Source organism: Acomys russatus, chromosome 12, assembly GCF_903995435.1.
Source record: "Acomys russatus chromosome 12, mAcoRus1.1, whole genome shotgun sequence".
NCBI classification, from domain to species: Eukaryota; Metazoa; Chordata; class Mammalia; order Rodentia; family Muridae; genus Acomys; species Acomys russatus.
The window spans coordinates 18,518,552-18,590,136 of record NC_067148.1 but is presented as its reverse complement, the minus strand read 5'-3'; the positions used below and the strand labels follow the sequence as shown (position 1 = coordinate 18,590,136).

General features: G+C 43.6%; 2 protein-coding genes across 4 annotated transcripts; one reads left to right on the top strand and one right to left on the bottom strand.

Annotated features, from left to right (window-relative positions):
* The first annotated feature begins 13,812 nt into the window (after window positions 1–13,812).
* Fzd5 (frizzled class receptor 5) lies at window positions 13,813–16,878 on the top strand. Of its 2 annotated transcripts, none has more exons than XM_051153949.1 (2): window positions 13,813–14,077; window positions 14,474–16,878. In XM_051153949.1, exon 2 carries the CDS (start codon window positions 14,718–14,720, stop codon window positions 16,473–16,475), a length of 1,758 nt encoding a protein of 585 aa, XP_051009906.1. In that variant the 5' UTR covers window positions 13,813–14,077; window positions 14,474–14,717; the 3' UTR covers window positions 16,476–16,878. The 2 variants fall into 2 exon arrangements, with proteins under 2 accessions (XP_051009906.1, XP_051009905.1); XM_051153948.1 differs by having other exon boundaries at window positions 13,813–14,185.
* An 8,886-nt stretch (window positions 16,879–25,764) lies between these two features.
* Ccnyl1 (cyclin Y like 1) lies at window positions 25,765–63,552 on the bottom strand. Of its 2 annotated transcripts, XM_051153946.1 has the most exons (10): window positions 63,273–63,552; window positions 51,402–51,476; window positions 50,109–50,143; window positions 44,455–44,555; window positions 41,564–41,599; window positions 39,457–39,508; window positions 37,702–37,821; window positions 33,849–34,015; window positions 29,835–29,997; window positions 25,766–27,998 (listed from the first exon to the last, which is right to left on the bottom strand). In XM_051153946.1, the coding sequence occupies exons 1-10, from the start codon at window positions 63,499–63,501 to the stop codon at window positions 27,882–27,884; spliced, it is 1,095 nt and encodes a 364-aa protein (XP_051009903.1). In that variant the 5' UTR covers window positions 63,502–63,552; the 3' UTR covers window positions 25,766–27,881. The 2 variants fall into 2 exon arrangements, with proteins under 2 accessions (XP_051009904.1, XP_051009903.1); XM_051153947.1 differs by lacking the exons at window positions 39,457–39,508; window positions 44,455–44,555 and having other exon boundaries at window positions 25,765–27,998.
* Between the last annotated feature and the right edge of the window lie 8,033 nt (window positions 63,553–71,585).

Here is a 71,585-nt window from a genome sequence, read left to right as displayed (position 1 = left end):
TTAACGGCCCATAGCTTGCCTAGTGCGGACGAGGCCCTCAGTCCGGTACCCGGCGCCAGGAAAAACAAACAAAAACAGGAAGGAGAATCGCCCTGTAGGTGGGACAGTTGGCATGGCAAAGACAGAGGACTTCAGACGGGCTTAAGATGGGCGGAACACTATTTCTTAGCCCTAATATGCCTGACTGTTCTTCTGTGTGGAGAAAAGGTTGGGGTGAGTCCAATTGTTTGGGACTCATGTGACGAGTGCCGGTGCATTGTTCTCCGGGATAATATTCTTTCTTCCTCTATGAGGTGACTGTGCAGCAGAGACACGCTGACCTTCCTCTTGTCACTTGGTGCAAAGCTGTCCCAGCAAAACTTCCAACAGTGAAGCTGTGAGATTGCCCATTGGAACTGACACGCCCACTGGGGCAGGAGTGAAGGGAACTCGGAGGCCAGCCCTGGGAAGCAGAATTCGCCAGCTGCCAACCTGTCCCTTACTAGTCGCAACCAGTAGAACCCATTATTTGGACAAGAAGCCTAGTTGGGATTCTGTTTTGGAAACAGAAAACCACTGCTCTTCTTGCCTGTTCTCTTCAGCTACAACCCAGTTTTTCCAAGGAATTTGTGCGGCAGGTGTTTCTACATGACTGGCAATTAGGACTGGTAGAGGTTAAAGGGCACTGCAGGGTACTCTGATATAACCTCTCTCCCTTGCCTGACTGTCAAAAATGAGCCCCAGAGAGGTTGACTGCTCTGTTCAAGGGCACACAGCTGGTTCACTGGCTGGGACTTGAACCCCAGTTGCCCCTGGCTCACCCCAAGGGTCTTCCCACTGTGATCTGCTCCAACACCAGTCCTACTCCAAGACCCCCATCACCTCTTGCAGAATTTAGCGCCCATTAAAAAAAAACTTTAGAACTAAAACTGTGACTAATTAGAACCAAGTGTTTCCTCACCTTGAAGTCACCAGCTAAAATCCACTGCTCCGTGTCCCAGCGCGCCCGAGGCCTTCTGGGTGACAAGCTCAAAGGAAGATTATTGTCTCAACTCAGTCCTCTGTGTCTAGGTCCCCACAAAATGGAAATGGCTTTACTTGGGGAAGAACAAGAGGACAAGATGAGATGAAAAGGAAGCGCGTTTAAAATGGATGAAAGGAAGCCTTCTTCTCCCCACTGCACACAATTGACCTGGGGAAGCCCACTGCAGCAGGATATTAAGATCAATGGCGAAGATTTGTGTTTTAAAAGATTAGACATTTCACATGCATATCATCAACAGGGACATTCAACAGGATGAAAGTGTCGGGGATAAAAGTTCTGGAGCTTCAGTGCCTCAGTTGATCACCAACTGGGCCAGGTAAAAAGGAAGAAAAAAAAGGTCTCCGGACCATCTAAGGCTTCATAGAAAGGCAGATTTGGGGTATTCCAATTACCACCACTGCGTGCGACAAAGCGCTCCAGGCCAGTAGCGTAAAACAACATGCATTTAATTACGCCCAGACACGGGAGTGGGGAGGGAGGCTCAGGGATTTAAAGAAGTTGGAGCAATGACTCTGATCTCAGCTACACAAGATCTGAAGCCACTACTGGGAAGATGTAACCGTCTGGGGTGATTTCAAACAGACACTGGAGTCTTCTGGCAGCTCCTTGACCCTTGTTACCAGACACGTGACCTGTGATGGCCACAAGTTTGTCAACTCATCTTCTACGGTCAATTGCAGCGCCTACATTGGCTTCCTTGAGGGAGCAGAAGGAAAGTTTCTAGCAGGAGCATTTTCTCTCATTCTTTCTCTCTATTCCCTCCCTACCTCCCTCCCTCCCTCCCTCCCTCCCTCCCTCGCTTCATCATTTCAAGAAAGTGTTCTATGAGAATCAGGTAGAAGCCACATAGTTCATTTATGAACTGTCTGTGGAAATCCTACTGCATCAGTTCCAAACACATTCTAGTAGGAGAAGTCTCACACACACACACACACACACACACACACACACACACACACACACACAGACACACACACACACACACACACACACATGCCCCCGCTCACCCCCCACATACACCAGGATGGTGGCAGAAGTGACCTGGGCCTCCCTCCTTCCTTCCTACCTGTGGAACGGCAACATTATAATGTAGAAGACCAAGAGGGACTGTGGATTTTTTACACGATATTTGCAAAATATAACCTGCTAGGGAAGGTGCTGGGGATGTGAGTTTCCCTAAGAACGTTATAATCCAGTGGAGAAAATGCAAAAAAAAAAAAAAAAGAAAAAGAAAAACAAATGAGCCAATAGTTTCACTTTACTATGAAACAAATCACGGGGTGCTGATATGAGCCAACCCCCTCTGCATACTTCCAGGACTCAGGAAGGAACCAGGGTGCTTTCTGCCGCTGAGATGAATATCTGGGACCAAGAGTTTAAAGGACGAAAGATGTGTTCCCCATAGTTTCAGAGACCATGGTCGATGGCCAGTTGGCTGAGCTGTTTCTGGGGTGTGGGAGACAAAGCATCATCCCCGTGCAAGGGTGTGGCCGAGCAGTGTCCCTCAGTTTAGGGCTGCTACCAAGCAGAGGGCGTGGCACAGAGATGGACGGAGGAAAGGAGCCGGAGAGAATGCTCCTGCTAGCAGGTTCCCCTTCTGTGTTATCTCCTTTGGAGTCTCAGTTTTGTCCCGATGCCAGCCATACTGAATACTGGTCTTCCCCTTAGATCATTCTTTCTGGCAATGTCCTCCCAGGAAGGCTACACCTATGCTTTATTTGTCTCCCGGGTGTGTCTCAGTGCAATCAAGAGTAACCATCACACACAGGATCCATTCCTCTCCCCCCTCCTTTTAAAAAAAGGTAATTATAATTTATTCATCTATTTTCTTTTCCAGCTAGTCTGGAATTCGCATTCACCTGCCTGGGTCCCATGCCTGACAAGTACCAAGAATATAGCAGGTGCCCAGCAAATATTGGTTGGCAGTGTCAAGGAGTAAAATGTTTTTTACAGAGTGGTGGTGGAATGGCTGTGTGGCCCTCACAGGCAGCAACAACTCAGCCTGGAAGAAATGATGTTTAAGTAAGTGTAGTCTTTGGAAGGGTGGGTAGCAATTTTTTCTGGTTTAAAAGGAGAATAAATTGTCGGGCCTGGTCTTTAATCCCAGCACTTGGGAGGCAGAGGCAGGTGGATCTCTGAGTTCGAGGCCAGCCTGGTCTAGAAAGCGAGTCCAGGACAGCCAAGGCTACACAGAGAAACCCTGTCTCAAAAAAAGAGAGAGAGAGAGACAGACAGACAGACAGACAGACAGAGACACAGAGAGACAGAGACAGAGAACGAGAATAAATTGCGGTTGCAAAGTCTCCTCCTCCAAAGACTTCCACTAGGCAAGGGTAAGTGGGTAGGCTGTGCCCACTGCTGGGATGCTCTGGGTTGCAAGTGGCTAAAAATACGGCTCTACAGGGCTATAGCATCCAACAAGAGGTCCTGAGTCAGGCAACCTCAAGTCATCCCTCCTCAGTGTGCCGGCTTAGCTCGCTGTGTGTGTGCAGGTGAGCGTGGAAGCCAAAGGTTGATGCGGGCTGTCCTCTATCGATTTCCACTTCCGTTGCTCTATCTTATTTATGGAGACAGGATCTCTCTTCGAATTGCAGCTCAACCAGCCGGCTAGCGAGCCGCTGAATCTGCCCGACTCCCCTTCCCTAGTCTTGGACTATAGGTATATGATGTCATGCACAGCCTTTATACGAGTGTTCTGAGGACCTGAACTCATGTCCTCCACGTGCTGTGCACCAAGCACTTTCCTCACCTCTCCATCAGCTTAGTTCTTCCATGGCTGTGTGGATACTGGCAGGAAGCACACGCCTGCACTTGCATGTGTCTCCTGTCGACAAATCACTGTTTTTTCTTCTGTGTGAAACCTTTACCAGCAGCCCCTTCAAGACTTACTTCCCGTTCCTCCTCTCCCTTCTTGGCCCAGAGGACGGCTCTTGCGCATGCGTGATTCTAATCTTCATAAGGAGGAAAGCAATGTGGTTAGGTGGACCAATTATGTGTTTGCAACACTAAGCCTGGAGAAATGTTAGGTTCTACTTCCGTTTTGGTGCTTGTTCCCCCCTAAGTTCGTGTGGAATATTCTATACTACTAAGAAATGGGAGGTTTAAGAGGCAATAAGGTATTAACACATCCCTGGTAAGCACCATAGGTTAGTTGTAAAGGTCTCTCTTCTCCATGTCTCTGTCTCTCTCTTTGTTCCCCCCCCTCCCTCCCTCTTGCATTTTTTTTTCATGGTATGAAGCAGTAAGAAATTCCTAACCACATGCACCCTTTTCTTGAACTTTCCAGTCTTTACATTGGTAGCAAAATCTGTTCATTATGAGTTAGTCAGTACTGGCTTTGGGATATATCTCAGTGGTAAAGCACTTGCCTTGCCTAACGTGCATGAGACCCTGGGTTCCATCCCCAGGAGGAAAGGGGAAAAGAGCCATCTAGTCTCAGATATCCTTTCAAGGCAAGATAAACTGACGCTAGGCCCCAGTTGTGTTGGGGATAAAATAGTGCCTAATACTTTTATTTTCTTCTGCACGATCTGTTTCTCCTCTTTGTTCTTGTACCACACTTGTCAGTTAATACAGCAAACACACCATCAGTGAAACAGTATTGTGTGTAGAATGTACATATGGATATAGTTTATGAGATAACTTTTGATTAGACCTGAGGGCACCTCAGGCAAACAGGTACTCCATGGTGACCTAGGAATTTCCAGTAGCCTACCACTTGAGGTAGGCTCTTTCTGCTTCCATGTCTTTTGTCTGGCCTGTTTCCTCTGTCTAGAAAAGTGACTCTCCCCACCCCCCCCAACCCCTTTTGGTTTTTCAGGATAAGGTTTCTTTGTATAGTTCTGACTATCCTGAACTCACTCTGTAGACCAGGCAGGTCTCAAACTCATAGAGGTCCCCCTGCCTCTGCCTCCCTGGCTTAGAAGGGTGGTTCTTTTAACCTCCATCCTATCCTTCTAGTAATGCAGTCAAAGAGATTGGAAGCAAAACAAAACAACAACAAAAGATACTTTCAGACTCCCTTGCAGCTAGGGTGTGGATCTGAAACACATGGTTGGTCACCCAAATGCCTTCAGTGAGATATCTCAGGCAGATACAGGCAAGTGAAGTTAGGGAGTCACAATAGAAGGCAGCTCATGGTGCCAGACTTAGTATCCCCTTGTAATGGTGAGTCATCAACTCTGAGGGTCTGGGAGGCAGCTGCAAAAGCCTGGTTTCTGGACCATGGCTACTGTGGTCAGCCTCTGAGCTCAATATGCCAGGAGTATTGACTTCTACCTTTCCAATCCTTCCCACAGTTGCATAAACCCATGCTTGAACCTTTAATACTAAATCTTTGTCTGATTGAAATACCCAGAGTGAGGGACTGGAGAAATGGCTCAGTGATTAAGAATATTGATTGTTCTTCCAGAGGTCCTGAGTTCAATTCCCAGCAACTACATGGCAGCTCACAACTGTCTATAATGGGATCTGATGCCCTCCTCTTCTGGTGTGTAGAAGTACATGAAGACAGCACTCATATACACTAACTAACCAATTAAATAGGGCTGGAGAGATGGCTCAGAGGTTAAGAGCACTGTCTGCTCTTCCAAAGGTCCCAAGTTCAATTCCCAGCTCCCACATGGTGGCTTACAACCACCTGTAATGAGATCTGGTGCCTTCTTGTGGTGGGCAGAACACTGTATAAATAATAAATAAATCTTTAAAAAAATAACTAACTAAATAAATCTATCTTTAGAAACACCCAGAGTGGTTTCTCTTCCTTGTACTAAACCCTGATAAATTATCCAACTCACATTCAGTCAAGTCTGGGTCTTCTCTGCGCCATCAGCTTGGCCAAGTGCCCCCTGTAAACTCCCACGATGTCCTGCTTTGTCAGACAATGCTTTTCTATCTCTATGTTCTTGGCAGCAAATGCTGGGTTCACAGCAGGAGTCATTACTCTTGGTCTTCTTTTTTTTTTTTTTTTTTTTTTTGTTGTTGTTCTTGGGTGCTAGGTTGGGAATCTTGAACCTTGTGTCAGAATCATGTGTAATGTCAAGATTTAGGTTCTGATCACTCATAAGAAAGAAAGTAAAAACCAGGGGATGGAGAAATATGGAGCAAAGAGATGTCTTCTGGTCATTTGCACACATGAACTCACTGCAGCTGTGGTTATCTACACAACACCTGCACGAGATCAGGCCCATCAGCATTTTGTCATGGAGGGGATGAGGCTGTGAGAGAGGACATTGAGGTATGCAACATCGTATGTGAAGGGTATTCATGTATGAAGCTGTCAGTTAAAAAGATTTAAAGTAACATGTTCTGAAATATAGACTAAGGAACAGTCTACCTCAGGCCTAGTCTGCTAAACTCAAGTTCTGGATGAGTCCAGAGTTCTTACAGAAGAACTGAAGGGACCCCACAGAACAAAGGGAATCAATAAGTGTGAGCTTTACCACCTAATGGTTCTGTGGCTCAGGTTTTCTCGACCAGTCATGGCCAGGCCCACAGCCAGGCTTGCACTTGATGGGCATGTAACCTTCAGGGTCATGGAATCCAAACAGGAAGATGTGCAGCCATTCTTCAAGTTACAGAGTCCATCTGAACCAGAGTCTCCTCATCTATGAAATGGGATAATAATAGCCAATCTTCCAGGACTCTTTGGGGAAAAGAAAGTACATATGTAAAATGTTAGCATGATACATATGTGGGAAGTCAGAGATTCTCACTCAAACTGCTGTTATTGGAGTTGCCACTGGTCCTGGATTTTACCAGAGTTCTATTGAGTTACCTGTTCCCTTAGCCCATGCAAAACTCACATGCAAGTAAGCCTAGAAGCATCTATTCCTTGCTTTGATGGTTCCGTTTTATACACTAATGTGTATAAAATAGTCTTTTGCAGAAGGCCCATGGGGTTCCAGTTTGAGGCTGAAGCAAAACTATTTTTTTTCAGTGGTTCTTAGCCCTATATAAAAATGAGAATCACCTGGAGAATTGAAAAAAAAAAATCAACAAGCAACAGAAATGAGCAAACAAAAGAAACCTGAAAACAGTATTTACGGCCCTCGACCAGAAATCCCATTCCACAGGGCCCAAGGTTGAGAGGGTTCTTAAAGGTCCCTGGGTGGGTGTAACAGGCAGCCAAGAGCTGCAGATCAATGTGGGAAAGCCTGCTTCTCCACGACCTCGGGGAGAAAAGGAAAGCTGCTTTTCCCTTTCTATAATCTTTGCTGTGGTGTGGGAGGGGAGAGGACTAAAGATGAGAGTGAGATTCCTCAGCTTGTATGTGCAGAAGACATTTTCATCATCAACCCAGGAAAATGGCTCACGCATTTCCTCTGGTTGCTGTCTTGGTTTCTTGGTTGGAAAGCGGCCGCTACGATGGGAAGAGGATTGAACAAAGATGCCGTGGACACAGGCAGAGCTTGCCTGGAGATACCATGAGAGTCAGGTTGGCCATGGAGGCTCACTCGTGCCAGCACCTGTGCATACAGGTGATTGAGGATGCCAGCTGTACGCCCTTTGGCCAGGGCAAGTGACGAGCCCTGCTTTGGCATTCGAGTTAGTACTAAGTGCCAAAGATAACTGGTGACAGCTGGAGTGTGCTCAGGAATAAAATACAAACACCCCCCAGAAAACTGGGGACCAGGAACGTGGAGGGCACCTTAGAAAAAGCTAGTAACTACCATGAAGATCTGCGTAGACGCTTCGGGCACTAAACACGGTTTCCCTCCCCTTTACCCTACAAATTCAATTAACTTCTGATGCCAACTCTGTTAGGTAAATATTTAGAACTCTCCCCTACAGATGTGAAGGAGGGCCTGGAGCCGGCCAGTGGATTGCTCAAGCGTGCAAGGTGAGTAGGGGCAAAGCTCCTACCTCATACTGTATTTGACAAAGTGGCGTCAAGCTCATGTGCTAAGTTCACCTCAGCTGCCACTCATTCATTTAGTCTGCAAGACTGTGGAGTAGACTGCTGAAAGTGTGTATATTTAGCATACCATTACCCCCCCCCCACCCCCAGTTATCAATATATTAAGTAGTACTCAGAGAGCCTGGCATGGGTCTGTTCAAGATATAGACACAGGAAGATCCTTTTGAGTTCAAGGTTAGACTTCTTCTTCTTTTTTTTTTTCTCTGTGTAGCCTTGGCTGTGCTGGACTCACTTTGTAGACCAGGCTGGCCTCAAACTCACAACAATCTGCCTCCTCTGCCTCCCCAGTGCTGGGATTAAAGGCATGTGCCACCACGCACCACACTCAAGGTTAGATTTTATAGTGAAACCCTGCCTCATAAACAAATAAATAGCCCAAAAAGTAAATAAATAGTACACAAAGGCTGCCTGTTCACTTTACAAAGGATGCATTTGTAAAGAACATAAAGATACTATGATTAAAAATCCATAACTAAAAAATAAAAAATAAAAAAAATCCATAACTACTCCCCTGTGATAAAATATGGAAGAAATACTTTTTAAACTAATGGAATGCCACACATTAAAAAATGAGGTAAGTATCATTACCCTCCACATTTTCAACAAATAAACATATTTTGAACAATAATTTAAGTTGAATTTTATGAATTCGACTCTCCAGAAATATATTTAAAATAGCACTTATCAGAAGTGTAATGTTTGAAAAAAAAAAAAAGAACTGTGATGTTTGTTTAACTGGTTTTATGGAGGGACAGGTGAGGAAAGTAATAGATGATAGTTGGTAGAGTTCCAAGTGCTTAAAAATTTTACCTTTGGTAGCTAGCTGGAGGTGCCACATGCCTTTAATCCCAGCACTTGGGAGGCAGAGGCAGGTGGATCACAGTGAGTTTGAGGCCAACCTGGTCTACGAAGTGAATCCAGGACAGCCAGGGCTACAAAGGGCAACCTGTCTCGAAAAACCAAAAACCAAAACAAAACAAATTTTACCTTTGGAGCTGGGTATGGTGACACGCGCCTTTAATCCCAGCACTTCAGAATCAGGCAGATCTCTGTGATTTTGAGGTCAGCCTCAAAGTGAGTTCCAGGCTAGCCAGGGCTATACAGGTGGAACTCTGCCTTGAAAAACAAAACAGTAAAAATGAAAATTTAAAAAGTTTCATCTTTGGACTGATGAAATGGCTCAGCAGGCAAAAGAGCTTTAGTTTGATCCTGGGAACCCAGGGTGCAAGGAGAGCTGAGTGCCACACAAGCACCATGGCATTCTTACACCAGGACACACACCCACAGTACTAACAACAAACAAAATGAAATGTGAAATGTTTGTATGGGCTGGTAGAGCGTTTCTCAGAGATAGAGAATGTGCTTGGAATGTGCAAGAGCCTGGGTTCAATCCCCAGCACATACACACAATGGGATCTTTAAAACAAAAATGTGTTCTAATTCTTTGTATAATAAATTGAAACTCAGAAGAAAAATTTGCATTTTCAAAGTTATTTTATTTTTTTAAGATTTATTTATTACATATTACATATACAGTGTGCAGCCTGCATGTATGCCTGCACACCAGAAGAGGACACCAGATCTCATTATAGATGGTTGTGAGCCACCATGTGGTTGCTGGGAATTGAACCTAGGTCCTCTAGAAGAGCAGCCAGTGCGCTTAACTTCTGAGCCATCTCTCCAGCCCCAAAGTGATTTTTAAAATTAACTTTTATTTATTTTTTTAAATTAAGTTTTAAATTAAACTATGTATGTCTTGTGTGAACATGTTTGTGTGTGGGGGTTTATTATACTTGTGTGTGCATGCGCACTTGGAGCAGAGGCCAGTGTTGAGTGTCACCCTCTGTTGCTCTCCGCTGTCCTTTTAAGGCAGGGTCTCTTACAGAAACTGGAGCTCACTGCTATGATAGGCTGGCAGGCCAACAAGTCTAAGGGATCCTTGGCCCTGGCATTCCTGGCATTCTCCACTCCCAGCTTTTAGTGGGTGGTTTTGTTTGTTTGTTGGTTTTGGTTTTTCAAGACAGGGTTTCTCTGTGTAACCTTGGTTGGTCTGGACTCTCTTTGTAGACCAGGCTGGCCTCGAACTCACAGAGATTCGCCTACCCTTGCCTCTCTTTGCAGGTGTTGGAAATCTGAACTCAAGTCCTTATACTCACTCCCAGGGCAGGTACTTTATGACTGAACCATCTCTCTAGGCCCTAAAGTGCCTCTTTAAATTGATAATACATATTTTATATATTTATGACTACAACGTGGTGTTTGGATATATCTATATCTTCTTTAATGGCTAAATCAAGCTATTTTAGCATATGTAACACATGCTCATCTTTTTAAGACAAAGTTTCATATAGGCCAGGTTGGCCTCCAACCTTGATAGCAGGCAAGGACAGATAACCTTGAGTTTCTTCCTGGCTTCAGCTCTGAGTGCTAGGATTATAGGCATAATAAGCACCACCCCTACTTTTAGGTGTTATTGGGCATAGAGCCTAGGTCTTTTGTGTTTGCTAAGTAACCAAACTGAGCACATATCCAGCCCACATATTTATCTGTGTATGTGTGTTAACTTTTTTTTTTTTAAGATTTATTTATTTATTATGTATACAGGGTTCTGCCTACACGTACATCTTCACAGCAGAAGAGGGCACCAGATTTCATTCTAGACAGTTATGAGCCACCATATGGTTGCTGGGAATTGAACTCAGAACCTTTGGAAGAACAGCCAGTGCTCTTAACCTCTGAGCCATTTCTCCAGCCCATGTGTGTTAACTTTTAAGTATACATTCTCAGCAATTTTATAATTGTATCACATTGTTATTAGCTGTAATAATCATGATGTATAAAAATATTGATTTCTACCCTTTGTGTGGACTAACTACACCCAATACACCCAAGGAATCGTTATGGTGCCAGTTTCTTTATCTGATTATTCCAAGTATTAAAGGAGGCAAAATATTTATTTATTTAGCAACCTTCATAAGGTATGTTAAATACTCAGCATATCAAAAAATCCTATTTCTTTTAGATTTATTTATTTTTAAGTGAATGAGTTTCTGCCTGCATGTATGCATACAAAACCATGTGCATGCCTGGTGCCCATGGAGGCCTTAAGAGGGTATCAGTTCTCCTGGAACTGGAGTTATAGATAGTTGTGAGCCACCATGTGGGTGCTGGGAACTGAACCAGGTCCTCTGCAAGAGCAGACAATGCTCTTAACTGCTGAGCCATTGCTCCAGCCCCATTCAGCATATTTAAAAATAATCTTTGAAGTCCTATATGGGGAAGGGGCAAAATTAAAATAATACAAAAAGTTATCCCTGTTTATTTTGTCGGTTTGCTTCTGTTTTGAGACACAGAATGCCAGGGTAGCCCAGGTTGTCCTCAAGTCGCACACCCTCCTGCTGTACCTCCAGAGTGCTGGGTTTAAAGGTCACACGCAGCTAATGTTTCCTTCTATCACTACTGTTATTATTTGGCATCTCTAAGCAAAAGTCAGATTTTGTTGTTGTTGATTAAGAGAGGTTAAAGGGCTGGAGAGATGGCCTAGCAGTTAAGAGCACTGACTGCTCTTGCAGAGAGGACCTGCACATAAAATAATAGCAAATAAAATTAAATTAAAAAGAAGAAAAAAAATAGAGGTTCAAGCGGGAGCAGTGGTGCAGAGAGGAGGGTGGGGAGGAGGAGGAAGAGGAGGAGGAGAAGAAAAACAGAGAAAGAGGTAGAAGGGAGGAGAGGAAGGAAAGAGAGAGAGAGAGAGAGAGAGAGAGAGAGAGAGAAGCAGATAATAATGCTCTAGTCAGAAGCAAGTGAAACAACACAAGTATCCTGGCTAAATTCCAGTGTGAGTGGTTTGCGTTCTCCAACTTCAAAATAATTTTTATTATTAGCCAACACTTGTTCCTCGCAGCAACATACACAGCACATAAAGGGTAGCAGGCCTCCCTTGGCATGTTGGCAAGCTGTACATACTTTCCACTGGGGGTTCCTTCCTTTTCTGACTAGTGTGCTGTAGTCTTTCACCCTCCACTAATTCTAAGCCTAGGATGTTTGTAGACCCTGAGGGCCAAGCAGCTACTAAGAACAAAAGAGATTAAATAGGAATACTTTAGAGAATTCCAGGGAAAGGAGCGAAGCACATTTTAAACATTGTATTAATAGCTGTGATGTCTGCGAAGACATGGTTTATTCCATTTTAAACTTTGTGGCTGAGATTAAAATACAAGGTTTCATTAGCTTCCACACAGCACAGCCTTGTTGATAAACCGAAGATGGCTTTTCAGCCTGAACAAATGCCAGAGAAGACAAACACCCAACACATCTCAGCCACTGAGGTCAGCTCAGAGTTCTTCAAGTATCCCTAAGCCCTCACACTATTTCACATTTTCCCCCCAGCGGGAGGAAGGAGTGAAGGAGCAGTATACAGTTTAAAGCCTCTTCATAACCGTATGAATGAATTTCAAGCATGCTAAACACCCCAGTCTCCCAACTTAATTAGAACACGTAGAAAAGAGGCATTTGTGGGATATTTGAAACTTGCCGTATACTAACCCATCAGGAGAGCGCCACTGTGTGTCCCTGAGCTGACCGCGCGCAGCAAAGTCTTCCCGGGGCCCCGGCTGCCCCAGTGCGCCCCCCTTACCCGGTCCCAACCTCACTAGAGTGCCCAGCAGCCAGCCCCCGGGGGGTGGGGGAAGACACAGCACCTTGAGAGTTCTTCTCTGCGGGAGACTTAGGACCTGCCAGGGTCGATTGCTAAGGACTAACATCTCTAAACACTTCCAAAATTGGAAAGAAATGTATTTTTCTTTTTATAATGGTAAGATGTTGTTGCGTGTACGAAAGGGCAAAGCCTGGGAAATATCGATCTTGCCGGGAGAGGGGAGAGTGGTAAAGATTGTGAACTCTGCTGCCCAACTTCAGATTTCAGGTTTGCCACCAGAGTGCCTGCTGTGTATCAGGATCTGGTACCAAGAGGGGCACAAGTTTGTCAAAGTCTCTGCTGCAGTCTTGCTAGCTCAGCTGTGCAGGTCAAGTTCTGAGGCGGTCTGGTCTCAGAATCCTACGGTATCCAGATCGCGTATCAAGGTGTAAACGATTAACTCACACAAGGTTGCTCATTAAGTACTAGCGCGTCTCTCACCCAGCACCAGGTAGCTCAGAAGGGAAACAGGTGGCACAACTGAAATTGACCTCTGGGTTCCCTTTAAACAAGCGCAGGACCTCGATAAGGACACTTAGCTGGAGAAGGGTGGTCTGGTGTAAGGCCTGGAAACAGGCGTTCAGCAGCCAGAACCCTTCAGGAAAGTGAGTCCAACACCAGTGGACAACCACAGAGAGAACTCCAGAAGGACTTGGGGCCAGCTTTCCCGCCCGGGTTCTCTAGGAAGCCTGATTAGCATTGACCCCGCCCTCGTCACTTCCTGGCCCACGATTGGTCGACGCTCTTCCGCTGCCCGCTCCGGGCGGGGCCGCGGGGCGCTCGGGGAGAGGTCGGGGCGAAGGGGAGGTGGGCGGGGACGTGGGGAGCGCGCGGTGGGGCGGCCCAGCTCCGGGCAGGGCGGGAGGGGGCGGGCCTGGGGCGGGGCCTCCCGGCGGGCATTAGAGGCAGGTGACCCGGGCGGGGCGGGAGAAGGCAGTCAGCCTGCGGCCGGGACTCCGCCGCAGCCGTCGTACACCGCTCGGGCTCACTGGAGGTGGGCGAAGAGTACGAGAGCTCGGGGGAGGAGCCGAGCGGGGCGCGTCCGGAGAGCGCCGCCACCGCCCCCCGGAGTCGACTGGAGCTCGGAGCCCCCTGCAGGGGAGGAGGCGAGCGGCTGGCGGGACGCGGCGACGGGCGCGGACCATGCAGTCCCGGCCCGGCCGGCGCCGCCTGCTCGCTGTGCTGTGAGGTGGTGGGGTCCCCTCCGGCCGCCGCACCCCTCCGCCTTCCAACCCAAGTGCTGTCTCGAGCTCTTGCCCTTCGTCCCGGCCCCGGGACACTGGTGGAAGGCACGGCCTGTCCCTGCCCTGCTCTGCGGGAGTCATGCAAAGGGCTCCGAAGGAAGGGAAGGCTACTCACCCGCCCGCGTCGACCGTGGTCGAGGGGCACCCTGCTCTCTGAAACGTCCCCCACCTGCTGCCATGTGTCGCCGCCACAGGTACCTAGCTTGTCGTTAAACTTTACCAGATCTAGCCTGATTCGGAGTCGCTGGACGGAGGAGCCCGGCTAGCTGCAGACAATCTGCCGCCCAGCAGGATTCTCAGAGGTGAGAGCCCGCGTCTTCCCCTAATCCCAGTTCTCCCAGTTCCTCTGTCCCTTTCTCGGGGACTGAGCTCTCTGGCCCCAGGCACAGCCTGCAGGGCCGGGTTAGGAAAGGGAGGCGGGCGGGAGCAGTCGGGTGGGGGGGGAATCTGAAGTTTGTTTCCAGGAGGTGGAGGGGAGGAAAGGAGTTAAATTAGAGATTGGAGCCCCTCTTACGGAGACCGAGTGGTTGACTCTCCTCTAAGAGGGGTGGTTGTGATTTTTCTTCTTTCCCCTATCTTCTCTTTTTAAGACTTATGTCCTTGGAATCCGAGCCCTAACCGTCTCTCCAGCCCTATCTGGCGTGGAGCTGAGCGCTGCCGGCGGAGGTAGCGCCTTCCCGAAACAGTTTCTCTTCGGACGGCTTTCTTTAAGAGAAAAAGAAACCAACAGGTAGCCAGTCCAGGCGTCACACTCTGGAGAGGAAAGCCCCGGCTGTGGATTCGTCGGTCCTCAGAGACCCGGGCAGCGGGAGGCCAAGGGAAGAAAGGGGGGAGATGGCTCGGCCTGACCCGTCCGGGCCGCCTTCGATGCTGCTGCTGCTGCTAGCGCAGCTGGTGGGCCGGGCAGCAGCCGCCTCCAAGACTCCGGTGTGCCAGGAAATCACAGTGCCCATGTGCCGCGGCATTGGCTACAACCTGACGCACATGCCCAACCAGTTCAACCACGACACGCAGGACGAGGCAGGCCTGGAGGTGCACCAATTCTGGCCCCTGGTAGAGATCCACTGCTCCCCAGACCTGCGCTTCTTCCTGTGTTCCATGTACACACCCATCTGCTTGCCGGACTACCACAAGCCGTTGCCACCGTGCCGCTCCGTGTGCGAGCGCGCCAAGGCCGGCTGCTCTCCGCTCATGCGCCAGTACGGCTTCGCCTGGCCCGAGCGCATGAGCTGCGACCGCCTCCCCGTGCTGGGTGGCGACGCCGAAGTTCTGTGCATGGATTATAACCGAAGCGAAGCCACTACCGTGTCCCCTAAGTCCTTCCCGGCCAAACCCACACTCCCAGGTCCACCAGGGGCGCCAGCTTCCGGGGGCGAGTGCCCCTCGGGAGGCCCGTCTGTGTGCACGTGCCGGGATCCCTTCGTGCCCATCCTGAAGGAGACACACCCGCTCTACAACAAGGTGCGCACTGGCCAGGTGCCCAACTGTGCGGTGCCCTGCTACCAGCCGTCCTTCAGCCCGGACGAGCGCACGTTCGCCACCTTCTGGATTGGCCTGTGGTCTGTCCTGTGCTTCATCTCCACGTCCACCACCGTTGCCACCTTCCTCATTGACATGGAACGATTCCGCTACCCTGAGCGACCCATCATCTTCCTGTCTGCATGTTACCTGTGTGTGTCACTGGGATTCTTGGTGCGCCTGGTCGTGGGCCATGCCAGCGTTGCCTGCAGCCGTGAGCATAGCCACATCCACTATGAGACTACTGGCCCCGCGCTGTGCACTGTTGTCTTTCTTCTAGTTTACTTCTTTGGCATGGCCAGCTCCATATGGTGGGTCATCTTGTCGCTCACCTGGTTCTTGGCTGCTGGCATGAAGTGGGGCAATGAAGCCATCGCAGGCTATGCCCAGTACTTTCACCTGGCTGCCTGGCTCATCCCCAGTGTCAAGTCCATTACGGCGCTGGCACTAAGCTCCGTGGACGGGGACCCAGTAGCTGGCATCTGCTATGTGGGCAACCAAAACCTGAACTCGCTGCGTGGCTTCGTCCTTGGCCCACTGGTGCTCTACCTGTTGGTGGGCACGCTCTTCCTTCTGGCAGGCTTCGTGTCGCTCTTCCGCATCCGGAGCGTCATCAAGCAAGGTGGCACTAAGACGGACAAGCTGGAGAAGCTCATGATCCGCATCGGGATCTTCACTCTGCTCTACACGGTGCCAGCCAGCATCGTGGTGGCCTGCTACCTGTATGAGCAGCACTACCGGGAAAGCTGGGAGGCGGCCCTCACCTGTGAGTGTCCGGGCCCCGATGCTGGCCAGCCGCGTGCCAAACCCGAGTACTGGGTGCTCATGCTCAAGTACTTCATGTGCCTGGTGGTGGGCATTACGTCGGGAGTCTGGATCTGGTCCGGCAAGACCCTGGAGTCTTGGCGGCGCTTCACCAGCCGCTGCTGCTGCAGCTCTCGGCGGGGCCACAAGAGCGGTGGCGCTATGGCCGCAGGAGACTATGCGGAGGCCAGCGCCGCGCTCACCGGCAGGACCGGGCCGCCCGGCCCCGCCGCCGCATACCACAAGCAAGTGTCCCTGTCGCACGTATAGGAGGCCTGGAGACCCAGGGACAGTGCTGGGAGTTGAAGGAGGGGGGGTTGTTTTGCTTGGTAGCTTTGTGAAGGTCACTTCCGTTTACCTTCTTGGTGCTGCTGCCTCCTCCCTGAGCAGCTTGGAGAGGAAAAGGGGGCGGTTTCAAGAGTGTACCTGTCTCCAGTCTTCTACCTGGGAGCTCGGCTCGCCTACGTTGTATCCTAGTTTGCATTTCTTACTGCCTTGTTTAGACGTACCCAGTTTTTAATTTATATGTATTTTAATTTTTAAATTTGTTGCATTTTGGCAACAAAATTTACCTTTGTTTTGGAGGCTTCTCAATCCTCAAGCTGGCGTTGTAATGAGGTTACCGGTGGTTCAGGTCTTTTATTTTTTATTTTTTGGACTGTGTTGTCTAAACTAGGAAAATATATACGTGTGTCTTTTTTAAATTTTAAAAAATTTTTATGTGAACAGTGAAAGGCTGCTGCGACTGGGAAGGTGTCGAGTGTTTTGTTTTTTAAGCTAGTTTCTCCTTTTTATTGCTTAAAATGTCCAAGATACTTAAAGGCTAGCGCTATCTGCTCGGTCTGTGTATACCGACAAGTCCTCCCTGAGAGTAGAACATGTTGTGGTTAGGACCATCCCCAAGTGACATGGTTAGGGGGCTAAAGATTTTGTGAGCCTCCTTAACGTTGCTCAGCAAGTGTTGGTTCTTTTCAGTCATCCTCATTCCTAATAGAGTCTTGAGTACGTTAGAGCTGGGCATAAACACTGGCCATAGTGAGAGCCTGAGGGAGGGTGACTGGCAAAGGTGAATTCTGAACTGGTGAGACGGTGAGGGTTGTGCTAGAGGAGGAGTGAGTGATTCTTAATAAGCTCCAGAAATCCCTTATTATTTAAACAAAACCAAACAATAACAACAGCAAAAACTTGTGCTACAAATTTCAGTAAAAGCGAACCCATTCCCCTCCTCTGGGAGTACTTAGGAATCTTTGCTAAAGGGAGGGGGGGCTCTTTAGATTAAAGGACAAAAAAACGGATATGCTTCCAGTAATTAAAGTAAATTCCCATTGCTTCTTATCTGCTCCTCCCACCCCACCTCCTTTATCATGTTAAACAGTCTTTCTTGCTTTTCTTATTCCTCCTCCTGGAGAGCAGTGATTAGAAGCCACACCCACCCTCCAATGAAGTGTTCCAACTGGGGGAGGGAGGCCAGTTACCTGGGAACAAACATCGACTCAGGGGAGAGAAAACTAGCGTCCCTGAACTAGGGACTGGCTTAAAGCCAGATACCTCCAAAGCAGAGTTTCTGAAAACAAACACGACTTATAACTCCGGCTTTGTAACAGGGGGCAGTGGAGAGAGCCTGTATAGTGATAGACACTCCATTACCCGCCCCCCCCCCCCCAGTTTCTCTGCTATTAGAAGTCTGTTTGCTTTTCTAATCTGTTTAACCATTCATTCACTAAGAGTGTGGGGCCGTTACTGGGAAAGAAATGTTAGTGCACCGGCTGGCAAGTCCCAGTGACCAAGACAGAATGGGGACTAGACCTAGGGAGCTAAAACATTTTAAAGCAATTGAAAGTCCACCAAGCTTTTCCTAGAAAAACAGCTGGAGTCTAGGCATCCTGATTTTCATTTGCAGCACCTGGGGGTGGGGTGGAATGGGTGGGAGTTAAGCCTGAGTCAGCTTGACACCCCTCATCCCCCCCCCCCCCAAGTATTGAGTGGAGAATGCATAGTTGGAAATCTAAATGCTCAAGGCCCAGAAGCTGTTCCTTCACTGCCTCGGCCTCGTGATGCTTGAATCAAAATGAAAATTTCAGTGGCTTCCACTAAACCCTGTTGCACATAGCTGCAGAACTCTCTGCCTGTCTCATTCTGTTTATTCAGAAGCCTCTTCCGGGAACCTCAATAGACTCCCTGTCTCAGCGCCACTACTGTTTTTCAAATGAGGCCCTTTTCTTATCACCTTGACCTCTCGGCTTCTTTAGCACATCTTCCCCAGAAGTTGCTTGCTGCAGGAGTCAGCTGTGCCTAGTTCGGGTTGTTCCCTCTTCACAAAGAAAGTTGTGGCGGAATCTAGAAAAGATGGACAGTGCATCTTAAAAGTTGTGGGATAAAGTGGGTGAAAGTGATTTAATTCATCTTTTAAAATTATTATTTTTTTCATCTTAGCAACATGCCAAAGCTGGGGGGGGGGGAAAAACAATTAATACCCTTTGAAAAAGAAAAAATCTGAAACAGATGCGATGCCAAGGTGTGTGTGTGTGTGTGTCCTATGTATGAAGGAAATGCCTTTGGAGGATGCTTCAGACGTCTCTCTGTTCTCATCTTTGCACTCCCCCTTTCTTCTCTCATACCCTAAGGGAGACAAAGAGAAAGCCCACCTGCTCCCCTGAAGCCGGCATGAGTCTGGCAGGCCAGCCCTAGGGGAGCAGAGGAAGCTGCTTGTGCAGATGGTTACTCCCTCTTTCCCCCACACAGTTTCCCTCTACTTTGAATATCGCTTGGGATAACAAGAAAGGAAAGGAAGGCAAGGCAAGGCTGTGGGGGTAGTTGAGCACTTCTGTGCTGCCAGCTTTTGTAGCTGGGGAGGCCTTGGGTCCCCTTTGAGTTCTAAGGTACATGTCTTTGGCCATCCCGTCACCTCTTTGAGTGCTGTAATGCTTCACAGCTTAGAGGATGAAGATGTAGACAGTCCACAGAGAGAAGTGGGACCTCAGTGACTCTGATGGCCAAATATCAAGGAGGTTTTTAAATTAAATTTATTTAATTTAATTTTATATTATTTTTCCTGCCTCACATTTTGGAGTTGTCTAAATTGGATGAGAATCAATTTTCTTGGTGCCTTATTGGTTTATTCTCGCAACCCTTTTGTCATAGCATCATGTGACCATTACCAGTGACGAGGGCCTGTGTGTGTATGCCTTGTGTGTAATTGTGCGCATGTACAAGCTTAAATAAAGTGCCGGATGGCACTGGTTCTAAGTTGCTATTCATTAGGCTGTTCCCTCCTGGGCCAAGGGCAGCACTAATCTTGACACCGGCTGCCGGGAGAAAACGTCACGGATCATACACCAAACCTTAATAACAGCATCCATGACCTGTACTGGCTCATAGATTGGGAACCCCAGAGCTAGGAAGCAGGGTTGTGTATTTTAATGAACTGCTCCCCCTGCTAAAGAAGCTTCTTTCACTTTTGTGCTCCACAGAAAGACCAAGGGGGGTAGGAGGGACAAAGCTTTGAATAAGTGCTTTCAAACACCGAATGCGGCAAACAGGACTGTCAGAAATCTAGGCAGGTGTGAGGTACAGTGGCTAAGAATTGCCTGCTGCCTCTCTCTGGGCCCCTTTCTTGTCTCCAAAGTCCAATCAAGTGATCCTGGGAACGAAACAGCCTGGGTTGGGGAGGACAGCTCAAAAAAAAAAAACTACCAAGATGTAAAAGAAGAGTGACCAGTAAGCAGGCAGGGTGTAACTGACCTGTTTCAAACACTCAGAGCCTTCTGGCAGCTTGGTGACAATTACCAGATTTATTGCATCCAGGATAATATGTGTCTGTGGTACGTCATTGTAAGAGAATATTAATTCATTTTGTTACAAATTATGTACAGTATGTATGTTTTGTGCGTGTGTATATACGTAATATATTATATATATATAAATATAAATATATGAGAGAGAGATTTAGTGACTTTTTATACGGGTTGGTGCAGGTGAATTTATTACTGAGCCAAATGAGGCACATACCAAGTCAGTGGTTGGCGTCCAGGGCGTTTAGTGCTTGGATGACATGCATACGTGTACAGTGCCTATCCCATGCAGTAAGAATCTTCGCTGTCATGCCAAGTCCAGCGCTCACGTGTCAGAGCCAGCAATATGTTATTTGTAGACAATCAGTTTGAATCTATAGATCATGACTGGCCAATGATTCTAACTCTGAATCCATAACACTAGCAAAGGGAAACCCAGAGTGTCTTGAATAGAGGTTTGGTTTGGTTCTGTGCCTGGGAGTCAAGTCAGTACAACAGCAAATGTGTGTGGTTATGTTAGTCTCACTATCCTTCGCTTGTTGACTTTATTATTTTGAAGTTTTTTTGTATTATATTTGTGGGATGGTAAAATAATGGTTTAAGATTTTTATCAAATATGGAGATTAGTTATTTATGAAAAGCAAAGAAATGTCTATTTTTGTTTCTTTGTTCCCAATTAATGTAGATAACTTTTTAAAAATGCATTAAAGCAATGGTGAGGAAAATACAATGGTGCTGTAGAGTTTTTTTCTCCTATTTAGGGAGAAATGCTTCTAAGAGTAACAGATGCAGGTTGTAACACTATCACCAGATGTCTCAGATGGCCTTAAAGTGGAAGCAGCTGCATTTTTGTCAGTAAAACTGACCAAATTCCAATCGCAAGAAGAGCCACTAACACCACCTTTTCCTCGGTGTGCTGCTTCCTGGATTTCTTCTGTCCATGCTGGGTTGCTTCATTATTCACCTGAAGAAATGAAGGGAGCTCCTTGGAAGATCAGAGATATGGTCCAGCCATGTTCTTTCTGATAGCCGGGTGTGCATGGTGAGGCTGCGTACTCCGGGTGTCTAGTTGAGGGGCAGGAACTCTCAGAGAGGCTTCCTTCAGGTGTTGAGCTCCTATAACTAAATCAGGAGCTGGGAGATGACTAAAATTCACTGAGAATGATGCCCAGTTCCCATACTTACCCATGGATAATTTACAGATGTCAGGATGCTTGTTGTCAGACTAACTTCTACTTGTGGGTTCCTGCCTTGCGAAATTCAAGTGATTCCCTAAGGTAGCCACTATCTCATCCTGTGGCGTTGCCCACTGATATTGAGGCATTGTGGGAAAGTGCATGGGAAAAATGGGGACTCAAGGTTTTAAGTGTATAGGGCAGAGGTATAATATTGACTCTTCATTTAACTCAGTATGATTGCAATGGACTCCTGTATATGTCAGGGAGGGAGAGGGACCGTCTGAGAACTACAGAACAGCCTCTTGCTGAAAGCAACCACAGTTCACACGTACAGGACTCCAGTCAGCATGTCTCCACCTCCTCCTCCTCTCTTGGCTCAACTTTCATCCAGCGGAAAAAGGTGGGCCCCCAGAGTTCTTTTACTTCGTCAAGATGCAAACCATGCTGCCTGGTTGTGAGTATGGGCTGAGGATACGGCCTGATTGTTGGTTCAAATCCCAGCTCCACTATTTATAGACTCTGATCTAGGACACTTACCCTGTTAGTTATTTCAGATTTCTCATTCAGGAAAAGAAGAGAATAGTTACTTTTACTTTGGGGTTCAGGAGATTTAAAAGGTTAAATGGGGTGAAGGTAAGTAAAGCAAGGAGTGCACAGCTGTTCCTGGTGTGGAGACAAGCTTCCTCAGGGTGTCTGCATAAGAATCCGCTGGGGCCCTTCCTGGGAAGTGCATTCTAGCCTCAGCCTCGGAAATTTGAGATTTAGTTAGCTCTGGGATCTTTTTTGGTGGGTTTTGTTTTTATAAAGATATTTGAACTCTAATGTTATGCAAATCTAAAATTACTCATTTAAAAAATTGCATGGATAATTAAGAGCCCTTGTTTGCTTCTTACCCACTCCTCCTAATACTAATAATCTTTTAATTTTGTTGTTTGGAGACAAGGTCTTTCCAGCTGTCTGTAGCTCTAGCTGTTTTGAACTATGTAGCCCATAGGCTGGCTCAGACTCAAGAACTCCAGCAGCCTCAGCTTCCAGAGTGCTGGGATCAAAGGTGTGCCAATGTCTTCACCATGGTACATGGCTACATGTTTACATGTTACAACTAAAAATCCAATGCTGGCCCTTTACTTTGAACTCGACCTCATCCGATTTCCCACTGATGTCCTGGGAGCCAGAGTCCATGACACCATATTGCATTTAGAGAAGTGCATTGTTCATGGACTTCCAACTGACAAGAGGTGGTTTGGTGACCCTATCTTGAGAAACAGTGGGACATTTAAAGGATTGTACAGTCAAAAGCAGTCGTGGAATTACTAAACACAGTTGGAAGCAGCTGACTCAGGTGAGCTAAGGAGCCAGCTAGCCTGTAAGCCATAGAAAGCCATTTCCTTGAACCTGGCTTGAATTCACGGTAGCCATCATAAACAATGGTGCCATGTTGGACATTAGTCATAAAGATTAAAGGTGACAAAGCTGGGGTGGTCTACAGCAACAGGCCCTCGGGTGGGGGGAGGGTTGAGCCCCCGAGGAGTGGGAGAGGGGAATGGGGACAAAAGGAATGTTTGACTTTGGAGGAATTAGTTCTACTAAAGAATAACTGTTGGGTTGGTTGCTGGGCAAGGAAATGAAGCTGCAGCGTTTCTAAGCCATTGTCCTCACCTGAGTGTTTTTTGAAGCCCTCAGAAACACAGGATTTGGTATCTTGCTGTAGCTGTTACGTTCTGGGACTATCACTGAATTTCCTTGCTCACACTGAAACTGCTCAGTTTTTACAGCAGTTATAAGGGTAAGTGTTTAAAAAATTTTTAAAGATCATCTGAGCTTTTCCCTTGTAAAAGAATGTTAACTTTACAGGACTCAAGATGCCTCTACTATACAATTCAAACCCCAAGTGGCCCTTCCTGAGTACTCAAGATCCCATGAGGTGAGATTGCTAACGTTTATTTCAAAGCTATGGACATGTTCTCTTAGTGGCAAACCCACTTAAAACATGACTGAAAAAGCGCCCAAGAAACCAAGGTTGCTTTTTTTGTTTTGTTTTGTTTTTTTGAGACAGGGTTTCTCCAACAGTCCTGGCTGTCCTGGGACTCACTTTGTAGACCAGGCTGGCCTTGAACTTGCAGAGATCTGCCTGCCTCTGTCTCCTGAATGCTGGGATTAAAGGCTGTTCTTAGGTACCAGGGGAAACAGCCTTATTCTATCCTTCGTGGCATTTGCTGGCTGTGTCAGGATTGCAGGTAAGTGGAACAGCTGGCAGTTAGACTGGCGCTAATCTTAGGCTGGAGTTAGGGGTGCTAGGCACCGTCTGCATAGAAACTAGTACTTTACCCTAGGATATTTCGCTGCTGAATGCTCTCTTTCCAAATAGTACTTACTATCCTAAGCATGCAGCTTGTGGGTGAAGGGACAGAGGCAGGCAAACCAGTCATTTTAAAGGTGGCTGAAGACTGGGTTGTGAAAGGTTTTAGCTCGCCTACATACCTTAGTTTATGAAAACGCTGCCTAACTTGATAACCTTTGTTGTTAATACTGACAACTTTGAACCAGGGAATACTGTATTTAGGGATATAAGAAACTGAACCAAGTTGAGCTGCCAAAAAAACCAAAGGTCTGTGTTGTTGAATTAAAAAACAGGAAATGTGAAAGGGTAGTCTGTTTGGAATCTGATACAAAGAAGTCTCACCATAAGCAGTGAGTGAGTCACAAAGCAGCTGTCGCTTTTCAACCTGCAAAAATGGCAGTTAAACTGAGACCAAACACACATTTCAGATCTTTGTCTTTTTTGTTTTGTTTTGTTTTGTTTTTGGAGACGGGGTTTCTCTGTGTAGCCTTGGCTGTCCCTGGATCCACTTTGTAGACCATGCTGGCCTCAAACTCACAGAGCTCCTCCTGCTTCTGCCTCCTGAGTGCCTAATGGGATTAAAGGTGTGCGCCACCGAGCCTGGCTGATCTTTGTCTTTTGTATAACGAAATTGTCATACCCCAGTTAAGGCACAGGCTTCCTGTCTCAAAAAGTAAATACAAACCCTAAGAAGTTGAATTTTAGAGGTTAAAAAAAAAAAACCCCATCCTTTAAAACACAAAAGCAAAAATGGATGAGTGCAGGCAGACGTTTCTCTTTAATCTTCAAAGTACAGATCCCTGAGAAGATGCTAGCTAGTATCTTACCGGTGGTTTGGTCCCCATGCCTCATTTGTCAGAGACTCTACCCACTTTCAGTGACACTTACATATCAGTTGATCCAGGACAACTAAGGCTACACAGAAACCCAGTCTTGGGAAAAAAAAATTAACTTGTGTACATGTTTGGGAATCGATTTTGGGTCCTCTGCAATAGCGGTACATGCTCTTACCCATTTAGCCATCTCTCTGGCTGCAAGATACAAATTCTTAGATGACTTATGATAGGTTCTCCCTTCCTGTCAGTTCAGTTATTCGATGCCAAGAACAAAGGGATCCACTGTCAGAAGATCTGACTTCACATGTGGAAAAAGTAAGTGTGTAGCCTGAGCAAGGCTTAATAACAGTGGCTGTTCTTCCTTCAGGAGCCTCACTGAGGAGCAGAGGCAGGGAGTATTTAAGATTTCCAGACCTACCCTGGATACATACTTAAAAGTCCTTGCCTCAAAACAAAACCAAAACCGTTAGGTTGGGTTTATTCCCACCTGAAATACACACTTGAAACATGTTTTAAGCAACCCCAATTCAAATCCCCCTCTTTTTGTTTTACTCCCTGTGGAACTTTTTTTTTTTTTTTTTGAGACAGGGTTTCTCTGTGTAGCCCTGGCTGTTCTGGACTCACTTTGTAGACCAGCCTGGACTCAAACTCACAGCGATCCACCTGCCTCTGCCTCCCCAGTGTTGGGATTAAAGGTGTGCACCACCACACCCAGCTGTGGAACATGCTCTAATTTGATATATTTAGTCACTTCCTTTTCTTCGGGGTTATACCTGTAATTCTCATCTACCGTGACTCTTCCTCACAGTGATGAACTGTCCAAACGAGGCATGAACTGGAGGGTGTCACTAAGTACTATGGCTAGACAGACTTCTAGTTCAATGCATTATCTTCAGGTAGGAAACATTCCTAAAACCAGCATCGTTTCGCTCCCTCCCCCCACTTTTCATCATTTTATTTTTTGAGACAGGGTTCCTCTGTGTAGCCTTGGCTGTCCTGGATGCACTTTTGTAGACCAGGCTGGCCCCAAACTCAGAGAGATCCAGCTGTCTCCGCCCCCGTGTGATGCTGAGATTACAGACCTGTACTACGGCACCTGGCAGCCAGTGGTTCTCATCCTGTGGTTTCGACCTCTTGTGTAAGGGTGGGCTAGGGGTATGGGTTAGTGGAACCACCTGTTCACAGGGGTGGCGTATCAGAGAGCCTGCATCTCAGTTATTTACACTATGACTCATAACTAAGCAGAATCACAGTTACGAAGTACCAATGAAAATAGCTTATGGTCTAGGGGCACTACAACATGAGAAACTGCATTAAAGGATCGCAGCATTAGGAGGGTTGAGAACCACAATCATCACGAGTGAACTAGAGGCATAAATTAAGCAGCTTGGTCAGGACCCAGGTAAACACAAGTTCTAGAGAGGGATAATGGCCTGTGGGCAGAGAACTGGTACAAACACACTAGCCATACTTTAATTAAAATAGAATTTATTAGCTTTTCTTTTAATATAAACATGAGAAAGAAAAACCACGTTAACTTGTAGCATTCTTTTCAAAATAAAACCACAATCAATACTTGAATCTCTAAGCTCTGAACTCCATAGACAATGTTTTTTTGAGGTGGTAGATTGTAATATTTCATACATCCTTCCTTAACATTATGTCTGTCCTTTAAAAAGGATGAACCTGGCAGCATTTGAGAGCGTGTGAAGCACTGAAGCCTCCAGAGAAAGTATTCCTGGCCCACAAAGGTCTTGCTTACAGGTGAGATTCCCAAGGTTAGATGTGAGAAGAAATAGAACGCACATAGCTGTAGAGTGCAAATCTTTTATTATTTCAGATTTAGGCGCTGCTGTCATCATTTTCCTAATCATTTACTCCCTGCCTTTTAAAGCTTGTGCTTGGCATGCCCAGGGTGCCTACACAACAGGCCAACATGCAGAATAGATTTTTTAATTGCTAATTTCACCTGCTGTTTGAGGATCTGATTCCTTTTCCTTTGTTACATGTGAGTTAACACTGCTTTTCTTACCCTCCCTTAACTGAATGTAAAGACACTTAGGTGATCAAAGCAGTTAGAGCCTAGCCTGGCAAAGAAGGACTTGAAAAAATGAGTGCTTCCATGGGAATACAAGGCAGGCCCAATCTCAAAGCAGCTAAGCTCTGATGCCCGGAGAATTAAAATGCTACAAACTCATGAACCATTACTTAAAAATTTTAAGTTACCTTTCTTTTCAACTTAATTCCCCAAATTTGCAATACTAAGTTTTTAATTTTAATTTTTGGTTCGGAGTTTGCAATCTTCAAGTAACAAATTAAACTAGCTTAATTATTTCAAAGTGGTAAAATTAAAACTTTTAAATGACACTTTATGAGAATTTGTGGCTTTTATACTTCTGCTGCCATGTCCCCAGAGAGCCCAGGCACAATACAGTAAGTGTGAAGCTATCACTAATTTTGGGGGCACCTTTGTATTTTTGCTACTTGATCATGATCACTGGACTGCTATGTTGTTTGGCATTATGAAGATATCTTTTAATACATTTGTTTAATAAATAAGAGAAAAATCATCAGAAAATGAGAAGCACCATTACATTAATAGTTCACAGGAAATGCAGTGTGGACCCAACAGAAGCAGCCAACAACCAATACTTTCTCTTTATGGCTCCAGACATACCAAAATGCTAGCAAGCAGTGCTTGCAAAGCACATGAATGGCGAGTGCTACCCAGCAGCTTTTTGGTAATTTAAACTGATTGCCAATAATGACTAGCAGCTTTGATGATACAGTGGGAGAACCTTTAATACCTAATGATGCTACAATCTGCTCCTAGGTGGTTTCGTGAGTGTTAAGTATCCCATGTTTGGGGCTGAGGAGTGTAGCTCTGTGGACGAATGTTCACCAAGCACATGCTAGGTCCTCAGTTTGATTCCCAGCACCACAAAATGGGAAAGGAGTCTCATGTTTTAATGGTAATAATACTGAATGAATTCTAAAAGCATATGCAGCAGTTGGGTAGGGGGCAACAACAAAAACAAGAAAAAGAAAAGTTATATGGTTAGTGTCTTTAAAGTCTAAAAATTTGAGCCAGGCATGGTAACCCCAGCACCTGGGAGGTAGAGGCTGGAAGATTAGGAGTTCGAGGACAGCCTCAAGCATACATTGGGTTTGAGGCCAGTCCAGGCTATGTAAGACCCTGTCTCAAACAAAAGTCTAAAAATTGAAATAATTAAAAACCTCACATATTTCACAGCCATTGGCCTACATGGTAAGCAATATCTGTGTGTGATCAGAGCTTTTGCTTTGGAGTGGTTTTGTAACTGTTTACATTACAAGGGACAGAGAGTGGTTGCTTTGACAAGGTCCCATTCTTTCCTATGGAGTCAGCAGTCACTGTCCAGAGTCTTCACTTCGAGGTCTTTCCATTCGGTGGAGTCCCACCTCTGCTGGCCTCTGACCAGGAGAAGTGCTATCTCTGCAGTCTTTGTCACTGAGGAGTCCCTGGTGTTCCCACTCCTCAAGCCTCTCTCTTAAGAGAGGATGGCATTAGAGCGCTGCATACCAATGAAATTATCAGCGCTTAAGGATCTTCTCATAGCAGCTCTACACAAGTCTTTGTATTTGTCTTCACACAATCTTGAAATGGCCTAGGAAAGGTGATCAAACAAAAGAGAGGTTTAAAAAGAGAATGTAATTTTTAAAAATTTACTATTTATTTATTTATTGATTATGTATGCAGTGTTTTGCCTGCATGTATACCTGCAGGCCAGAAGAGGGCACCAGATCTCATTATAGATGGTTGTGAGCCACCATGTGGTTTTTGGGAATTGAACTCAGGACCTTTGGAAGAGCAGACAATGCTCTTAACCTCTGAGCCATCTCACCAGCCCCCGGGAATGCATTCTTAAGCCAAACAAAACAAAGGAACAAACTACCTCCATGGAGCAGGCAGAGGACTACTGGGGTACTAAGAGTCTAAGCAGATGCAACCATGTATCTGAAGAGGAAGGGCTACAGTGCTGTCTTGGAGATGCTACTTCTGGCTACTTCACTCATCTTTTCAGGGCTTGGAAAAAGGGAACTTGATTAAGTTACTGGAGAGATGGCCCAGTGGGTAAAGCGCTTGCTGTGCATGCATGAGAACTGGAGTTTGCATTCCATGGCATGCATGTAAGGTCTGGCCAGGCTTGGTCGAAGGAGGATTCCAGGGCCTCAATGGCCCATGTAGCAACCTGGGGAGCTCTAGGCTCAATGAGATACCTTAGTTCAAAATGTAAATGGAGAGTGTTTGAGGAAGACACCTATGCCAACGTCTAGCTATCACACACACACACAGTTCTCAAAGATGTAAAAGGTGTTTTTACAGCATTATGTTACTTGTGTAACTGCTTCTTAAACATGAACATACACCTGTGCAGAAACAATTAGTGTTGCTCAGCTTTCATTGGTCTAACAACAAGGAAATGTTATACTGGATGGCAGGAGTCTAATGATTGAAACATCTAAAATTGCTATTTCACTAGCACATTAATAGAAAAACTTTCTAAATATCAAGTTACTTAAGTTCCATTCTAAAGTATGTGATCAGTGTGACATATATTTAATAAAACTTTTTAAAGTCATAAATATTATTTTGTAAGTTACCACTTTCATTTTTAAAAATATTTTTATTGCCAGGTGGTGGTGCATACCCTTGATCCTAGCACTTGGGAAGCAGAGGCAGGTGGATCTCTGAGTTCGAGGCCAGCCTTGTCTACAGAGCAAGTTCCAGGACAGCCAAGGCTACACAGAGAAACCCTGTCTCGAAAAACAAAACAAAACAAACAAACCAAAAAAGAATTTTTTTAAATTTATGATTGTGGTGGGGAGGTGGGGGGATGGCTATCCACAGATGTCTTAGGATCCCTGAGAGCTGTAGCTATGGACAAATGTGAAGTACTGAATATTTGAACTCGGCTGGATCCTCTAGAAGACCTGGAAGCACTCTCACACCTCTGAGCCATCTCTCTGTTCCCCACACTATTTTCATGAAAACACTATGTACTTTCTGTATCCAGTATGAGAAACACACATGCGGTATGCATCCCTAGATCTTTCAGTTTAGCCACTAATGCTGTCTAATAAACTCATGGTATCTAAACGCTGACAAGTTGCCTACAATGCAGTAGAGTTGTGATATGCAGGTAGGAATGACTGTAGTTATGATTTTAAGAAGTTACCTACAAATGGTTTTGTGGGAATGCAGAGCTTTAGTAGGGAAACTCTTAAAACTACATTTGATTAAAGTGGCTTTGATTATGAACACAGGCAATATGTACCCCTCTCTATAATGTAGATACTTGCAGAAACCATAAAAGGCCCAGGAAAATATGATGCCAAAGAGATAATAACCTCTTCAAAGTGTTAGTTTAAAGCGTTTCATTGTCTTCACAGATGGTGGCCGGGTGGCTCGCAGAAACCCCACTTAGTGAATGCAGCCTTACCTCTAGGTTCTGTGCTCTTTCCTTGCTGAGAGGAGCAAACAGAAAATTCAGGTTGTTGTCATCTGCTAAGGAGCGAAGGTCAAAGTAGTATTTGGCATAAACACTGGCAGGAACATTAATATTAAACTGGAGTAGCTCCAAGAAATGCCTTTCCATCTCATTCCTAGGGGAGGAGGAACACAGCAAAACTCACACAGGACAATTTTAGTCAACTGGGCTATTTTCAAAAGTATCATTCAGAGCTTCTAGAATAGCTTTAAATGCTGTTTTGGAACACGCACAGGCTACCCAGCCAGATTAATATACTAATGTGCAAACAAGGTACAGCTATCCATGGTCCTTTCTGCATCCCAGCACTCTGAGTTTGGGCGGAGGGGAAAAGGTGACAGCCCTCTCATGTGCTCGCTCGTGCTGCTGACTCGCAGGCTCATTCTTCAGAGTTCCATTAGTGCAGCTGTAGGATTCATACTCCACGCGCACTCACAGGCCTGCTAGAGTGAGCAGATGAAAGGAATGATGTATGCTGTTTATTAGCTCTGAAGAACTTGCAGACATTTTCACAGGGCTGGTAACAGGAAGGGGCTTATTGAAGTAGAGAAGCGCCAACAAAAGGAGTGGGCACATCACCACGGCAACAAATGGATCCATCGAGAGCCACGCTATTATCTCTGAGGGGGAAAAACTCTTGAGGCAACAAGGATTCATCTCAAATAAATAAATAAATAACCCACACTGGATGGAAAGGAAATCCCTTCCCCCTGCCCCAGCACACGAGGCTCTGCCAAAGGGCATAATGCAAGTTCCTGCTCACCTTAACACTGCACTAAGGTGACAAACTTACTGTGACGGTCAACATACTCATTGTAACTTTGAAAAGCAGAGAGATCAAAGGGAGATGCCTTGGCCACACTGCACCACTACAGTAGACTATGTCTAGTAGAGCACTGGACCAACCTGGTTCTTATGCAGGGACTGGAACCCCCAAGATGCTCAGCATTTGCTGCCCTAGCTGGGCCAGAGTGTGCACAGAGGGCTGAGATCAGCAAGGTGGGAAATGTAGACGGGGGTTGAGAGCAGCTCTGTGCTGTGACCACACTGACCTTGCTTTGAAGGTTTATAAGCACAAAATTAGAGTAAACCTGACTAGTCACAATCGTCTGCAGAAATTACAGACAAGTTATAAATACTTAAGCAAACATGACAGAGGCTTATCTTAGAACATACCTTACTTGGTTTCTTGGCCTAAATTTTTAATATTTTCTTCGCTAAGTGCCTTAAAAAGTGTCTGATATTCTATATGGAAAAGTAGGTAAAATATGATTTTCTTATTTGCTGAAATTAAAGCCAAACGCCTACTTCCAAAATTAATTTCCTGCTCATATGACAATAAGCCTATAGAAATGTAAATCAGATGTTTTGATAATCAGGTAATCAAGACTTAATTTGCTACTGGAACAAACGTACTTCACTATTCCTTTTATATTTTCTCCACTAATACATTTTAGCTGTGCTGAAATATAGTCCTTCATGGGATTAACATGTCTATCAATAGAGGTTTAATCACTGAGAAAAGCATTATGCCAATAGACTGTGCACCTTCTGGGTTTTTGTTATTTTTTTTCACATGCCTGAATGACATACCATTTATGGGCACAGCACATTCGCTGAGCAGCAGCTGCCTAGGTAACTTGTTCTTTTGAACAGAAACACATCCTAACAAAGCACATACATGGTGAAAGTTAAGAAAACTCTGATAGACACTGATTTTTAACTTTTAACTTAGACTGAAAATAAGGGCAGTGTAAACAGCCAACAGCAGGGGGAGGAGACAAATGTGTGTCAGCCCTGCTGTTGTGCTCCCCAGTCCTCAAAGGCAGCTGTCAGGAACATGGCTCCTGGAGTTTCTCTGTTCAGAACAAAGGGGTTGTGAGTACCAGAGCCTCAGCCCCTGCAGCAAGTTCACATCTGGGAAACCCAAATATTTTACCAAAGCTTTTCTTATCTTACAACTACAACCCGAGCCTCTGGTATCTGAGTTTATGTTTTAAGATATTTTCAGCTGCCATGTACTGTATATATGATTACACATTTTGCTTGTTTCTCAGGAGCCAGTTTGGAGACAACTGACACAGTGACCAAATTACCCCTGGCCTCAGTAACTTCCAAAAGTATAGCCATTTATTTCAGATTCTTTTGCTGTCACAACCTTTGCTAAGATGTGTAGTGGAAGCTTAGGTTTCTTTAAAAACTCCATTATGTTATGTAAATATGCTTTGTTTTAATCCCAGGTGTATGGGGCTGCTTTAGTCTGTCCACAGCTGTTCACAATGATTGTCTCAAGCTCTGGCAGGACTGTGATCTTTGCCAGCTGCAGAGTTTAATTCTGAGGACTCTGAGAGGGTATAAATACCAGAGCAAGGAGAAAGCAAAAAAAAACCAAACAAAAAACAAAACAAAAAAACCCACCCAAACAAAATTCCAAAGGCGGCGGCTGCTGCTCCCTGTGCCGATGCTGGTTTGCTGGACTGCTAGATAGCTTGACGACTGAGACTGGTAGTGCCCAAAACCCCAGTGACCCTAACCAGCAGGAAGGAGCTGAAGAGAACTACGGCCCTTCTCTCCACTAACCTTTTTCTCCTACTTGGTGTTGCGGTGATGGAAGGGATTGGGGTGGAGAAGGAGATAAAGTCATAAGGAAGCCCAGTAAAACAGATAAAAAATGGCACAACAGAGTTGGCTACTAGTGCCACAACCACTTATGAAAGAGGTCATTTTCACCAAACACTCCAGTTGCTGCCAACAGTTGTCCCTTAGTTACCTCAATCATAAAGTTCGGTAATTTTGACTGACAGTCCTAACTATAGAAATGAGTAACTTCGCCGGGTGTGGTTGTGCACACTTTTAATCCCAGCACTCGGGAGGCAGAGGCAGGCAGATCTCTGAGTTCAAAGCCAGTCTGGTCTACAAGAGAGTCCAGGACAACCAGAGCTGTTATACAAAGAAACTCTGCCTTGGGAGAAGAAAGAAAGAAAGAAGAAAGAAAGAAAGAAAGAAAGAAACAAACAAAGAAACAAACAAACAAACAAACAAACACATGAACTAACTTCTATTATCCTCATACCGTGATCTTCCTATATGTTCAATAGAATCAAGGAGCTTCTTTCATCATAACTACACTATCTTAAGTGTCACCCACAAAGACATTCTCACTGTTAAGTGGTCATTTTCAGAGTTTTCTGGAAACCTCTCTGGTGCCCATCCTGTGTGCAAACTTCTCAGCCTTTCTATAGCACGAGTGCTGACCTGGAAGGCCCACGCCAGTGGCCATTAGTAAGGCTATGCTCTCAGTGATCGTGAGGCCTGCCGAGCATGGCGATGATTGGGCAAGTGCTGAGTGTGCTCATAACTTGGTGAGTCCTCTAAGCTGCTTCTAGAACTGCCTGAGGGGAATCCTGGAGCTTCCTGGTCCATGAGACCATTCTCTAAAAACAACACTTCACATGATAAGGAAGCATTTCCTCCAACTTTTACTGTGTCATAGTTCTGTTATAGACACTCAAATTAAAAAAGGTGGGGAGAGAGGGACAGTAAAAATAAATACACAATTAATGACTCAGGCTGAAGCTAGACCTTATAGAAGCCTAGCGGCTCTGAGACAGGAACACTGGCAGACATACCTCAAAAGCCAGGCACGTGCCCCTGAAAAAGGGTGCAGAACTGGTGACGTTTAAAAAGCAATAAAATATATACTGTGATGTGCTATCCTTGCAAGGGTCACCAAAACCATGAGAAAAATCATTTATCAAGCACATTATTACACATATTACATCACGACCTACCAATTAATGACAAAAGCTATCAACTGTTATAAAGAAAGACTGTAGGTTTATGTCTATTTCCACTGTCTGTTTAAAACAGCCTTCAAAAACTTTAAATTTATGTGAAATTTTATGGGAACAAATTAAGAGTACTAGAAAAACGGTTGGGAAGTTCACCCACACCTCACACACTCACATGTCCTCAACTGTAGTGTCCTTGAGGATCTGGCAGTAGTCGACATTCCACACAGCCTGGTCATCCCAAACCTTGGAGGCGAGAAGGATGGCTCCCAAAACAATTCTTTTCCAGTTGGTGGGGCAAATGTCGATCTCAGCGTAAGTTAAAAGCCTCTCTAAGTAAACCTGCAAAATAGAGTGCTGGTTTTTGAATTAGTTCAGTGTTGTAAGCGCTGAGTTTATGACCGAGGCCTCCGCGGCAGGCAGTGCCTCAGCACCCATCTCTGTGCCTGTCCCTGAGTACAGGCGCCCTGAGGAATGGCGCTAATACTGTCTTCATGATGTGGAGCAGCAGACAGGCCCAGTGCGGATTCTGGCTGTTCACTAAGTCCCAAACCTCTCGCATGTGAGTTTACATGATTTTATAGACATGCCAGACTTAAAAATGGATCAAGCAAAGTCACCTTGAGCACATTTAAATCGGTTCCAGTTCTCAATAACCCTTGTGTGGAACTAGGACAAGAGAGCCTCCCAGTGGCTGCTGGGCGCAGCAGCACCACAGGCACTCAAGGATGCTTGTTCCACAACCCTCTCCACCTGCCTCTCCTAAGAAGGCATTTTCTCTCTTACATAATCTGCAATGTCGTTAATTCTCTTGGCTTTCTGGTGGTAGCAGAGCTGCCAGTCTATCCCTGGGACTCTTAACCCTGCCAGGCAGATCAGATTGTGAGCCATTCTCATGAATGAGCTTAAACTTACCAAATGCCTATGCTATAGGCAACTGGCTGAGATTAGTTAGTAAAGATTGTGGAGGAAGCTGTGAGCTGTTACCTCAGAAGTTTCTCTGCAGAACAACACACAGCTGTCCCTTGGTATCCTAGGGAGATTACTTTTAGGACCAGATTCTGCAGACGCGTAAGAGCGTTATATATGGCAGTGTTTGCATGTACCTCCTTCCTTGCTTTGTGAGACAGGGTACCACTATGCCTGAACTCATGATCTTCCTGCTTTAATCTCAAGTGCTTTGATTACATGTATGAGCCATGATGCTCAGTCCCATATGTTTCAAATCACCTCCAGATTAGTGACAATAAAACTACAATATAAATGCTCATGTAAATAATACTGTTTGGAGAATGACAAGAAAAGCTCCCTACCAAATATTTGTGATCTACAATTGGTAGAAACCAGATGCTGAGCTCAGATGTAGAAGGCTGTCCATACGGTATATAAGTGCCCCCCCTCCATCCCCCACCAGGGTTTCTCTGGGTAGCCTTAGCTATCCTGGACTTGCTTTGCAGACCAGGCTGGCCTCGAATTCACAGAGATCCACCTGCCTCTGCCTCCCTGAGTGCTGAGAATAAAGACATGTGCTACGGCAGCCAGCTTATAAATACTTTTTATCAAGATAAAAAGGCAAAAAAGGTTTACTTTTAAGAGTCACTTTTTAAAGGTCATTAGACTAATAGCTTTTGCCCCCTTTGGTAATGTACTAGATGTACCAATTTGGTAATGTACCCGTTTTTCACAGAAGTACTCAGAGAACAATGGAACACTGGCAGGCCTTGGCTGCCCAGTCCTGACTGGCAGGCACTAGCACTCAGTCTAACACTCGTCCTTGGTGTCAGTGGAAGATAGGACTTTCTTCTCCCCAAACCAAAGCCAACTCTTCTCTTTGGTGGGCCTGACTCCATCCCACTGTGCACAACACTCTTCCCCAAGTGGACTTTTTTTTTTAATGGGAAGACTTTTTCCCTCTGCTAGAGATCCGTTCAAAATAAATGTTATTTACTCAGATGTCACTTCCCACAATTCCAAGTGCTGTTTCTCAGGCTCACCACAGATCATGTGCATGCAGGGCCCCCTCCAGCCCACTGCCTAGAGTACCCCCTTGTGTCTGCCCCTGGCTGCTGTTACTGTTCTGAATTGGCTCTTGCCAAACAGCTGTAAGTCAGTGCCATCACCTACAGATCCGGACTTTTTCACTTCCACTCTCCAGCTGCCTTTACTGCAGTCTGCAAGCAGTGCCTACTCTTGCTATCTCCTTTGGTATCTCGCGTTTTTCACTGCTCGCCTGTGTCATGTGTAACATCCTCACACTCGGCCTGCCTCTATTCGACCTCCATTTACAGTCTACCTCTCCAAAGACAGGTAGGGAAGGTCCTGAAGTAAGAGAATTTTTTCCCCCTTGCTCAAGGCTTACCAAAAGTTACCAATCAACTTGGAGCCTATGTCTCTTAATTCTCTCCCTTAATTCTCCTTAGTCCTCACTCCCACCACATGGCCATCCTGTTTTTCTTGAGCACATGGAATATTCTTGCATCATAGTCTTCCCCAGTGGTTCTCAACCTTCTTAAGGCTGCGACCCCCAGCCGTAAGATTATTTTTGTTGCTACATTGTAACTTTTGTGTTACTGTTTTGAATTGTAATGTAAATTATTTTTGGAGCTAAAGCTTTGCTAAAGGGGTCATGACCCACAGGGTGAGACCCACTGGTCTTGGCACTGCTCCATTGCCTATAATGCCCAAGCTCCTTGACTTTCTCTTTGCAGTTAGGCCATTGTTCAAATGCCACTTCTCTAAGGAGGTCTTCTGCTCATCTATCTAAAACAGAAAACTCTTAAGTCACTCAGAAGCCCTTTACCATGCTTGACTTTCAAGGCATAAAGTAACTACCTGAAATGAACATCTGCAAAATATCAGTGTTCTTCTTAACTAGAACACACACCCTTAAGGCAAGACTTTTGTGGCACCTGCTCCCTTCTCTGCCCTGGTGCTACAAGTCCGGTGTGTATGCTTGCAGCCTTTTAGCAGCATTTACCATTCTGGGAACACTCTTCTCTGGCCTTCTCTTCCTCATCCCTGGATTTCCTCCTGGTGTGCTTGGCCTCCTCCCCTATAGACCTGTCTCCTAAACACTGATGGTAGATCTGTAAGGGCTGCCTCTTCTCATTGCTAGAGTTCTCTGCATTTCAACAAACACTTTTACTACTTTACCTCTGACTCAAATTCACTCTGCAGTCCTTTGTATTCAAAGGACCAGGCAGCTACTCCTTTCTTCTGCTGTTTACAAGGACCTCTGCCTTCTTCTTCCAACCCAGTTTACTTCCTGCATTCCCTACCTCTCCAGCAGAAGTGCCCACTGGTATTCTACTCACACACAGAGTACATCTCCTCTTCAGAATCTAACTAGACGCTAAAGGAGGAAGCAGGAATCTTTCCTCAAGGCCAGGCACTTGACTTTTCACTATGCATTTGCTGCAGGAGCAGTAAAACCCCAACCACCTGAACAGCTTGCATTATTCAAAATGACAGTCTTACTACAGGCCTGCTGAATGGATGATGTAAAGGTGAGCACGCAGCTGTAGCCTAGCAAGTTCACAAAGCCTTTCTAAGAACTATTGGTACTATAATCCTGGGCAACTTGAGAGGCTGAGTAATCAGCAGAGGTGGATTAGCACCCGTCATCTAAGGAACAGAGAACAGGACAGGAATCAATCACAACACGAGTGCTTGGGGAACACAGGCTGGCAAATACCTTAAACTGCACTCAATCTGTTTCAGTGAGCCATTTGGGTTTGTTCCTGCTTCCCACTCCAGCTCCACTAACATGCCCTGCGCATGTGTACTGAGGTATGAAGGAAGAACTCTTACTGCCTTTAATAGTGATTATTTTGTGATAATAAAAGCAATGGCAATATTTTAAATGAGAGTGACAAAAAAAAAAAAAAATGAGAGTGACTTAAATTCAAATATGTGTCTTTGCATTCCTTCAGAAGGCGCCTCTTACTAATGTTCCTATGATAATCTCAGGCATTACTCCAGGTACAAGTTTTTTTTTATGAGGGTTGACAAAAACAGAAACAGCTTACCAATGTCACTATTGCACATTCTGCTGTCAGCTGTGCAGCACTAAAAAGTGTACGAACAAATCTGTAAATAAATTTGTGTTCAGGGTCATGCTTAAAGTACTCCTCTGGAACTTTTTCTCTCTGAAAGAAAAAAAAAATACAATATAAATACTGATTGAAGGAAATTTTAAGTATTCTTAAGATAGCAGTCTGCACATTGTGCCCACCCGTTCCTTAAGATAATTTCAATTGGGTAGTATGGCTGCCTTTAAAGCATTTATTGTGCACATTTGTGTATCTATGGGGGGCATGCACAGCCGTGGTGTAAACAAGGCCAGGGAACAGCTTTAATCAGAGTAGGTCCTTTCCTTCGGTCAAACACAGGTCCTCAGGTTTGGCAGCAAGTGTTTTTACCTGCTGAGCCATCTTGATGGCCTGCATGGTATAACTTATTTTGTTTTTTCTTTTCCTTCTTTTATTTGTTTGTTTGTATGCTTGTTTTAAGGCAGGGTTCACTTTGTAGCCTGGTTGTCTATGTAAATCAGGGTGGCCTTGAATTCACAGAGATCCACCTGCCTCTTTCTCTTGAGTCCTGAGATTAAAAGTGTGTGTCACCACGCCCAGTGACTTTCAGTTTATTCAATATTAACAGTGTGGGCACTTATAGTCAATTGGCAAGAATGACATTGCAGGCAATGATGAACCAATCTATAATATCAGTTCCATAAAATATCAATGAATGAAGTGCTCTGTGATTTCTGTAGAATAATGAGATCACCTAGCCTGTATCTGAGGATGTACCCACTGTGCAGCAATATATGGCTGAACAGAATTATTCATACATATCCATCATTTATTAAAGGAACACACAAGCAGCTGGGCAGGGTGGCATATGCCTTTAATCCTAGCACTCTGGGAGGCGGACACAGGTGGATCGCTGTGAGTCCAGGACTGCCAAGGTGACACAGAGAAACCCTGTCTTGAAAAACAAAACAAAGAATAAAAATAAAATAAAAAACAAAAACAACAAACAAAAAACCCAACAATACACACACAAGCACGAGCTCAGGAATTTGATACCCTTCTATTTTCCTCCATAGACTCTCCCAATTCTTTTTATGCTGAAATTTACTGATCCTAAAGTATCACAGGGTCACACTTGTCTGCAATAAACTTTAAAAAAAGTTCAATTTTTAAAAGTTTCCTATAGCCATAAGGCTCTTAACACTGAATTGTCCATATAAGTCATCAGTCATGTATCAAGAGTGGCTACCTTATGCCTGAGGAAGTGACTTCTAAAATGTTTATAGGTTTTTTGGTTAGTTGTTTTCAAGTTAGGGTCTTACTATGTTGCACTCACTATGTAGCTATGTCGACTAGCCTTCAAGTCACTATCAATGTACTGAAATTACAGATATACCCAAACCACACCTGGCTTAAGCCATTTTAACCAATTTAAAAGTTTCCCAATTTCCTTGAGAGATTTTTACATGTTTGTTGGACTTATTTACAATATTTATACTACTTGGTGTTACTGAAGATTATCTTTTGAAAAGCTGAATTTTCTATTATTTAGACAGTGCACTTACTTTCTTTAGCTCACAGCCTGAACAAAGCCCCAGCCAGTTGCTACTCTATCATAACCATGATGCAACACTCCTAACTCAAGCTAGAGACTGGTTTTTTCCTAGCAATCAGCTGCAAAACAAGCAAGCATGAAGCTAACACTATGCTAGGAAAGAAAAATACAAGTAAAAAACGCAAACAAATCCTTACTGTGAGTGGATGTGATCGCTCATCGAAAATGTCCAGGGATCTATTTGCGTCTCTGTAAAATTTAAAAAGTGACATAGGATATGTTAGTATCGTAGTTAACAGCCGCTGGATATAAGGGAGATTGACAGGGGAGCCTGGCCTTTAACAATGTAAGCAGTTTACAGTTCCTCCTGAATTGCAGTCTTTTTTTTTTTTTTAATTTATTTTTTTTAATTTTTTATTATTAATTTATTCTTGTTACATCTCAATGGTTATCCCATCCCTTGTGTCCTCCCATTCTTCCCTCCCTCCCCTTTCTGGATTCCAGTCTTAAAACCTTTTTACTCAGTACTGTGGCATCTTTGCCACTTAGTGTGCCTGTAAAGTACTGGCACCCCTAAACAGGCAGTGCCAATAACCAAATTATATTTTTCTTCTTCATATAAGGCAGCAGTGGACATTCAAGAACTTAGAATTTTGATGTATGTGAACAGAATGTAAATTTCACAGGTTTCTGCTTTTCTTTACTTCTTCTCTACATTATGTATTTAAATCATGTATTTGCTTCTTATAAACAGTATGAACTAAAAGTTAACTGCCTCTTTCTTTTAAAACACTAGTTTTTTAGTGTGTGTGTGTGTGTGTGTGTGTGTGTGTGTGTGTGTGTGTAAAGGTTCATCAAACAAATAAACCACACTTGTTTACAATGTTAAAAACTCTTGTTTTCAGTGCTTAGCAAAAAAGTGTGAGCACTGAAAAGCTGTAAGATGCACAGGGGAAGGCACAGGTTCCCAATCTTGGCTTTTAGAAAGCTTTGACAAATTACGTTTTCCTCAAAACGACAGGCCCACTACATTCAGTCTTGAGAGTGCTTACACATGAACACGATGCTGTGTAATAAGGGGCTGGCTGAGCTCACAGGTAAGTCACAAATGCTGCCTGTGAACCTGCCATTTCCTCATTCAGAATACTAAAAAAGAAGGGTCAGGGTTTTGTGACATTAGCTACCCTGCTTCATCAAAGATGTGTAAGCGCAGCAGTGGGCTCAAAAAACAGACATGCCATGGCAATGAGACATAATGAGGGGACTGCTGGCGGAGCCTTGGTTCACGGTTTTACACTCATCACAAATGTATAGCAGTCAGAAGCAGGAGATGCTCCAATACGGTGAACAGTTTGGGGCCCACGTGTCTCCTGCTCAGGCAATCTCCTGCTGATTACAGAGTCCTGTGCAAATGCTTACACATCCCCTGTCATTCACGCTTCTACCTAAGAGCCTTCTGTCCTGTGCACAAAGGGGAATCACTTTTGCCATACGACAGGACGGGTCAGGGAAGTATGTCCTGTGTCACTGACGACCGAGGCAGAGCTCAGTGAGTTTGATGTAAAGTTCGCCGAGAGAGAAGATTCTGCCGCGGTGACGCATCCATCCTTATGGAGCTTTAGTGCAGTACTAGAGTAACAAAAGAATCTCAAAGTGGGGCACATGATGCAAATTCACAAAGAACCAGTAAAAAGTTAAAAAAAAAAATCTGAAAGCCTTAAAAATAACTTCCTCTCAAATGTGTATGAGTGAGGACTGGCTTCTTCTTTAAAACAAGCTCAAAGTGAAGACAGAGAAACATGAAAATCTACTTGTCTTTCTACTAAGTTATACATTAAAGAGGTGTATAAAATGCAAATGAGATGCTTTCTCTCAATATTTTGATGCAGAAAAAGCCATTTCTCAAAACAAAAAAATAATGTTAGCAAGATGGTTCTTTGCTGTGATTTTTGATTATCACAACAGGAGCAGACAATTAGAACACTGTTAAACATCCTATAATGCATGTAGAAGAGACACCACAACAAGAAATTAAGTCATAAATTAGTAGAATCAAGTTCTAAAAACCCTGTCTGGTTACAATGTATTCTTTTAAATCTCAGTATTTATAAACCAGCAAGGATCAATATAATAAAGCCATACTTCTTAGAGTCTTCGATAATTAGAGTCTTTAAAGGGTCTAAGAACAAGAAACTCTAATAGAAGATTCATTTCTATATCTTCTGGTGTATATGGCTACATCTTAATATTTGGCATTAGCAAGGTAACTGGCTGGAATAGCACGGCAGAGTTAAAGATGCTCACCTGTTCTTTATGTGGTAATATATTGCTAAGGTCACACTGTGGAAAAAAAATAAATTATTTGAAGCAAATTATTTTATCATTTTTAAGCAGAGCTGACTTTCTGAGAAGCCCTGAAGTCTTGCAGTGAGAATGGTACCATAAAGGCCATTTCCAGTGCTCTGACTTCTTATACAACTAGAAGCAAAGACCAGACATAGGATTTTAGAAGGCATGTTTCTGTTGACTACAGTCCTGTGCAAATGCTTACACATCCCCCTGTCATTTGCCCTTCTACCTACAGAACCTTTTGTTCTGTGGAAGTTATAGTGTTTGTATATATGTTTAAATTTAAAACAGCAGGCATTCCTAGTTAGGCCTTAGGTTGCAGATGATTTACAGTTCACTACCCATTTAACTAGCATAGCTCATTAGCTTTCTACAGTAAGGAAAAGCTCTGCATACTAAACAAAAGCATTTGAAATCACTTCTGTAGCATTATTAGTAGGAACTTAGTAAATGTGAGTGATTGCTCACAAATCTGCTGATAGGGCTGGCTATCCTGAAATAAGTAAGTAGGGCTTTCAATACAGCACAAGAGTATAGTATTAATGGCAGGTATTTCCAAATTAGTTTAAGAGAAATATTAATAAGTAGACACAGTCCTTTAGGTACTATATTACTCTACTCCTAAGTTTGCCACAGATGATGTGAATGAGGGAACAAAGTGTTCTTTTTGCCATCTGCCCATACCATCTAAAATAAAAACTCGAACTATTTTAGGGAAGGCAAATCTGAATTTTAGAAGTAGTTGTAAATATTTTAAATTTAAAGTTTTGAATTTTGTGACATTGTAGATGGATACTTCTATAGTGCTCAATTTCACCCTCAGACTGATTTTAAAAATCACACACAAAAAAACGGGTTCTGAAAAGGACCAGTAAGACTTACATAACAATGCATCCAACAACCACTTTTATAGAAAAGGGAGGGAACCAATGTTTAAAACTGATGAATCTAAGGTCCCACCAAGTAGGCAGGCAGTTTTTTCTTCTCACTAAGCAGTGGCTCCCAAACTTTGCTTCACACCAGAGTTGCCCCGCTTTAAAATTAGCACAAGGCATTCTGATCAGTTGGGATCGGACAAGACTTAGGTATCAAGATTACTGTCAAGTTTCCAGGGTGATTCCGCTGTGCAAAAAAGTTTGCTACGATCAAAGGACTTGCTTGGGCACTTTTTGTCCATACACCCTTTGCCGGTGCACTTTTTTCACATGCACTGCCTTTCTTAAAGGCACCTGAATGGCTCTATGAATTGAAGGAAAGGCAAAAAAGAGAAAAATACACGTGCTCGCAGACATGCACTTTTAAAGATTTACTTAGGAGTGCTCTACCTACATGTACACCTGCATGCCAGAAGAGGGCATCAGACCCCAGTATAGACGGCTGTGAGCCATCATGTAGTGGTTGCTGGGAACTGAACTCAGGAGCTCTGAAGAGCAGACAGTGCTCTTACCCACTGAGCCATCTCTCCAGCCTGCATTTTTTTTCTTAGGAACAAATTCTCATATAGCTGAGGTTGGCCCCTAACTTGCTATGTAGCTGGATCCTGCCACCTCGGCCTCCCAATTGCTGGGATTACAGATATGAGCCATGTTCACATGCAGGCATATGTGGGGAAAGGTTATATCAGAAAACACTCTTTAACTTCCTTGAGAATCATGCATTACTGCCTGTGGTAAATATTTTCAAAATCTTTCCTAAAAACCAATTTGCTCTTATTTTCTTGGTAAATATTTATTTACCAAGGCAAAGTAAATGTGTTGACTTTTAAATTTTAATTTAGGAAAGCAAATTAAAACTATACTTTCAAAAGTGGATTCCTAAAAGTTATACTACACTGGAGTTGGGAAAGGGGCATGAAACCTACTGGTTTGACCAAGGTTACTCTTTAAAATATATGAATTACAAACAAATCTTTTCTCTTTAAAATATATGATTTACAAACAAATCATCAGAATCATTTCAATTCACAATGATCTGATGATTCTAATGAAACTTCAATGATCTTTTAAATTACAAATTGAGGCCTTTCTAAAAACTCTCAGTGATTACTGAACAGATGACAAACTCAGCACTTTCAAAGTTGGGGCTCAGTTTTTGTTGAAACACAATTTAACCTCAACTACTGTTCTAAGTGTGAAAGGAAAGATGTATTATGATGAATAAAAATAACTTAAATAAAGAAATTACTGGTAATTGGCCACTTTTTTGAAAAAATGCTAGTATATTAGAAACAATTAGGATTATAAGATGATTACATTTTTTTAGACTGAGAATAAAACTAGAAATAAAGGCATTAATACTCTAAACAAGCAGTTCCCAAACTATGTTAAAAACCCAATACTTACAAACCCAAGGACTACTCGTTCCCTAGACAACTCAGTGCAGGGGAAGCTCCGCACTGTCCTCTGTCACAGTCGTAGGCCTGTACTCATCTGAGTGGCTCTTAGAAGCCATGTCCACCTAGAACCTGCGATGAGGCTGCTTGTTTACTATGGTGCTGGTAGAGGACAAACTGTTCATCAAAGAGTAGTTTCCAAAGCAGTAATAAGCATTGTTTTCAGCCTCTAACTAATTAATTTATAAACATCTATTATGTTCACAATATAGATGCATACTCTTCCTGGGATTTCTTGTCTGCTAACTGGCTCTCCTGTCCACCACACAGTCTAAGATAAAATGGAAATCAAAAATTTACATTTAGTCCCTTAAAAATCAGTATCTAACTGACCCCAATTTCTTAAACTGAGTGCTTAACAGGATAATCAAATGACTGAAATTACCAAAAATGCCTGGGATGCTTTTAGCAGAGGGGTCTGTCGCTCAGCGCTTGGCAGCCTAGTTGTACTCACCATTTTATTGTGGTTCTAAGGTTAGGCTGGCTGACTGTGCTGTCATCTAGAAATATTGTTGAGCATGAGCTATACTTTTTAGTAAGCTGCCCTGGAGATACCTGAAGGGGAAGGGAAATAGAAGAGAATGTCATGGTAAGTTAGACCTATAAAATGTGTTCTTCTTCCTTGGTAAAAATGTCAAATGATAAAGCATTAAGGTATTTGCTACAGTACATGAGTGAGTGCAGCAGCATGTGCGGCTTTGCAGGGAGCCCCTAGAGGCTCCGAATGTCCACAGATCAGAGCTGAGGAATGGCTTATAAAATCTGCCCTCAGGATGGCACCTACAAATCAAACCTGGCAAGTATCTATTATCAATTTCCTTTATAAACATTATAAAACGTTTAAGTAAGGTTTCAGTATTTCCTCTTAAACAAAAGGCAGCTTTCTATTTCTATATAATAACTATAATAAAATATAATGCCTTGAATACTGGCACAAGAGCATCTTACTATAGTAAATACAAGGTGAATAATAAAGTAGTGACTGAAAGTGTTCTAAAGTCAGAGTGGTGTGCCTGGCTGCTCAAGCCAGGGGCTACAAGTTTCTCTGGGCCATTCCCTTAAGCATTAACATTTCCTCACATCTGAAAATAGAAGGCAAAAGCAACTTGGGGACATTAACTTTCATTCCAGGTCTAAGTACACTGCTATTGTGTTCCTTAGATGAAAACCTCAAGTGTGTGTTTATCTCACTAAAGTTATTGAGCACATATCATGACACCGTCCTGATGCTCTCTGCCATGGATCCTCCCTAACTTCTCTGACCCCATCTATCTTCCAGCACACCTCTGCCAACAATCACATCACAAAATGTTTCTCTTTGTATTTCTAAACTACTTCTCCAGAGGAAGACTCTCAATAGCCCTACCTCCAAATGCTGAGCACACAATCTTAACATCTTATGGAGTTCAAATATTTGATGAACTGTTAGTTAAAAACTTTAAGGTTGGGAGTATAGCTCATTAGTAGAGTACTTGACTAGTACTCTTGAGGCCCTAGGTCCAACCTGAGTACTGAAAAATTATAATTTGGGAGATAACTCTTACTATGATAGATATAAACTAGTGAAGAGTTGTCTGCAGGGGCACTGTAAAAATGACACTTGACTTCTTGAGCCCTATGAACTATCTTTAAAACACTTTAGAAGTATCCATTCACTTGCAAAGAATGCAAGAATACAGCAATTAGCAGATACTGAACAGCCTGAAGTATATTAAGGCCTATTAGGTCCATGGTTAAACAGTGTCACTTAATAAAGATCAACAGCAGCATTCTTTAGAACAAAATACCAATAACAGCATTCTTAAAAAACACTAATTCAGATGCGCCTTCCTTTCCTCCTACAGTTAATGTCTCTGTCATACTGTCACTCTGGCCACCAGTACTTTCTCATGAACACATGGAAGACAGGCAGGCAGAGGACACAGTTGAGAGGGCAGAGCACGTCAAAACTGTCAGAAACACACGGTACATAAAACAGCATTCTGGTTGTTTCACATGTTTCACTATAAAGTCACTTGCTCTTTATCAAAATAATCCCCCAGATGTTTTTGAAAAGTACTATTTGAAAGATTAAATATTTTTTCAAACTAGAAGTATTTTAATTATATCTAAAGCTGTGATGTTTCTTTCTTTCCTTCTTTTTTTCCCCATTTGAGACAGGGTTTCTCAGTGTAGCCTTGGCTGCCGTAGACTCGCTCTGTAGACCAGGCTGGCCTGCGCCTCCCTTAGTGCTGGAATTACAGGCATGAGCCACCTCAAGCAGCTCACTGTGATACTGCTTAAGCCAGTCCATTAATATTACCTTTGTGTTAATGGGTATCCTTTTATAACCCCAAAAGATAAATACAGCATAAGAAATGAAACTGATTCATTGAAATGCTTTTACTCCACTGGAAGAAGATACCTTTTAGAGTCACTATTATAGACTGAGGATCCAAATCAAAATTCCTTAGGATAGAAAGTGTTGAGTGTGTGTTAGCTAGTGATTTGTGAACTTGATATAAGCTAGTCATTTTGGAAGAGGAAACCTCAACTGAGAAAAAAAAAATGCTCCCCTCAGACTGGCCTATGGGCAAAGCTATGGTGCACTTTCTTGACTGATCAACAATCATGATTGAGGGAAGGTCTCGCTCACTGTGGGTGGTGCCATCTCTGGGCTGGTGGTTCTGGGTGCTATAAGAAAGCAGGAACAGACTGAGCGAGTCATGAAGAAGAAATCTGTAAGCAGCAGCACTTCTCTATGGCCGCCTGCACCAGTTCTTGCGCGATTCCCATCCCTGCCCTGATCACCCTCCATGGTGATGGACGATGATATGAAAGTGTAAGCAAAAGAAACCCTTTCCTCCCCAAGTTGCTGTCAGTTATGGTATTTTATCACAGCAACAGAAGCCCTTAACGAAGGCAGTGGATTTTGAAATGTTCTTACACAATAAATAATACAAATATATTAAAGAGATGTCTAGGGAACGGGACCTAGGTCTAAGCACCAGCGTTTTTGTTTGTATTCTTCATTCACTCGAACAGTCGAAGGTAACTGTATACAGTTTTTCTTCTCCATGTTTGCCTACTCATGAGGTCAGGTATGGAATTTCCACTTGTGTAGTTTGGCACGCAAAAACTTTCAGATTTCATATTTTGGAACATTATGGATTCTTTTTTTTTTTTTTTTTAAACATTATGGATTCTAAATTAAGGAAGTGCAACTTGTACTAAGGAGTAACAGAGCATATACATGGTAAAAAAAACAATTTTGACGAAACAAAACAAAGAGAATAAAAATGAAGTAGAAATAAAATATAGACTGGTGCTGCTTCCTCTCATTTGCTTCTCTACATGGTTTCTAATCATGATGTATAGCAGCTTGTCTTACAAATTTTATTTAATTTATTTATTTTGTCTTTCAAATTTTAGAACATTTAATTAGACACAATCTTCCAGGCCCCTAGGTGTTCATTTAGCAAATCAGTAACTTTCTACCTAGATATTTCTAGTGCCCCTGCCACTGTAGACTCTAAAGTCCAAATAAAGAGAGATTCCTGTATTCAACCCAGAAGAGCAGCCACTTCTGCTACTCCCCACTGCTGCCCTCTTCAGGCCATACTCCCAGCTTTAAGGGAGAAAACAGAAATACAATACACAGCAGGGGGTCAGCTATTCAAACTTTTCAGTCTGGAAACTAGACAATGGCAAGAGACAATCTCTGAGCAAAGCCTGTGACACAGCCGCTAAATGGAGCTTTTTCTTGGGTTGTTCGAAAACTTAATAGTTGCCAGTTGTGGTTAGCACCTTATCACTGCTTGTCTATAACTCCATAAACTACACTAGTAAAGCTAATTTTTACATTATTAGAAAATGTTTAAAAAAAAAAAAAGGCACCAAAACCACATCTAATAGGTGGTTACTAAAATAGACACACATTAAATAAGAAGTATCTTTATCTTGTCAGCACAGGCACATGTGCCTGCTTGGTGCCTAACTAGGTCATAAGAGGCCTCAGATCTCCTGAAACTCAAGTCGTGAGCAACCATGTGGGTGCTGGGGACCAAACTTGGGTCTCCAGAAGAGCAGAAAGCACTTTTAACTATTGAACAAGCTGTCTTTCTGGCCTCTAAATAGGGATTCTACATTCATTGAAGCATTATGGATTGACCACAAATCTATTTCTTTATAAAATTTCATTTGCATTAAAGCAATAAAACAGTTTATATCTAGATTAGGAAATAGGACTAGCAGAGCATTTTTAATGTTCTTAAAAGATGAAAATGAAACTGGCATGAAGTGTAAGCCTACAATCCCAATAGTGCAGAGATGGAGCCAGGAGGATCAGGAGTTAAGGCTGGCCTATTAGGGCCTGTCTCAAAACACCCCAATGAAGTGGCACGGCAGCACAATGTTGGTGCCCACAGAGACCTAATGGGACAGGAATACGAGCAATTGAGAATTCAGAGACACAGACCTTGGGCAGTAAGGTACACATGCAGAGGAGCCAAAGCCAGCTGGGCCTGTGGCCAGAGCCCTCAGTCCCCCTGGCCCCGCTTACACATACTTATGCTTTAGAGCTATAAAGCGGACAGTTTAAACCTCGCAGTTTTGATAGAGACCGTTTAATCTTGGAGATGAAAAGGGCAGAAATGTGCGCTGAAAAGCAGAACTGCCTCACTTCGTCAATTCCTAGAAAGCAAGCCTGCTACAAGCAAATTTATAATGCACAGGCAGAAACCTGAGAAAGCCTTCTCTGAAAAAACCAAATTATCCTACAGATTCAGACCTAGAAAAGGATACTGAGAACCGAGAGTGTGGCCCACACCTTTAATCCCAACACTCAGGGAGGCAGAGGCAGGCAGATCTCTGTGAGTTCAAGGCCAGCATGATCTACAAATCAAGTCCAGGACAGCCAGGCAGAAAAACCCTGTCTCAAAAAACCAAAAAAACAAAAACAAAAACAAAAACAAAAACAGAGAAGTAACCAATCCAAGAGAGAAGTCATGTGTGAGACCCCAGTAACTTCAAAGACACATCCCAGAAAAAAATTAAATGAGCAGGCCTACACTAGCCAGCCTTACTGAAATAGGTGACAAAGGCTGTGAATGGGTGCTGACAGGAGAAAAGCAGAACACATGTATTTTAGTAGATAGAAAATAATTTTGATAGGCATGTGACAAATGTAACAACATTTGGGGGTGGGGGAAGGATGGCTGTTAAGAAATAGGCAAGTGAAAATGGTTGGAAAATTAATTGTACACACTAAAAATAAGAATGGGAAAGCAGGGAGACCGGGCAGAGCTGCACACTGCATTAGGCTGTGTGAGCTAACATGGGCAGGCAAAGGGGTTTATCTAGAGGGCACGATGAGCTCAGACACAAAACCACCGAAGAGAAAAAAAATAACAGGTGTGTAGGAGGCAATGACTCAGTAACTATCAATGCTAATAGTCATAAAGTAAATACTGATTTAGGACTTAACAAAAATAATATATATGCTGAGGAAATGGAAGAGGGAAATAATGGTCACATGGGAAAGAACTCTAACCTATATGATGGGAAATGAGCAGACAGTACCAAAATCAATGGCTTGTTACTTCAATTAAAGAATTAGACTCAGGGACTGGAGAGATGGCTTAGTACTTCAGAACTCTGAACTGCTTTTGCAGAACAGCCAGGCTCAGTCCCCAGGGCCCTCAGCAAGCAGCTCACAGCTCTTCAACTCCAGTTCCAGGGGATCTGGTTCTCTCTTCTGGCCTCTGCAGGTACTTGTGTGTACAGAGTACACATAGATTCTTGTAGGTGCGTGCGCGCGTGCACACACACACACACACACACACACAAATAATAAGCAAATCTTTAAAAAATTAGAGTAAAAACGGGAAAAAATTTCAGACATGCCTCTGTATTATAACCATAAATAAATAAAAATGTCAGAAACCTGTTTTTAAAATGATATTAAGTTACTTTCCTAAGTGAATATATTATCTGAGAAAAGACTTTTAGAAAATGTTCAGAATCAGTCTACACTAACCATACGACATTCTCATTATATTTTCTAGAACTCATTGCACAGATACTTTTAATCAAACTACTAATATCTTAACTTTTCAACTATTTACTTACATGGTTTAAATGGTTGCTCTTCCTCTTTTCACGCACTAAGAATAAAAAAAAAAAAAAATAATTGGTTAATTCAGATACAAATCCCAGAGAAAACTAAAAGTAGTTGCTACTATTTATCTGATGGATTACCAACATGCAAAGTAAGATAAAAATCAGTTCTATTTTAAAAAATAGTTTCTAACAAAATAAATTTGTCAAAATAAACTCCATAAAGTAAATCTAAAAAACCAAATTATACTTTTTAAACTAACAGATAATGTAATAGTCACAAATGAGAACTTCCATATACAAAAAGAAATGACAAAGTAAATTAGGGCAGGTGAGAAATTCAGCTAATAAAATGATGCAACATCTAAAAATGGAGCTCTTAGAATGAGTGTGCTGACCTAACTGAGCATGACATCCATAGCGCACGAACTTCAGGAAGAAACCTGGCCATACTGGTTCCCCACACTGCCTCCTCAAAGAACAACAGACTGCACCTTAGACACATTCCTTCCCACAGATGACAGGGGCACAACCCAGTTTTTCTTTTATTGCTTCCTCACCCTTTATATATGAAAAACCCACAGGACATAAAATATAGCAGAACTAACCAGAATAGATAGCTCAAGACCTGCAAAATATATACAATGATAGAAGTACAGGCTAGATACTCACACTGTCATAATCAACAGAAAAAGTTACTTTATAGAATGAGAGAGGAGCTAAGCAAACATTACAGAGAAGAGTACAGAAAAGCCCACAGTTCAGACTCTTAAGCTAAAACAACAGAAATCCACATATTAGCAAACCTTCTAAGAAACATTAGGGCATGTTTGTTCTGAGTTTTGTTGCAATGGGATGAAGAGGTCTTAAATAGATGAAAGTTTTGAGCCGCATAAATCTGGGTGTGACCCAGGCTCACTTGGTTGGAGGTATTATGTGAAATAAGGTCAAAATGACCATATACGAAACACTTGTTTTGGTGTTTTACATTAAGATCTAACAGAACCCTAAGCCTTATCAGTCATCTTTAAAGTGCACTTGAATTAAGGAGAAGGAAGGGGAGACAGCTGTAACTCACGCCACTTCTAAACTACGCCTGCATGGGCGACAAGGTGTGGATGTGTCGACAAAAATCTACACCACTCTCCCTAAGAGTGATATTAAGGCAAAGCATACCATCATATATCAAAAATAAACGCATGAAAGGTTTGATCAGTATACAAGTCCTACAAAGTGTTTTTGATACTGAATTGATATTGAGTATCAGCAGGTTCCAGTCTTTTCCCAGTGGGGAAACAGTCTTACCATCTGTTTGAGATTTGCTGAGGAAAATTGTGCTTGCTCTTGGATGGTCGGAAGGGTTTGATTCCAAAGCTAAATCTATGGAAGAAAATAAAAAGATGTGGTTATTATTTCAGAAGTAAAGTAGGCGGGTTTGAAAACTGTGATTAACAGTTCTAACTTTTAGGAGAAGGGTTTTTATATATGAACATCAGGAACATAAAGGCAACAAAATATGAATTCTAATAAAAAACTACCAAATCTCTCTATTCACATGGAATCTAACAGCTACGGTTTTGACTCTTAAATTTATCCCTAAGGGATCTTATGAGACCTTAATGGAATCACATATATGCCTTCCCTCCTACTTACCTGACACATGTGCTAATATTACCGAAATGTTTCCAGCCCACCAGACACAGCTCAACATATCACATGGCTACAACACAAACAGCTAGTCTCAATAAGCATTCCTGTTTGTTTTGCTTTTTTGAGACAGGGTTTCTCTGTGTAGCCTTGGCTGTCTGTAGACCAGGCTGGCCTTGAACTCATTGAGATCCTCCTGCCTCTGCCTCCTGAGTGCTGGGATTACTCAATAAGCATTCTTTAACTACTTGGCTAGGTCTAACTTCATTAGACAAGAGAACTTGTCTTGTTAGCTGTTGGTATGGGAATAATCCATCATGCAGATTTAGGGCTGCAGAAAGATTCGATGGCCAAATCCACATAACTTCCATGATTACAAACTGACTTTCACCTTTTGGCCTCCAACTCCAAGGCTACATTCATTCACTTCTTGTTGCAGTCTACCTTGAGAGCAGGGTGAAATAATCTTCTATCTAACCAAGGATATAAGACTCAGAGATCCGCCTGCCTCTGCCTCCCAAGTGCTGGGATTAACGGCAGTGCACAACCACCGCTCAGCCTAACTAATCCTAATGTTTATACTTTGCCATCATGTGGGATAAGAAACATCATAATGAGAAAGGTGAGAAACTCTGGCGTTCTTGAGCAATGCTCACCTCAAGCCACTAATCCAATCTTTTCAGCAACTGGAACAAGCTCGAGGCTGAGAAATGGTAAGGCAACACTCCCAAACCTTGCCAGCCAGCATTCTACTCTTTGAAAAAGGGGTTTATTTATGTGTTTTTGTTTTTTATTAAATGTATGAGTGCTCTGCCTGCATGTGCACCTGCACACCAGAAGAGGGCATTGGATCCCTGTATAGATGGTTGTGAACCACCATGTGATTGCTGGGAACTGAACTCAGGACATCTGGAAGAACAGCCAGTGCTCTTAAGAGCTCAGCCACCCCTTAGTGGCACACACCTTTAATCCTAGCACTTCGAGGCATTTGAATCTTTGTGAGTTCAAGGCCAGCCTGGTCTACAAAGAGAATTCTAGGACAGCCAAGGCAGTTACACAGAAAAACCCTGTCTAGGAGAGAAAAAAAGTGTGTGTGTGTGTGTGTGTTTAGTGGTAATCACAGAGCACTTACTACATCCTTGGCTTTTACAGAATACACACTTGATATGCTGCCTATCACTCCAGTTCTAGGAGGCCTGACACTCTCTTCTGGCCTCCTCCCAAATCTGCACTTGTTCATACACATGAATAATACATAACTCTAAAACCCCTGCTCTATCAGTACAGCTGTCTAATGCAGCATTTCAGAAAAACATATACTCAGAATGCCTATCCTTTCTCCAAATAAAAAGCAAACGATCTTGCATGAACATAATTCAGGACTTCTCAGTGTAACAGTAATCTGAATTACCTACTTTATTTTTACATTATTTATTTAGAGACAGTATCTCACTATGTAGTCCAGGTTGGCCTTGAACTCTTGGATCCTTCTGCCTCATCCTCAAGAGGGCTAAGATTACAGGTGTGCACCAGCTGAAGAAAATTATTTTTAAAGATACCCCCACACAAAGTTATTTTTAAGGTTTTCTGACAGCTTTAAGTGTGAGATAAAGTTAGCTATGTGGGAAAACAAAGCTGTGTGTGCATGAAGTGACAGGCAGAGACCTTCTAAGCTGTTTCCAACCTAAAGCTCTTTTCTGAAGAGACAGAGAACCACTTCCTTCTAAGAAGCAAACATCACCATTTGAATTAAAATGTAATTTGCAGATCACACAATTAAAAGTTTATAGAAACAGCCCCATTATGTACCAGTCCCTGTGTCACAATGAAGTTTAATTAAAAACTTTCAATAGATGAGTCTGAAGTTAAACATCACTCAGGCAGTAGTGTTTCCCTGGGTTCAAGCCCCAGCACTAGAAAACGATCCAAGGAATTTCACAGGTACAAGAAAATTACTCAAATGAAAGAACTGAAGTTTAAAACATACACCTCAAATCAATGGGCTGGAGAGGGGGCTCAATAGTTAAGGGTACTTGCTCATCAAAGACCTAGGTTTGGTTCCTAGCACTCATGCTGCGTGGCTCACAATGGCCTGTAACAACTTTGGGGGATCTGATAGCCTTTTCTGGCCTTCTGAGGTGCACATATGTGCATGCACACACAGACATAAACTCAGATTCACATACATTCACATAAATCTTTAAAAAAAAAAAAAAAAGCCACAACAAGATGTACTGTTACAGTTCTAAAGGCAAAACCCAAGGTTTGATAAAAGTATGACAGCATGTCATAGAGAGGGAGTTTTGGAGTGGGTACATGTCCCAAGGCTGGTCAATCAATCACAACTCTTGAGACTTCTCAAAAGTCAGAGGAGAAAGGCGAATGTGCTGGAGGAACATTAGCTAGTTACAAGATGCAGTGGCTGATGGGAAGAAAAGATGCAGTGGCTGACGGGAGGAAAAGATGCAGTGGCTGGCTGGAGGAAAAGATGCAGTGGCTGACTGGAGGAAAAGATGCAGTGGCTGGCTGGAGGAAAAGATGCAGTGGCTGACTGGAGGAAAAGATGCAGTGGCTGACAGGAGGAAAAGATGCAGTGGCTGACAGGAGGAAAAGATGCAGTGGCTGACAGGAGGAAAAGATGCAGTGGCTGGCTGGAGGAAAAGATGCAGTGGCTGACAGGAGGAAAAGATGCAGTGGCTGACAGGAGGAAAAGATGCAGTGGCTGGCTGGAGGAAAAGATGCAGTGGCTGACTGGAGGAAAAGATGCAGTGGCTGACTGGAGGAAAAGATACAGTGGCTGACAGGAGGAAAAGATGCAGTGGCTGACTGGAGGAAAAGATACAGTGGCTGACAGGAGGAAAAGATGCAGTGGCTGACAGGAGGAAAAGATGCAGTGGCTGACAGGAGGAAAAGATGCAGTGGCTGGCTGAAGGAAAAGATGCAGTGGCTGGCTGGAGGAAAAGATGCAGTGGCTGACTGGAGGAAAAGATGCAGTGGCTGACTGGAGGAAAAGATGCAGTGGCTGACAGGAGGAAAAGATGCAGTGGCTGGCTGGAGGAAAAGATGCAGTGGCTGACTGGAGGAAAAGATGCAGTGGCTGGCTGGAGGAAAAGATGCAGTGGCTGACTGGAGGAAAAGATGCAGTGGCTGACAGGAGGAAAAGATGCAGTGGCTGACAGGAGGAAAAGATGCAGTGGCTGACAGGAGGAAAAGATGCAGTGGCTGGCTGGAGGAAAAGATGCAGTGGCTGACAGGAGGAAAAGATGCAGTGGCTGACAGGAGGAAAAGATGCAGTGGCTGGCTGGAGGAAAAGATGCAGTGGCTGACTGGAGGAAAAGATGCAGTGGCTGACTGGAGGAAAAGATACAGTGGCTGACAGGAGGAAAAGATGCAGTGGCTGACTGGAGGAAAAGATACAGTGGCTGACAGGAGGAAAAGATGCAGTGGCTGACAGGAGGAAAAGATGCAGTGGCTGACAGGAGGAAAAGATGCAGTGGCTGGCTGAAGGAAAAGATGCAGTGGCTGGCTGGAGGAAAAGATGCAGTGGCTGACTGGAGGAAAAGATGCAGTGGCTGACTGGAGGAAAAGATGCAGTGGCTGACAGGAGGAAAAGATGCAGTGGCTGGCTGGAGGAAAAGATGCAGTGGCTGGCTGGAGGAAAAGATACAGTGGCTGGCTGGAGGAAAAGATGCAGTGGCTGGCTGGAGGAAAGCCTTTTCAGCAGAGACAAAGAGAGGGAGGGAGCAGGGTCAAAACACATTCTGAGATCATTTAATTCCCAGGTCAAGCTATAGCTTGTTTACCTCTCTTTCAACTCCTTGTACTGATTTTGAGATAAATTTCCTTTGATGCATTATCATAAACATCATAGTAGATTCGATCACATTAAAATGAGATGAAAAATGAGGTAAAAGTCTTCCTCAACTACAGAAATTAGCGAAAGCTAAAACAATGCTTCATTTAAAAACTACCAATACATATACTCACAGTCATTAACTTTCAGTTATGTTTCTTATGTATTTCTTAAGAAACAGTTCTTGGGTTGGGAGTAGTCAGTCATTAGGTACCTAGCCCTAGCACATCCAAGGCCCTGGGCATTGAACCACAAGAAAACAAACCTTCTATCAGCTCAAACCAATATCAAACCCCCTTCTCAGCTCACAGCTTGTGTTACATTAAAGAAAAATCATCTCCACCCTCAAAATAGTTATTGTTGAATAAATGTATAATGATACAGCAAGTGTTATTCCCACTTTAACTTAGCCAATCCAATACTGGGGATTTAGACAAAATTCTGCCCTTATGAGTACACAGTGTGTTTTTCTTTTTTTCTTTTAGTACACTATTTTAAAATAATGCTTTTTTTTTTTTTAATCTCCTTTTTTTTTTTTTTTTCTCTTAAATCTCCTTAAGAAAGATCTTCAAGGGGCTGGAGAGATGGCTTAGTGGTTAAGAGCACCGCTCTTCCAGAGGCCCTGAGTTCAATTCCCAGCACCCACATGGTGGCTCACAATCACCTCTAATGTGATCTCATGCCCTCTTCTGGTGTGCAGGTGTACATGCAAACAGAAAAAAAAAATTTTTTTTAAAGAAAGACCGTCAAATATAGAATCTCAAATGGGTAAGTTCCATGGCTCAATATACACTACGCAGCTTTTTGGAGAAGTAAAGGCACACTGAAGCATAGCACTGCCAATTAGGTCAGCTTCCACTCCTATCTCAGTTTAGATACTTAAAAACTCCTGATGTTTGTGAACGAGGAACATTACCCTGACTCTTATTTACAGATATTTGGTTACAGGCTGGCCACTCTCCCATAATTATAATATTTCCACTTCAGTGCATTTTAAAATCACATATTTATATAAAGCCTACAGAAATTATATCCACTAGTCTTTCAATGCCAGTTTGTAGTGTTTTAAGGAAATATCAACTTCATGTAGCTACCAAAGTTTGCTATGTAACTTGTACTTTCCACTTACTGTATATACCACATGTTGCTATTTTATAATAATAGAAAACAAGGCAGTAGACAGTGACCCTACATACCCACTGTAGTATTTCTGCACTATCAACTCCCTTCCCTAGAGCCTGTGGAGATGCTGATAAATCACAGAATCTATTCACTCACTCTTACAGAGGCAAGACAACTATGACCAAAGCATGAGGCTGCATAAACACACACTCTGCACACACCTATGGATTTAGGAAAATGAGAATACACCAACCACCATGTGTCTTAAATGTACATTTCTTTAGACACCTGTAAGAGAGGAGGGGCTGGTGAGACAGCTTAGTTGATAAAAGTGCTTAATGCATCAGATAAGGACCTGGCTCCCTAGCACAGATGCATATACAGTGAGCCTAGAGATAGAGGTAGAAACAAGCAGATCCCTGGGATGCACCTGCCAATCAGCCTAGACTGTCTTAAATAGGTGGAGCAGCAATGAGGAAGATGACCCTTCCCTCATTTGTCACATACTCTTTGAACTTGTACATACATGTATACAAAGATACATCCTCCACAAAGAAACCTCCAAGAATGTTTTCAACTAGGAAAAAATAACTCAAGACAAGGATTATAATTAAAATTATAATTATTTACACAGTATTCTGCCCCATGTGTGCATGCCAGAAGGCGGCACCAGATCTCACCATAGATGATTATGAGCCACCATGTGGTTCCTGGGAATTGAACACAGGACCTTTGGAAGAACAGTCAGTGCTCTTAACCTCTAAGCCATCTCTCCAGCCCCAGAGCCACTATTTTTGAATCATCAATTTTGGTTGCAATTTAATTAGAAAGCAATGGTAGACAAATAAACTGTCTTTTCCTACAGCCCAAGATCCTATAAGTTGTATAATCTATCTTAATTACACATGTCAAAATTCTAAAAAACATGCAACTTAGAATAACTAAATGCATTGCAGGAGGCTAAAAATGCTAGCATTAGGCAACCATACCTCATCACAAAATTTTCCTTATCAAAATATTAAAGAAAGCAGTGACCAAGATATTGACAGATAGAAATAGCACCGTTCAGGGAGGAAAAAAAGTTGATTCCAACATAGGGATTTCAATATACCACAATTAAGGAATACGTCAGCAGTTCTTAGGTACTTGTCCACTTACTGACAAGCTCCGTCACCCTTTAACATATTCCATCCATTGACACAAACAGTCCAAGACTCACAGCTGCACTGCCAACTGATAAACTTATCACCTAGTCCACATTTTGCATCGGTAAGTAATTCTCACTTGATGGTCTCCAGCAAGCTCACCTCAGCAGAGGGTCCTTAATCTAGAGCTCACTCACGCCCTGCTTTTCTAGCCTCCAACGATCCCATCCACTTCTGCGCCTGGTCTAACGGCTGTGCTCATTCATATATTGAGACATTCTTCCCTAGCTCATTTCTTGAGAGCATTTTACTAAAGCTTTAAAGATCCTTTCTAGGTTACACATCCACTATCTTCACTTCACTGTATGCTCCTCAATGTTACTGTTAGACATCAAAGCTTACTGTCCTCAGAAGAAAACACAAGGAAGAAGAATGACATCCCAAGACGCCCACTTTGAGTCATACTCTGTAAGCTCTGTGCTGATACATTCTACAAGTGGAATTTATCTTCCTCATCAACCATGTCTCACTTGTTAAAACCTTAGAAAACTCAATTTATATTTCCTGGTATATTTCCTCATATGTAAACCAGCTAAAATATTCCTGTACTGCCTAACTCAAAACACTGAGAAGATAAAATGAAATATACAGGACATACACAAACTTTTCACACCCACAAAAGCAAACAAGTAAATGGTGCTATTTCATTGGTAACTACATATACTAAAGTAATACTTAGGCAAATATATCTGTGCTTTGGCTAAACACTAGATAAAAGGGCATATACATAATCACTCACACAAGATCAGAAATGCCACCATGGTTTTTAATAATCCAACACTATTTCCTTTGCTGTCGCCCACTCTGATGACCTCCCCTCCGACTCCCTCTTTCATGCATTACACCCCAAAGATGGCTCTAACCAGGCATCTGACTTATTTTATGGTTCCATGCATGCATACTTACTTGTATAGAAAAAAAGCACAGCCAGGTAGATATGCCAGTTTATTTTACCTGCCCCTTACTGAATAAATTGCACTCAATACCATCTTAATAAAAATAATACAGCAAAACTTTGAAAATATGTTGTCTCACACGATGGTATATACATCTTTGGTATAAATTCCTTAAAATAGGGTTTCTAGATTAAATAAATTAGCAATACTTTTAGACTTTGCCAAATTCTCCTTTATGGAGTCAAATCATCTTGCATTTCCACCAGCAATATATGAATATGACCTCCCTTAAACCTCACCAAAGTACTGTCACATTTTTGGATTTTCTCCCCATCTCACCAAAAACACTGAAGCAATTTTCATTCACATTTTTCTTATGTATGATGTTTAAGAATAACCTGCATTCCCTTTTTTTGTCACTTGTCCATTCACCTGTTTTATGTATTTACTTTTAAGTCAGCCTATTTCAGACCCTAGACAATAGTGCTTTTTTGTTCAAGTCACCGTGGCTTTCTCTATCCTTGCATACATCATAGTGTATTCTGACAATGCCACTAATCTGGGCTTTTTCCATAAAGAGCTTGTTCCCCTGTGTATAATCCTCCAGTAGTTTCCCATTACAACCAACGTCCACACTGTTGTCAAGGCCAGCTTAGCATATAAAGGCCAAATGCATCACAGCTCCAGGTATCCCTCTCTACTGTAGCACTCTTATCTCTATCTGTCATTTGCAGACACTAAGTTTATTCCCATATGAAAAGCTCTCAAGGGAGTAGTCTACAGGGCAGTCTCCCTTCACCCCTACTGCTTCCTTTCCCTTCTAGGACAGTTCACATATCGTTTAATGACAATTGTCATCTTTCATCGCCCAGTGTAAAATTGTCCCCTTTCCCAATTATTACCCGATTTCGCTTTCTTCATACCAGCTTGGTTACATTCTTGATGACTCATAGGTCATCTCTTCCCACCGTCTCTAGAATGGAAGGGTCAGGGATAGAAAGGAAGTACTTTTTCCATCACTGTCTCTAGAATACTGCCTGGCCATTCAAAGGTGTTCAATAAACATGCTTCAGACTACTCAAAGTAAGTCAGGCATCTTTCAGTTTTCTCCTATTTCTCCACTTCATCTAATGCTGTTTCTTGATTTGTCATCTTAGATCAGTATTACTGACATACTTCATAAAGCAGTAGCTATTCAGAATTAAAGACATGAGATAGTCTACTAAGAATCACAAAATCTAAAGCAGGAAATTTAATGACTAGTAAAAAGCCAATGTCACTATCAAACTGGCATAAGAACTAAATAAATGTCTTTAATGCCAATGACATATTTTAAGGTCCAAAATTGTAACACTAAATATACTTTGAATTCTATCCAGAGGTAGAATGTACCAGTCATCAAAATTTGTTTTTAATCTTATGAAACTTTGTATAGCTTTACTATGAAAGAGGTCTAACTATAAGAGACAGGTGTATTTGATATTCTATTTAAAAGTACACAAAATAGTTAAGAAAAAGCATGCCATAGAGCAGTGTACACTGGCATAGGAGACATCCTGGAGTGCACTCTGGACATGAAGCACTGGTCCAGGAACAGGAAGCAGCACAGATGGATCTCGTATTTATAAAGTGAAATGTTATATTTATAGGCATATGAAAAGTTCAGGAAGAAACACCAAAATATTAATAAAAGTTAGCTTTGATGACTGTGAATAAAGGTTTATTGGTGTTTTCTGTATCTTTAACCAATACTATTTTAGAACATGGTTAGTAGCTGCTGGAAGGGGAGCTGGAGGCTTTCCCTGCTATCACTTGCTCTTAAGAGGGCACTTTTTTCCAGCCAATACACAGCTGCATGAGAGGCTGAGAAGTGAGAGGCCTTAGCATCCTGCTCTGGTTACTACGATCGGTTATATCAGACAGGGTGTTAAAGCCAATGGGTTAGGAAATCCTAATCTATCTATGTACTTTGGAAAGTCCCGAAGGTGACTTTGCTCTAAAATGTTTAAAAAGAAAATAAAGCAGAACATCATTTATTTATGATTTTCTAAGAAATAAAAACAATTCAATTCCTCATTATAAGAAAAAAAGCTACTTTTTAATCTAAATAAGTATTTCTCAGTTTCCAAGGAATCGTGAAAAAAAAAAAAAAGGCACCTAACTTTCTGAAATAAAGACATTAAAAACAAACTTTCAAAGTGTTTATATATGTTTGGTGTTCTGATCTAGTCAAATGCTGACATTTATCACTTTATTGAATGGCAAAGAATTTAATTTCACAAAGTTTTGGCAGCACTAAGGATCAAGCCTACGAGTTGCTATCTGCTGGGCAAGTACTATACTCAAACCCGTCCTCCAGACCTAACAATGAAATTTAGAGGAAACATTGAACTGAAACTTTAATGGGCACATTAACAAACTCAAATTCTATGCTCACAACCCCCCCCCCCCCTTTTTAAAAAGAATTTCTGACTTAGCACTCCCGATCATATAATTCTATGTTATAGAGCTCTTGCTAGATTTTCTCTTCTGTCAGAGCATTCTCGGCTTCAACTCATGGTTACCAGAAGAGACCCATTTACATGTTCACACCCTGACCTTCCTGTTTTATTCCTAAGTTAAATGTTGCCTTTCCATCAGTTAACTGAAATGTAACTAAGCCAGGGGACTTGTCTTGAACTAAGTTCCAAGAGCTCTCTCTACTCTACAGATTAAAATAGAATATAGACTCTGAAAAGATTTTCCCCTTAAGAGGTCAACCCAGCACATCTGCCACCTCCACATCAGTCTTTTAGAACGTTCTATGCAGAAGCAGCTTCAGCCATAACTTTGCATGCTCATCAGCAATGCAGTGAGACTGCACACAGGCTTCCTTTGTATCTGATGGGACAAATGAGCATACACGAAAATGTGCTGTAATCCTTCACGAACTCTGAAAGGGTCCTATTTGGACTCTCCCCCAATACTACCCATACACTAGCTGGTTTGTAAATCCAGCGGCTTACCTTACAACACTGAAACAGAACAGTTTTCATAAACACACAAATATAGGCACACAAAACGCAAACATGCCACTGTTTACAGATACAACTACTTTTACAATACTTGAATATTACAAAGTTACAGAACTGTATTGATCAGGGGTTTTATATTATTCTAACATGAAGACACCAACAGTCCAACTAAAATTCAAAGATACAGTTGTGACATTCCTCCACAGAAAGGAAATCATTTGTAGCATTTAAGTGAAACCGGCAGGTCAATCTGGCTTAAACACCTCATGATACTTTTTGTCTTACAAATCTGTAGCCTTCAATAACCATACTGCTATCCAGAATTACTATCACACACTCAGAGGTTTTCAAAATTCTAATTATAAAGCATAAAGCATTTCCTCTTCTCCCTCCTGGCCCCCACCCCCAGCCCATCCTCCAGTAGTTGGTAGTTGGGTTAGTCTAACTTTGCTTTTACCTCAACATTCTCAGCACTTCTCCAGACAGAAGGTGGGGAGGGAGCTATGGAAACAAACACTACAGGCACCTGCAGGGTCTGTCTTAACTCCCAAACCTTCACATTACTAGTTTAGACCTAAATGTAGGCTTTTGTCCGTCTCCCCTTAAACGCCTGACCAGCAATCTCTCCTCACCCCTCTTCCTTCGGAAGAGGTAAAGTAAAACAAAGTTTGTTAAGTGGCGATGTGTTTATCAAAATGAGGTTTTGTTTGTTTGTTTGTTTGTTTTAAGAAGCAGAATCTGAAGGGTAGATTCCTTGTGGGGTACTTTTTCCACAGCCCTGGAAGAAATTGGTATCCTTCACAGAAGCCCCCTTTTTCCCAATTTCATTTCTTTCCGTGTTCCAATTATAATTGGAAGGAATAAAGCAGCCTATGATGAGGCTACTTTTAACCGATTTAATGCCATACACATTCCTGTGGCAACCTCTACTTGGACGTAAAAAATGAAATCCTCTAACAGGCTGGATCTGGATGGCTCTAATATCAGTTACCTAACGGAGCGAGAGGAACCACTAGGCTCTTACCTTAGGTAGCGCCTGGCTAAGTTAAGGACAGGGCTATTCCGGGCTTAGGGTTACTGGGAGTTTTATTAAGAAAGTGGGCAATCATATAGGGACACACGAAGTCTTGATAAAGTCCCACCGGACGGTACACTGCACTACAAAGAGGAAGCTGTGCGGGCTGCTGGGTCCCAGATCAGGATGAGCGAATGGGAAGAGGGAAGAACTGGGCGTATGGGGTGGGAGAGAAACTGGCCAGACGCGGCCGACAAAGAATTAGGGGTGGGGACGTGAGCCTTCATTCCCTGGTGCCCAGGCCCGAGCCAGCCTACTCCGGGCAGGAAGGAACCCGAGGCGGCGGCCGCCTCCCAGCGAGACCCTGGGAGACCGGGGAGGCCAGAGGTGCGCCGCGGCCGGGACGCGCCCACTGCCTCCTCACCTTCGGGCATCTCTCGGTCACTGATGTGCTGCAGGTGGTGGCCCTCGCCGGCTCCGAAATCCAAATCGGCGGGCTCCACGGCCGCAGCGGGCGCCGGCGCTACCGCCACCGCGTCCCCAGCCGCCGCCTCGTAGATCTCGGACTCGTAGTCAGGCTCCGCCGGCCCCGTGCGCCGGCCCAGCTTGGGGCTGGCATTGGGGGACACGCAACAGGTCAGCGTGTTCCCCATGGGGAGCGTCCGCTCCGCTCGGCCGCCGCCTGCGCCTCCGCTCGCCCGGGACTCCGCGCCCGCCCCCTCCCCCAACAATGGCGCGGTCGGCGCCGGCAGCCCCGGGCTGAGCGGGGCTGCGCCCGCCCGCACTCGCCGCCGCGCGCGCTACGCGCCCGCCCGCCCCGCCGCCCGGCCCGGGGCAGGGCTCCGGCCTCGGCCGCACCCCCACCGGCTCGCCGCCGCCGCCTCCCCACAGCGGACTAGTCTGCGAGGGCGGCGACCAGCCCGGCTTATTTAAAAGGGGTGGGGACCCGACAAGCGCTGGGAGACGCAGCCACTGCGGGCCGAGAGCGCGGCCGGAGCTCCTCCTCCTTCCGTCGCCGCCTCCCGACTGAAGGCCGCTATCCGGCTCCTGCCAACCGGAACGCGCTCCGCGGTCATCTGGTGACGGGTAGCCAATCAGACCCGGACTTCCCTCCACGCGCCCGCCTACGGCCCCGGCACGTGACTCACAAAGCCCCGCCCCGTCCCTCAAGCTGCCCAACGCGGACTCGGATTTCCATTCATCGCTAGCTTTGCGAAGTGTGGGTGCTGCTAGGGAGCTGCGGCAGCTTGCTACTCGAGGCCTCGCTACGGGGCGGGCTCCGAAGGCCCGGCCCCGGCAGAGAGCTGGTTTTGTCAGCAGTTGGGCTCCTTCATGTCTGACAGCTTCCCCCTTGCTCACCCAAGTAAGTTGCACCGGACTTGGCTTCTCCCGTCTTCCCAGTGTTACGTTTTCGCTTTGCAACTTGACCATAGCAACCCCGGGGCTCGCGTCTCACACTCTCAATAAAGAGTCGTGACTGTGTCTTGCATGAGGCCCGAGGACACGTCACCCTTCAACTTCCTCCTACGTAAAATAAGGACCAAACTCGTCCCTCCCAGCTCAAAAAAGCTGGGAGCCAGCAAACTCCCATTTTGCTTGTTTTCTCCCATCTCAGGGCTTTCCAGATTTCCTTTCCTTTAACTAGCAGTGAACCACACGGTGGGGTGTCCGCCGTCCTAATTAATGGGGATGGTAGAGAACGATTAACATTTAGCAAACACCACGTACTTTACACCATGCCAGTGGGATTCCCTTAACTCTTAAGTCTAAAGCAATCCAATATTATATCTCCAAGATTTTCCTGCTCGATGTCGTGGGGCGGGGTGGCAGTCGTGGCGGGGACATGCAGAAATTAAGTAACTTTCTCAAGGTTACTTAACTTCTCGGGCAGGAGCCAGAATAGTCTGGATTCCAGGTAATCCCGACACACACCTTACTGTGATCTCAAAGTACCTCCAAAAGGAAGTCACATATGGGGAAAGTGACAGATCGTTAGTGCCTGGTGATGATTAGGTTAAGGCAGAGCAGTCTTTCCGTGTGGGTCTTTAACATGTCTTCCCTGGTTGAATTCTGTGTGTTCGTTCTCTGCTCAGGAAGGATGTATCCAGCAGTTGAGGCTCCCAGAGTGTTCTAGCAAATGAGAATCAAAGTCCTGGAGAATGCAGCTGTCTCAGTTCACACTGCTAAACTTGGGGGCACAAACACATTTGCCTGACCCCAGTGTCAATGGGGTCAAGTGTTTGGATTTTATACTGGAAACAGGTATTAAATATGAAGCTCATAAGTCACAATCAGATGTGCTTATGACTAGGGCACTCTGGACAATAAGGAAAGGAAGGCGGGACCAGTTAAGGGAGCATATTCATTCACCTGGGAAGGAAAGACAGCTCCAACAAAGTGCAGTGGTAACTGCGTGGAGACAAAGAACTTATTTCCTAGATGAAATAGGAAGTCCTTAGCTATTGGATATGGAGAGAGAACAAAAGTAGAAGGGAAAAAAAAAGTCAAAGGTTCTGATTTAGGAGGCGAGGTGGGTTTTGATGCCTGCCCCCTAGACAGATAACAGAAGACTAATTTTTGGGATTATTAAATGACATGTGGAAATTAATCTCTCTGAAAGTTGGATCTGAACTCCATCTTGTCTTAGCCCAACTTAAACTCTTTCAAAAATAGCACTTACACTAGCCCAGCCTCCATTCTAAAAGTGCTGCTTTAGCTTATTAGTTACCTCCACGGGGCCACTTGGAATCTATGGTTTTAGCAGATGAACGAATAAGGCAGAGCTAGTCAGTGAAACAACAGTGGGAGCAGCGATTGGAGTCATGGGCACATTAAAAAGGAAGTAGCAAAATAAATAAATAAAAGGCGAGTAGCACGGTGAGTAGGCAACCCTGGCAGGTAGGGAGATCTAAGGGGTATTAAGGGGAGGCTGGAAAGATGAGCAGTAGCCGATTGTGGGTGGGGCTCTCCCTGAACAGGAGCTCACTGTGTAATCACCTTAATGACCAGAGTAGACTGCTGCATGGGCTGTGTGGCATCGGGGCGGCTGGGATGTGTGGGAACGAGTTAAATGGCGGTTAAAAGGGAAAGAAGTAAACAGGAGATGAGAAAGTGTATGGCTTGCTCTTCTTGCCATTGTCACGAAATACTAGGCTGAAGCAACTTAAGCTGTATTTTGGCTCACACCTAGCAAAGTACAGTCTGTCATAGCGGGGACGGCAGGAGCAGCTCCGTACCCAGTGCCAGGAGCTCACAGCTGCCACTTCGCGCGTTCTGGTGCATCAGGAGGCCGAGAGCGTAGGCAGAAAACCAGAAGGAATATCTCATTCAAGGACCTTCTCGAACAGCTCACTCTTCTTGCTTGATGTACGCCGAAGGTTCTACCATTCCTCTCCGTTAGCACCACCAGCTGCGGACCAAGCGTTCAAACGAAGGAGCTTCTAAGGGACGTTTCACATTGAGACCACAGCGGAGAATGAAGCAAGGCCAGGAGAGGGTGGCGAGCTCCAGGCTAGCCTTCCCTGAAGAAGATGAGGGAATAGTGGGGCCGGGCGGCGGGGTTGGGGGGGGGGGATGGGGGGAGGGGCGGAGGGAGAAGGTGGAGGGTGTATGACTAAAGAAATTTTCCCTTTTCAAGATGGAAAAGATGAATATACTTTAAAGAATAAGAGACTGTGAGTACAGCAACTTTTCAAACTTAGACGAAAAGGAATTAATAAAACAGTGTCACGAGGGAGACAGAAGACAGAAATGTCTGCAATCCAGATTGAGATAGGTAAGCTTTGGGAAGCAGAGGCAAGGCAGCAAGAAAAGACCTATGTGACTTGGAGGTATTTCTGACGAAGTTTTGGGAAAGTTCACCTTGTGACTCCTGTTTTCCTCTAGGTTGCAGTTTGGAAAATAACTGTGGGAAACAAGCCATTATGAGTAGATGTTTATGCTTAATGAAAAGCAAATACCATTTTACTGACTAGTTTTATGTCAGCTTGACACAAACTAAAGTCGCCTGAGTGGAGAGGCCTCAGTTGAGAAAATGCCTCTATAAGAAGGCGGTAGGCAGGCCAGCAGTGCATTTTCTTAACTAGTGCCCAGCCCATTATGTATGGGTGGAGCCATCCCTGGGCTGGTGTGCCTAGGCTCTATAGGCAAGCAGGCTGAGCAAGCCATGGGAACAAGCCAGTAAGCAGAACCTCTCCATGGCCTCTGTATCAGCTCCTGCCTCCAGGTTCCTGCCCTGTTTAAGTTCCTGTCCTGACTTCCTTTGGTGATAAACAGTAATAACTTGTTTTCAGTCATGGTGTTTCATCACAGCCCTAACTAAGTGACCCTAATAGTAGCTATAACTAAAACACCATTACCCCTCAGTATTGGTAAAAAAAAAAAATTAGCTTCAGGAATCTCCACTCTTTATATGAAATGACACAGTATTGACATATAAGCTACTCATTTACATTCTCCCATGTGTTTCAAGTCACATATATGCAATATGGTCTGATTTATAGAATAATGACAAGAAAAATGTACGTGCTTGGTGGAGATGCAAACTGTTTCAAATATTGTCAGTCAGCTGCTCATTGAAGCCACAGATAAGAGGACTAATACCTCTTCCTTCAAATGTGAACAAATATTTGAGCAAAATCCATGGAACTCATCTCTACACAGCTACATCAAAAAACTGGAAGGTGACATTGGTTATTCTTTCCAACTAGTTAAAGGAAATGGCAGCAACTTTTGAGGACAAGTAAACAGAGATTAAGGAAATAACAGTGTATTTGTATAAAGTATAGACCTTTGCAAACCCTCTAGCCACATATAAGACCACAAAAAGTACCCAAGGGAGTGTTAGCCTTTTAACAGGAAGGAAAGGTTACTTCAAAAGGCAAGGGAGCAGAGGAGATTAATTTTTAATATAATTTAGTCTAAAGCATTTACTTAAGCATTGATGAGAAAAAAATGACCAATACATTAGAACATAGGAAACCACAGTGGATGAGAGTGTTCAATGAAGCTTCGTTTCCCTAACAATGTCTAGTTAAGTCCTGAAGACCCAGCAGTTGCGCTCTTTGGTGTTGTCTGAAGTGCTAGAAATCATTGGATAGCATTTTAGTTGCCTCCTGTTGACTTGAAGTTATGCCTAAGATCAAGTTACGAAATAGTGCCCTCATACAACAACAGACATACACAAATAGATATGCAGGTTCCTAAAGATTAAGTAATTTAAAACATAAGCAAAGATACTGTGAACCATTGCTATGAAAATACATTTGGAAATGTCTAACTTTCAAGGAATAATAGAAAGCATTATGTTTTAAAACATTTCCTGTCTTTCTGGGAAAGTGATATATAAGAGAACAAAATCGGAATTCTGTGTAAGTATCAGGTAAAAGTTTGAGTCTGTAAGAGAAACAGATTCTGTTTATATGAGTCTGAGGTAAATTCATTGGTTCATCTTCATTGATTATCTGTCTAGTTGAGAAGACAGTCTCTATCTATTCTATCTTTATGCCACATGGCATGAAGGAAGGAAGAAAACAGGATATTTTTCAGAACATCCAAATAGCATAGTGATTATATATCATTGGTTTAAAGTTGACATGGCCACACTTCGCTGCAAGGGAGGATGAAGAAACATTATTTATTTATTATTTTTACAGTGTTCTGCCTGCGTGTATGCCTGCAGGCCAGAAGAGGGAACTAGATCTCATTATAGTTGCTTGTGAGCCATGATGTGGTTGCCGGGAATTGAACTCAGGACCTTTGGAAGAACAGCCAGTGCTCTTAACCTCTGAGCCATCTCTCCAGCCCCACGTAGTATTATATTAAGATGATAAATGCAGAACCAAAACCTAGAAATTAGAACGCAACTCACATTCTATGCTGCAGTCCATAAGAAACGAAATTTAGGAAATCACTAGGTTAAAACAATGACTGTGATTTCACAGTCATTTGTAGGCAGGGTCAGAAAAATCTACACAAGGGGGGCTGGAGAGATGGCTCAGTGGTTAAGAGCACTGTCTGCTCTTCCAAAGGACCCCGGTTCAATTCCCAGCCACCACATGGCAGCTCACAACTGTCTGTAATTCCAGTTCCAAATGGCTCTGACACCCTCACGCTAAAATAAAATTAAATAAATTATTTTTTTAAAAATCTACACAAGGAGTTTTGCAGTAGTCTTCTCTTAAGCTAAGAAGACCAAAATCTAAACAATGAAATCCCCAAGGTCAAACAGCCAACCAGCAACAACAAAAATAAGACACAGATTGAGGTTTAAACTGTAAAATAAAACAGGCTTAAAAGCAAGAAATATTTTACGACAGACAGAAATTGTGCATTATATCTGATTAATCGGTTTCCATCTTGAGGATCATAACTAGTTGCAATGGCTTGAGTAAGAAGTATCCCCCCAAAATCTCGTGTAATAAAGGCTTCTTTCTCAGCTAGCGATACTGTTTAGGGAGGTTCTAGAAACTTTAGGACATGGGTCTATCTGGAAGAAATGAGTCACTCAGGATATGTCCCTGGGGCTACATCTTGTGGGTGGGTCTGTGGGGTGGTAGGTTTCTCTCCCTCCCTCCTGTTATTCCCTCTCTTGTTCCTTTTCCCTTTCCCTCTTTTCTCCCTGACTTCCCTTCTGTTTACTTCCTATTTGACAGAAGGCAAATAGCCTGTGCTGCATGCTTCTGCTGTTGTGAGGCTATGGGCCTCACCAGGGACCTCACCATGGGCTTCAGCAGGGGCCCAGAGTTACCAGAGCCAAGGACTATGGGTGGAAGCTGAGCTAGAGTAAACCCCTCTTCCTCTTAAGGCGGTTGTGTCAAGTATTTTGTAGCAGCAATTTAAGTGTGATGTGCTGCTCATAGATTAGGATCATATTTCTAAGATGAGAATCTACAGTTACCACCATGTTCTCAGAGCCTGTAAGCAAACATGTTAAAGAATTATTGTCACGCTTGGCACAACGTAGAACAACTTGACTTCTCTTGTTCTTAAATCCAAATAAATAATCATCTGGGTTTTTTGGTAATTTTTGCCATTTGATGGTACTGATAGGCACATCTTAATGAGCTGTCTCTGCACTACTCAGCCATGCTCTCACCGTCTTTCCTCAAGTAAACTAGAATTAGTTTATTTGAAATAGTGCTCTGAAAAACAGTGTCATTTTATCATCTCATTGAGTCAAATGCCCATTAGAAAGGTGAGCTCTGGCCCCAGATACCCTCTGTGATAGAGGTCCTAATGTCAGGCCATTTTGTGTGGACAGCTCTAGGAAAAGCTTGGATTTTGAGAGAAACTGAGCATTTGCTTCTGTTTCTCTAGGTCTCCACTTTTCTCCACCTCATATGATCTGTGTATTTCTGGTCTCAATTTTGTAAATGCTCTAGAGACCTAACGTCTTTGTCAGCATATAGCTACCTCCTCTTCAGATACCCAAGTAGGCCAGGGAGTAGTGTTGAGGGCCTCAGTTTTCTAAATCAGATCCCAACTCTCCGCCTGCTCCAAGGACTCTCATGATATGTGACCAGCACCCAGGGTGTTTCGTGAGAGAGTACACCCTCTCCATTTGGCCAGGAAATAAACTCACGTGGAAATCTATTTTGGAACAAGGCAAATACAACTGTTCCAATTGTTATTTCCCCGAATCCTGCCAATATCTCCTTCCACTACCTGCTCAACTCTTTATTTCTCTTGTGTGATATCTTAGGACTTTAAGACACATCAACCCTCCCTTTATATTTATATATTTAACTTGTGTGTATGGGTGCTGTGTCTGCATGTATGCCTGTGTAGTGCTGTGCTCTTGAGGGCCATAAGAAGGCATTGGATCCCTGGGTCTAGAGTTACAGATTCTTGTGAGCTGCCTCATGGATAGTGGGAATTGAACCTGGGTCCTCTGGAAGAGCAGCCAGTGCTCTTAAGTGCCTAGCCATCTCTCCATCCATTTTTTTTTAAACTATGTGTTTGTATGTATGTTTGTGTGGTATATGTACACACAAGTGTCATGAAGGCCAGAAGAGGTTGTCAGATCCCTGGAACTGCAATTACAGGTAATTGTGAGTTATTTGACATAGGTGCTCAGAACCAAACCTGGGTCCTCCACCAGAACATTGTCCATTCTTAACTGCTAAGCCATCTCTACAGCCCCCAAACTTCTCTATTAAAGGGAATCTTTGGCCAAGTGAAACAAGTTTCTGTTACATTAGAACCATTTTTTTTCCCCAGTGATTTGACAGTTCCCTCCCAGCCCTTCCAGAAGCCATTTTGACAGCAGCCTCTTCAAATAAGCTGACACCAGGAAGACAGTGCTGGAGGGGGAAGTTTCATTAAACTTGACAGCACTGAATAGTTTGTCTTCTTAAAAACACAGCTCAGAATTAGGGCACAAATTTTTTCTCATAATGGCTCTATTGCCCTCCTGTCTAAATAATCTTTATCTTTGCAGTGCAAAGCCTTTCCTGAGGTACCTCTAGAATCATGCTATCAGAAGATACTTGCTCAACAATCTGGATAGATACAGGAACTTATCTTGGAAGACGCTTACTAGAGGAAGCATTTTTTTTTTTTTTTTGAGGAACCATATTTTTAAAGAAAAGAAACCCCCAACCTCCAACAGCCTAGATTGCATTTTCCTGGATCTAGGGCCTTGAACTCCTCTGTGGAGTGACCTTGCATGTTTAAATGGCCTTTCCAGAATCAATGGTCAAATCTGACTTTTTGGGGTATAGAATGTGACTCCCAA

What these genes read in the sequence shown, in the direction of transcription:
- Fzd5 (XM_051153949.1), top strand. Translation starts at nt 14,718, where the DNA reads ATGGCTCGGCCTGACCCGTCCGGGCCGCCTTCGATGCTGCTGCTGCTG.
- Ccnyl1 (XM_051153946.1), bottom strand. Translation starts at nt 63,501, where the DNA reads ATGGGGAACACGCTGACCTGTTGCGTGTCCCCCAATGCCAGCCCCAAG. An exon ending in CAGCAAATCTCAAACAGATG is followed by an intron (nt 50,144 to 51,401) that starts GTAAGACTGTTT and finishes TTTTATTCTTAG; the next exon opens with TGCGTGAAAAGAGGAAGAGC. An exon ending in AGAGCAACCATTTAAACCAT is followed by an intron (nt 44,556 to 50,108) that starts GTAAGTAAATAG and finishes CTTCCCCTTCAG; the next exon opens with GTATCTCCAGGGCAGCTTAC.